This window comes from Metopolophium dirhodum, chromosome 6 (genome assembly GCF_019925205.1).
Source record: "Metopolophium dirhodum isolate CAU chromosome 6, ASM1992520v1, whole genome shotgun sequence".
NCBI classification, from domain to species: domain Eukaryota; kingdom Metazoa; phylum Arthropoda; class Insecta; order Hemiptera; family Aphididae; genus Metopolophium; species Metopolophium dirhodum.
The window spans coordinates 31,400,984-31,473,072 of NC_083565.1; the positions used below are offsets into that span (position 1 = coordinate 31,400,984).

The 72,089-nt window shown below is 29.4% G+C and overlaps 4 long non-coding RNA genes across 4 annotated transcripts; 2 read left to right on the forward strand and 2 right to left on the reverse strand.

Annotated features, from left to right (window-relative positions):
* Positions 1–552: 552 nt before the first annotated feature.
* Positions 553–1,583, reverse strand: LOC132946054 (uncharacterized). The gene is made up of 4 exons (XR_009664643.1): positions 1,352–1,583; positions 1,031–1,272; positions 759–966; positions 553–698 (listed from the first exon to the last, which is right to left on the reverse strand). It is a non-coding gene; the product is annotated as an uncharacterized LOC132946054 (long non-coding RNA).
* A 17,719-nt stretch (positions 1,584–19,302) lies between these two features.
* Positions 19,303–20,567, reverse strand: LOC132947858 (uncharacterized). Its single transcript, XR_009664946.1, has 3 exons — positions 20,466–20,567; positions 20,246–20,394; positions 19,303–19,443 (listed from the first exon to the last, which is right to left on the reverse strand). It is a non-coding gene; the product is annotated as an uncharacterized LOC132947858 (long non-coding RNA).
* Positions 20,568–23,291: 2,724 nt separating this feature from the next.
* LOC132947504 (uncharacterized) lies at positions 23,292–24,954 on the forward strand. Its single transcript, XR_009664936.1, has 3 exons — positions 23,292–23,403; positions 23,509–23,656; positions 24,818–24,954. It is a non-coding gene; the product is annotated as an uncharacterized LOC132947504 (long non-coding RNA).
* Positions 24,955–34,962: 10,008 nt separating this feature from the next.
* On the forward strand, positions 34,963–36,690 carry LOC132947403 (uncharacterized). The gene is made up of 3 exons (XR_009664914.1): positions 34,963–35,085; positions 35,193–35,340; positions 36,553–36,690. It is a non-coding gene; the product is annotated as an uncharacterized LOC132947403 (long non-coding RNA).
* Positions 36,691–72,089: the final 35,399 nt, after the last annotated feature.

The following is a 72,089-nucleotide window of genomic DNA, read 5'->3' on the forward strand; positions in this document are numbered from 1 at the left end:
ATATACAAATTCAACTCTATAATCCTTAATTTAATTTTAATACAAATTTTCTGTTTTTAGTACAGTACACTTCTAAAATGTCTTCATTATTTAACAAGTTAGCAACATCTCTCTCAATATTCAGAACTGCCAAATTTGTGAAATGGTCTTGTAACGTACTAGTTTGTAACCAATTTTTGATACGCCTCACAGAAGAAAACAATTTTTTGCAAGTGGCTGGCTCTATGGGAATACTTATTGCAACTTGTAACTACTTATAAAGATTTGGATAAACATGTTTTTCGATCACTTTGCTAATATATAATTAATATTAAAATCAGGTTTAATAGTTATCATGCAGTTCCTTGCTACAGTAATTTCTGATTTGAAAGCTGGAATATCTACCATTAAAATATCCTAAAACAATTAAATATTACAATTAATTAATTTAGAAAAAAATATCATTGAAAAATGTAATATTAACCTTGTAATGATTTATAAAATATGAACTTTCAATAAAATCCATTTATATACAACAGAACATGCCATGAGTAAACTCTCTTTAGAGGCATGTAGGCTACTCTTCGCCAGTACATTTCAACCGTAGTGTTTGAATCTACTACTTCATTTTCTGCTCCACTAGTTGCAAACGCCACATAATCATGAAGATTTTGAGTTTCCTTTCTTTGACATTTGGATCCTTTTATTATAAATTTAAACTGAAATATAAATTAAATTACTTTTAAAATAAACATTATTTAATATATGAATATAATTACCAATAGTTGAAATTTGTAAGTTTATGTTATTTTCATCAGCAAATGTAACTAAATTTTTCCAAACATTATGGAATTCTTCATCTGTTCTTGATGTTTCAAATGTTTTTATTTTGTAAACTATTACTTAATATGTTCATTATACTCAAAACATCATTAAAAATAATAAGAAAAATAATGAATTCACATTTTTATATAGAACTTAATATGCCTGAAAAATTAAAATTAGTTTAAAATTATTAAATTGAACAGTTATTACTTTATTAGTTTATTACCAAAATCTTGAGCAGTATCTTTATCGGATTGTTCATTAATTTTTTTTTCAAGATATTCACAATTGCATTAAAATTGTTTAACATAGCCTCGCAACTTTTGTACCTGCAAACCCATCTAGTATCACATACCCTTAACATATTGCCTTTTTTTAAAACCTAATTTAGATTGTATACCACATAACTTTGAATTTTTTGAAGGTCTTTAAAAATGGACATAACAGCTTCAAGTACGTTAAAAAAACCTAAAAAAACCAATGACAATGTGTGTAGTTTAAAATTAATAATATTTTAAAATTTAAGTGGTGTAGACTAAAGGCTTACCTTAATATTTTTGCACGTATCAACAACAACTAAGTTTGGTCGGTGTGCCATGCAGTGGGTGTAAATTGCACAAGGATAAGTCTTTAAATTTTTATTGGACTCCATTAATATGACCTGACATGACACTTGCACAGTCATATATCTGGGCAATAACCTTAACAGCATTCTGGCAAGGATAAAGACATTTTAGACAACGGCCCGTGCTGTATTTCTCCACAAATTAAAATAATTGTTGACAATTATAATTTGCTATGTCTACTGATGATTATTTTAATGTTGTGTTAAGTAACAAAAACAGAACAGAACTGACCCAAGTGTCAGTGCTGCATAACACCAACCAAATAGTACACAAACAAAGAATAGGGTAGTGAGCAATGTATACCTTTTATTAGTATATTCAAATTTAATGGTAGGAATTTTATACTTTTGTCACCTCTTCCCAAAAAAAAGTATAAATCAGATAGGTATATGCTTGTGTAGTAACATTTATTATTAATGTCATTGACCTATAGATAAAATATGTTTCGACCATGGCAAATGTGCTCGACAGCTGCAGCTGAGGCTGATGAACCCCAACAACTTAAAAACACTCACGTAAATTTAAAATGGGTCATGACTTACTTGGAGTATAGTGTTTATCCAGCTAGTATTCCTGATAAAGGTAGCCGAGCAAACTTCAGGAGATGTTGTCGACCATTTTTAGTAAAAGACGGAGTTCTCTATTACAAAAAGACGATGGCCAAAGTAATAATTACTCCAGAAGAACGAATACAAATCATTAAATTGGTTCATGATGGTGCTGATAGTTCTTTGGAAGCATCAGCTTTGTCATCACATCATGGTCGCGACGCCACACAAAAGCTTTTGAGAAAGCGATACTTTTGGCCGTCAATGTTGAGTGATGTGAGAGAATACATCAAGCAGTGTGATGCCTGCCAAAAAGCAAACCCTGCGACATTAAAAGTTGTTCCTGATCTACAATCGGTTTCAGTACCTAAGCAAGTGTTCAAACAAATCGGTGTTGATATTATGACACTTCCAGTAGTCGATAACATGAAATATGTTGTAGTAGCAATCGATTATTTTTCAAAGTGGTCTGAAGCAAGAGCACTTCCCGATAAAAGTGCAGAATCAGTTGCTCGTTTCCTGTATGATGATATAATTTGTAGACATGGCTGTCCTTTAATTCATATTACCGATCAAGGAAGAGAATTTCTTAACAAACTCATATCTGAATTATTTCGTTTAACTGGTACCAAGCAAAGAGTGACTTCAGCGTATCATCCTCAAGCAAATGGTTTAGTTGAACGCCAGAACAGAACTATAAAAAACTGCTTTCTCAAAGTTCTGCAAGACAATAGTAATAAGTGGCCTTATATTTTGCAAGGTGTACTATTTGCACATCGTACAACTCAACACACTTCAACAAATTTTTCTCCTTTCGAAGTTATATATCAAAGAGAACCCATATTGCCTGTTGATATTTGTAATTTAAAATCAACCGAAGAAGGCATGATATCTGATGATCTTAGTACCATATCCGCTGATGACGTGTTTGATAAAGTTGCTTTTAATAAAACATTTGAAAAAATGTTATATATGAGGGGTATAATGGAAGATAAAGTCCACACCAACATTGAAAATGCTCAAGTACGGCAACGAGTTTCATATAACAAACGCCATAAAACCGATAGTGTGTTTAATGTGAATGACAAGGTTTTACTTAGAAACCTCAAGAGAGATGACCGAAAAGGAGGTTGGAGTGCACTTCCCTGGAAACCAAAAATTGGTTATTATATTATTGATTCAATAAATTCAAATAAAACCTGTGTCTTAATATATAAAGGCAAAATTATGAGAACAAGACAAAACTTGTCAAATTTAAAACATTATTTTGATAAAGATATACAACTGGATGATGATATTGTAGAAATTCCAGGAAATGTATATCAAAATATTGTTTCAAGATATTATAATCCGGTTTCGTACGTGTGGCAAAAGATGCAATGTAGATACTTCAATTTGACAATTAAGCATTTTCATAGACTATCTTCAGTGCCAAAAGCTTTGAATAAGCCGTCAACAACAATAAATATAATTGGTGACGGTAATTGCTTTTATAGAGCCTTATCGTGGTGGATTACAGGTGATGAAGATTCTCATACAATAATTAGGAAAGAGCTGAAAAAGGTAATTATAATTAATTTTTATACAATTTCATTGGTACTATAATTTATATTTTTAAATTGTTTCTTTTTGATAGTTTGTAAGAAATGATGATCAGGTAATTAAATTTATTGGTGGCCAAACTCAGATGGAAGACTATTTAATAAGCAACCCTATTGGGAAGAATGGTAAATACAATTTAATGTTCTTGAATGATTAATAAATGTGCAGAGAAATATGTGCTATTATTTTATTTACTTGTATTACAACTGGTTTTATATTTCACTCAACTACACACTACAATACATTTTATAGTAAATTTAAATTATGATTTATTAATTATCCAAAAAAAAAAAAAAAATTTATTCTAATATTAAAGTATTATATGAGGATTATAATTACCTATATTTCAGGAATTTGGGCTACTGAAGTTGAGCTATTTGCTGCAGCTCTATTAATGAACACAACTATAATAGTATATACTTTTTCCAACATACCAGATTGGCAAGTATTCCATAAATCTGGTAAAATTCCAGACGTGTTTAATATACATGAAAAATGTATATACTTAATTAACACAAATAGTAACCATTTTGATGTTGTTACTTCTGTAGAAGATCTAAAGTAAAAAGTAAAAAGTTAAAACTATAATATACCTATATATTATAATATAATATTATTAATTAATAGTAATAAAATATTATTTAATATTTATTTTATTATGATCATTCATGATAATATTGTATAGGTATTTGACAAGTAGTCAAGTAGTCAAGTAATCTACTATTCATTTTTATACTTTTATCAAATTGTTTTTTTTTTAAATTTATGTTATAAGTTTATTGTTTGTAATTATATTAATGCACTTTAGTCATTTAAGACTGACCAAGTAATTGTAAATATTTATTATAATATATAATAATTAATACATAGTACATTATAATATAATATTAATAACATACTAATAATTAATAGCAATAAAATATTATTTAATATTTAAAATTACATCATTTGTTACAATTTTATACTTGACAAGTTGTCTAGGTATTGTTAATTTTTTTATTTTTCATTTAATAAGTTTTTTTTTAAATGTATTTTATAAATTTGTTGTTTGTTATAATATCAATACACTTTTAAGACTGACCAAGTAATTGTAAATATTATGAATTATAATATAATATTTTTAACATATAAATAATTAATAGTAATAAAATATTATATCATTCGTTAAAATTTTATACTTGACAAGTTGACTAGGTATTGTAATTTTTTTTATTTTTCATTTAATAAAAGTTTTTTTTTTTTTAAATTTTGTTGTTTATTAAATCTGGCCTTATTTAACATAAATACTAATAATAGAAGACTTATTGACTAAAATAAAATATTTTGTTTATTAGTTGGCTGCAATAACCTTCTATGTCCAAAAATAAAATTGGATGTAAATGGTTTTTGCAATTAATGAAAATATAATTGTCATAGTTTTTTAGTTTTTTATAAATATTAAAAAAGAAGTAAAATAATTTATTCCAGGTGATTTTAGTTCCCCTAACCCCTATACAGGTTATCGGAAATTAAAAATGCTAGGATAATCTATGAATTAAAATATACTCCCAATGAATCTTACTCCCAAACAATACAATTTGTGGGGGAGTACAATTTTAGAAAAGGAAATATTTACTCCCGGTGAATCTTACTCTTAAACAATACAATTTCTGGTGGAGTAAAATTTTAGAATAGGAAATTTTTACTCCTCAGATAATGGAGAAAATATGTATAATAAATATTGTAAAAAATTAAACTTATATAATAATTTTTTTGGAATATTTTGAAATATTCAATATCCAAATTTAATTTAAAGAAAAATGTTGACGGTAAAAACATTTATTTAAGACAAGTAGTCATTGAATAATATACAAGTTTTATATTTAGTTAATTAAACCTACTTACAAAAAAATAAAACCCAACTATCCACCAGACTTTCAAGTGAGGCCTATTCTACATGCTTCCACTTGCAAAATATAGTTTGATTGCAATTTCAAAATTTTGATTAATTGTAATAAATTTTTTTTTGAAGTAAGTGATTACCTAAATAAGTAATATTTATAAAATTAGTCTTGAAAATCATGTACTAGGGGTACCTATCTAATTTAATATTTCAGTGTACACACATTATATATTTATATTTATACTTGAAATTATACTCACACTTCACACACATTTACATTTTTATTTATGATTCAAATCAAATTATTAAACATTTATATATTTTATATTTCATACAACACCATTTAATGTTTAATTAATATTAAAGTACTTCAAAATTAAAACATAATAAGTACATTTTTATTTTTAGTACCTACCTAGATAAACAATTTACTATTAAGTAGCTAGTTCAAAGTTCCAAATTGTGATAACACTTAAATGTGACAGTACAAATTTTAAATAATTAATTAATGATTAGATATTACAAAATTATTTTTTTACATATTTAATTAAACAATTAAAATTTAAAGTCTTTAGATACATGCCAAGTACTTTATATTTGTTCTTAAATACTTTTGCATAAGAGTATTTTGAATATTTTCTGATTGAATGTATTTGTACCTACCTACTTAAATACAATTTCAAAAGTATTTTATACAAACTACAAGCTAAACAATATTGGTGTAATACTGCCTATAATCCAATATATGTCTGATACACAAATATCACACACCTACCTATGTACTTCATAATTTAAACTTAGAGTTTAGAGATATTGCTCATGCCAGCCGCCAGGGTTTTAATTTAAGTTAAATTGTTCAATTTAATAATAAATCATATATTTAAATGTATTTATTATATAATTGGAAGCTACCAATGTTTAAACAAGTTGGTAAAAATGAATGATAAATCATTTGTATTATATGGAAATGTATAAACTTAATGGGAACTGGTTAGGTTAGAAATTCATGTGAACTTGTGTATAAAAAACCTTATAATATATGTAACTACATATATGTAACTTCATATATTTAACTTTATAAATGTTATAGTTATATAAATACAATCCATAAAAAATAAAACTATATAATACAGTATATATTAGGTATGTACCTACCAACCTATATACCTGAGTATTTATTAAGAAGGTATAATAAGTAAATTAATATTAAGACAACATTACACTTATATGTGTTGTCTCCGTCTTACAATATTGTAAAACATACCAAAAACTGTTTTGCATGGGTAGGAACCACTCTGCCAATCTGGTAAAGTAACCAAATTTTTACATTAGAAAGAGGTGTACCTACTCCATAATGTATACATTACTTATGTACCATGATTTATAATTTGTCCTTGACTGGACAACATTGATTTTAATTTTTCAATATCACAAATACAAAAAAAGTTAATTTTGTTTAAAAATTCATTATTTGAATAAGCGTTCTCATAAGTGAAAATTCTATGAAAATTTTCAAGAAATAATAAATCTTACTATAGTAACTATAGTAAATATAAATAATTTAAGTTTAGAGATATCACTTACCTATTGATTTATTAACTAATTAAATGTATATAGCCAATATTGACCATTCTATAAACTTACTATACTAAGTTCTTAATTCTTACCATGTAATATAGTATAATGAAACATATTGTACGTACCTGTATGGCTGTATACTTGCAAAAAGTTGATCCATATCTTTGGCAGACTATTTTGAACATCATCAAATAATATTATACTGTCTGAGTCTCTCGGCTGTCGAGTGTCGGCGAGTAAATGACGATTGACGATTATTTGAAAATAAAACACTAAATACTAAATAGTAAATAACACTATACAACATTACAACACTATAAAATTATAAATATAATTAGGTAGGTATTACCATCACGGCACACGGGAGTATACCTACGGGGGATTACACAAACCCAATAAAGGGTATTTCCCGTTGTTACTTAAATAGTTAAATAGTAGGTACACTTACTAGAACACACACTACACTCGACATTCGACATGTCTATATATCACGGACACGAACAATTATAACTGGTCCTCACGATTCGTTATTGATAGTTCAATTACATTAATATCCATGAATCATGATAATATAAACAACAAGGTATGATCGTTAGTCGTTACTTTATCCTTCGGTCTACCTATCATTCATCATTTCTTTAATACGTTTATATATTTTATTTATTAATATACCTTTAATGTCTGTTATGTGCGAGAAATGTACGCACAGATTATAATATAATCAATACCGTGATTTTCTATATTTGTCTAACATACGCGCGACATAGTATTTTAGACGTGTTTTTTGCCAAACATTCCAATTGATCTATTGTAGCGATAAGAATAATTCCTAATAATTATTTTGAAAACACATTTCAATTTTTGTCAAGTCTACTTCAAATCGACTTTCCACATGTTTGATATTATCCCCCAAATTCCTAAAAATGACATATTAAAAAAAAGTATAGAAAAGGTGGATAAGTGGATGTCGCTCTGCTGTACGGTAGGTTACAAGTGGGTCACTGTAATGGATGGTGTTAAATTTGAATTCAATGATATAAAATATAATATCATTGTATAAGAAAAACGATTCTGAGCGAAAACGGTCAGTCAGCCTATGATTTTACCAAGTATATTTAATGATATTATTGTGAATAAAGTAATTTATATATAACCTATTTACGTGGAGCCTTGTTTTAAATTTTCAATCCTTAGCCATAAAAGTTAAAAATTTATTAATTTTTAACTACAAAATAATTAATAAATTATAAATTCGATAAATGTTGTCAAAATTTGAACTTTAAATGCTTATAAAAAAAAACTGTGCCTATGTATTTTCAATATTTTTCAACTGCTATTGTAAAAATATATCAGGAGTCTTGTATTAAATTTTTACACTTTTTGGCCCAACAGATAAAACTTTATTGATATTTATAGAAAAAAAAACTAAAAAAATTGAAAACTGAAAATGCCCGTAAACAGCTCAAAAAGTGTCAAAATATTTTCAAAATTGTATGGTGTATAGGAAATGCTAATATAAACATTCAGTGAAATTTTCATGTATCTACAGTTATTCGTTTTTGAATTACAAGAAAATAAGGAAATCGGTACATGAGAAATCGAGTGAATATCTAATGTTGTAAAAATATGAATTTAAAACGCTCATAAAAATTTAATTTGACTTTCTTGTAGAAATTTTTTTTTTGATAAAGTTAGACAAACTTATGAGGAATCTTGTATTAGATTTTAAAATCTTAGATTTAAAAAGAAAAATTTTTATGAATTCTCATCAAAATAATTTGCTATTTTTCGTGATTTTTCCGTATTTTGTCAAAATTTGAACTTTAAATGCTTATAATTAAAAACTGTGACTAAGGATTTTTAATTTTTTTCATCTGCATTTGAAACAATAACCTAGGAGCCTTCTATTAAATTTTCAAGCTTTTTTACTCAACAGATAAAATTTTATTGATATTTATAGAAAAAAAAACTAAAAAAATTGAAAACTGACAATGGCCGTAAACAGCTCAAAAAGAGTCAAAATATTTTCAAAATTGTATTGTGTATAGAAAATGCAAATATAAACAACCAGTGAAAATTTCATGCATCTACGGTCATTTGTTTTAGAGTTACACCAATAACCAAAATCGATTTTGTTAAAAATCGATTTTGCGTAAAAATTCCCGTTTTTCCTTAATTTTTCTTTTGTTTTTCACATCGCTTTTGAAAACTACTGGGAAATTAAAATTTTGACCTCCCCAATGCACCAACGATATTCACTTTCCCATCGAACAAGATACTGAAGTCGAAAATCGAAGCATTATTTCGACTACTTATCGTGTACACAGACACAAAAATAAAAAAATAAAAAAAAAAAAAAAATAAAAAAAAAAACACACATCATTGTAAAATCAATACATTCATCGTTTCACTCAGAATCTAAAAATTGTCGTATTTTAATTTTTGGAGAAGTTAATCCTACCCTAAAATCAACTACCTATAAATCGTAGCATAGAGTATTATGATAATAATAATTTAATGACAATATTATGATAAAAATTAACAATATGGGTAAGCAGTGACGTATTGTGCGATCTAGAATCAAATCTTGACTTTTGCGATCATTATATAAAACCATTTACCATAATGTTTATATCATGCTAATACCATACTAATACCCACCGTTATAAGTAATTATTGTATTCGTTGTAACCGCGATTTATGAATACCTCGAATCGTGGCTGTAACCATTTTCCCATTGGTATTATATTTTTGTCTAGTTAAGAAATTCAAAGAAATACATATTTTACAAAAAATTAGAAGTTATTACTATAGGTTATGTAAATTGGTAATTTTTTTGGAATCACATTTAGAGACCTTAAACCAACTTGTAAGAAAGACAATTAAGCTTTTCTAGTGCTAACGAATGGTATTACAAGATTATTTTTTCTGAAAATATATTTTTTCTTTTTAGTATTAAATAAATTATTTTTGTAAATAGGTAATAAAGCATATTGCGTGTTTTTTTTATATAAATTGTTAATATCAACTATCAAGTACTCTTAACATTTTAAATAATTCACAAGAAGGGAATGTTTTCTGTTTATTTAAAAAGATTTTTGTTAGAATCTTTTGTCTAATCGTCATAATTTATTAATTGAAAACCATTATTAATTATTTTTTTTATTTTTATTTTTATTTTTATCTATTATTAACATATTATCTGCTTCACATTTATTCCAAGTTGTATCCCAGTTAGAGTCAGGTACCTAGTACCTACTATAATGGCTGTGTCATTAGCGTATGAGTAAATCTTACCATTGATATTGAGATTACTAAATGTAGGTATGCAGCATACATTATGTATAAAATTCAGTGCCGTAGCCAGTGGATGGGTACTTGGGGCATGTGCCCCCCCGAAATTTTTTTTTAGCTTGTTTTATATTATATTATATGTTTGATAAAAATTAAAAGTTAAGGATGTCAAAAGCGAACCATTTTGAAGGGATCGGATTTAGGAAATATTGTACATCCATCGTTAGTGCTGTGTGACTGTGTGTAGTCACTGATTATTAGTGTGTGTGAGTTCCCCGAACGCTTTATGTAATTAAAGATAAATGAGAAACGACGGCTAAGATTCTTGGACCTCAGTAACGAACGTACACATCACTATATTTTGTAATAAAAAAATATTCAACTCCCAAGTGCCATGAAACTCCCAAAAAGCGAAAGAAAAATTCACCCAGTACCAAAAGCCCTATTTTATTTTTCAAAACATATTTGAATTTCTTAATCTCTTTTCTAGATTATGTAGGAAATGGATTTTTGATTTGTAGTATTGTTTAATTAGTATAGATGTATATTACCAAATTGTTTTTTTTTTCAAATTTCACTTTTACTTTGGTATTACTAAAAAAAAAATTCGCTTCCTACCAAACACATACAAAAAGCGGAGAAATTCTTATATTTTTTCGAAATTAAAATTGGACTTCTGGAAGTAAATTTTTTCCGCTTATTGGTCTAATCCTCAAAAAAACGACCAGCTTTCAAAAGCTTTAATATAATCTTATATTTTTGTTAGTAAATATTAATAATATTCGAACAAAAAATGGATCGTTTTGTTTACAACACATTTTGATATAATGATAATATATTAATATGCTTATATTAATGAATATATTAACCTATAGTTTACAATAATATTAATACAAATGTAGGTAAAAAAAGTAGTACCATAGTTGTTAACATAAATAGATAGTCATAAAAAGAGTAGGATACACTTTATGAACAAAGGGGTCATAATTAGATATTCTAGCATTTCAAAGGCTATAGAGAAAAAAATTAAGCGCCCCTCCCCCCTAAAAAAAAGTTTTTCAGGCTACGGCACTGATAAAATTGATGCTGGAACTGTACCAAGAGGACCCATATATTTGTTGTCTCCGTCTTACACAAGCACGAAAAAAAATTTTCGTTTACTAGTTTCAATAGTGTGGTGTTAGTTTTTGTATTAGAGTGTATAGACGGAGACAACAAATGCATGGGCAGTATTAGCGTATCTAGGATTTTTTCAAGGGGGGGATATATAATTTTGGAGTAGTAAAACTGCTTCGATTTTCTTCAACAGTATCTTGTTCGATGGGAAAGTGAATATTTTTGGTGCATTGGGGAAGTCAAAATTTAAAATGTCTGATAGTTTTCTAAAGCGATGGGAAAAACAACATAAAAATTAAGGAAAAAACGGGAATTTTTACGCAAAATCGGTTTTCCACAAAATCAATTTTGATTATTGGTGTAACTTTAAAACAAATGAACGTATATACATGCAATTTTCACTGGTACCTCATTTCACGGGCTCGAACAAAGAGAGCAGGCCTCTGACCAGCTAGCTGATGTTTGATAGTAAATGTACACTCTCTCGTTTTAAAGACGCCACACCCGCATGTGTTGTCTCCGTCTTACAAACGCGTAACATATCAAATTTACGCTCAGAAAATTCAATGAAAATATTTATAGATACGTGATATCTGAAATTATTGAACTAATTAAAATTTAAATAGGCAGGTAAGTATTCTGAAATCTGAATACATTTAAAAAATATTCTAATCAAGACTGGTAGTGGGAGACGAAAGATATAATTTCCTGTTAGTATAGGTAATAAATATTATTTACTTCCCATGATTATAACCAGTGGCGTATTTACTAGGGGGTCCAAGGAGTCCGGACTCCCCCCCCCCATTGACTCATGTCTCGTACATGTTAAATTTGTGTTTTTACATGATTAGAAAAACAAATTTTATCATAAGATACGAAGGATTTTGTAAAGAAATGTCGAAGCTTCAGTTATCAACATTTTCAATTAATATCGTGATTTTTTTTTTTGTTCTGAGTTTGATACTGAAAATGGTTTAAGAATACCGAGTTTATTTTTTAATTAAAATATTTTGTAGTTTTGAACATTGCCAGTATCTACTAGAAAGATCTTTTTCAACCTTAAAATCCTCAAACCTTTAGGAAATATTTTTATAAAAGTTATAAGTTATAACATAACTATATTAGATTCTGAGCGGAGCGATGAAGCTAGTGGTTTTACATAGAAGTTTTTTTTTTTTTTTATCCTGTATACAAAATTTCTACTAAAAGGAGTGCTTTGATTTCAATACAAGTAGGTACCTTATCTTTTAGCAAATTGGAACAAGATGGTACTTTAGGGAGGTCATTTTTTGATTTTCTCAATAGTTATTTAATGCTACGGAAAAAAAACCACCTAAAAATGGGATTTTAATTTATAACGCTGTTTACCACTATAGAAACGAATAATAAAAAAAAAAAATATTTCAATATTAATTCAACTTACAGGCTATATAATAAATAATAACAATATAAAATATCCAGACTGAAAAACCGTCTCCGCTCAGAATTTTTTTTCTTATACAATGATATTATATCATTGACCCACTTGTAACCTACGGTACAGCAGAGCAACATCCACTTACACGCTTTTTAAATTTGTTTTGTACATATTATTATTTAATAATTAAAAACTCAAACATTTTATATCGTCTTATAAAATATATGGTATATTTATTTAATAAAGAGTAATTGGGTGGTATAGGGGCTTTGCCCCCGCGCCTCTGTTTTCTGAAAATTATCTGGACTCTCCCCATAACAAATTCCTAAATACGCCACTGATTATAACTCCTCCAGTAAAAATCGACAAGCAGTGTATCGCCTGTTAGTATAGAAAATATTTACTCCCAAAAATTACAACTCCCACAGTAGAAATCACTAGAGAGTAAATACACCTGTTAGTATAGGAAATATTAACTCCCGATAATTATTACTCCCCCAGTAAAATTCACCAGGGAGTAAAAATCATCTGTTAGTATAGGAATTATTAACTCCCGATAATTATTACTCCCCCCGTAAGGATCGCCAGGGAGTAAAAATCGCCTGTTAGTATAGGAAATATTTACTCCCGATAATTATTACTCCCCCAGTAAAAATCTTCAGGGAGTAAAAATCGCCTGTTACACCGGCCGGATCTACATATTATTTTGTAGAACACGGGTCAGCATACGCGCAATTTGGGGGTTCATGAAGGTGTTCAGCAACTCCAAAATTCATATTAGCAACCCAAAATTGTTGACATCATCATCGAATTATTGACTATTATATTATGCCTTAGATATTTGGATACATTTATTTCTAAGATCTAATAATTTTCAAAATAATAATAATACATGGTTACTTATCAGAATAATAATTATAGATAAAAGTGTATTATGTTATAGGTAATTGTTTATATTAAGATTAATGCGAAGGTGTATACAATTAAGTTGTTTGAATGGAGGGGGTATGGGTTGACATAAATCTAGCACCCCCATAAATTTAACCCAAATTGCGCCCATGCTGGTCAGACTGGTCATAACACGCACCGGTTGCAGTAAGGAACACGATAGTTACAAATTTGCTCAATCAAACCATTCGAAAAAAAAATCCCCAGACTGCAATACTATACTATACGTATACTATGTTTTTAACTATATTATTTGACATATCCATCATTCGAAATATTTTTATATACTCTATTTGTGAAGTTATTAAGTTAATTAAGTCGAATTACACATAATATAGTATCGTAATTCAAAACATAATATTATTTATAATATATAACTTTTTTAATAATATAATATAATATACGTATTTGTAATTAAATATTAATATCGTGGTAAATGGTAATTATAGATACTAATAATTAACGTTTAAAAAAATATTTGTTCGACCATTTGCACGTGGTACCTAATATTGTAGTCTGGGGATTTTTTTTTTTTCCAGGATTCATATTCCGCTTTAAGGAATACGTATTATGTCATAATGTCCGTTACACCGGTAATGACGATGAAGCAATGAGCAATGGCGACGCGTTCCGGCGCTCCATGCCGGGGCCCGGGTCTTCACGCAGGCCGCAGGCGACACTCGACGGCGGTGCCGTGTTCTGTTCCTGACTCAGCTGGCGTTTTCCGTTCTTCCGTCACAGAACACGGGACCGACCGCATCGCCTTCGCAAGTGGCCCCAGAATTCCCAAAACGCTCGGATTTTCATAATATTTGAAGCAAAATACATTGTTCCGAGATGTCACTGTAAAACGTGCTTCGGAAAAATAATTGAAATCCACAAAAAAGTACTTCGGAGAAGTAAAAAAGGCTTGAAAAAGTAGAATTTGGAGCTTAATAAAGAAATGAAATCAAACCCAAAATTCTGTGCCTTAACTTGAAAAAATATCAATTCACAAAAATGTCAAGATGTTCAACTGCACAAACGTTGAAAAAAAATTAGCTCAGAACAGCGCGAATTATAGATTGTCAACAAAAATTTGAGACAGACAGATTAACTCGTAAACAAGTCGACAACTCCGATTTATGGCTAATTTCATCATTTTCATCATTAATATACGCCGTTCTGTGCTAATTTTTTTTCTTCTAGTCGTAAGCTTTTGTAAATCGTTCGTAAATAGTAGTCTGATATCTTACTGATTACTGATAAGTCATAATCGTGGACATTAGACCTAAGACCGTAGAATAATATTCTACTAAATTCTACTAATTCTATTTAACTACCTATACAGGCTACAGTTACAATTAATTGAAGTTACTAAACCTTAGTTACTGTTTGGGTCGACCTTAAAAGCAAACAGCTATTGTTGGCAAATATTTTACCAAGTATTATGTTGGAAATATTGAAAAACGTAAATGCTCGTTTGGCAAATAATTTATTAATATGTCTAAAAACTGATTAAAAAAAGTAAACACTTACTAATTAAATAATTACATAGGTACTAATTAAAATTACTGCAAATATTAAAACCTAATACTCAAAACTTAGAACCAATACATTTTCATATAATATTTTCTATTAGGTAGTTATTAATTTATTACCAGACTGCCATTACATAATTTAATAATCAAAATGATTTATTATTCATCAATAAACTGAAATATTATTGATATTACATTATTATTACACTCTGGTAGCTATATATTTAACAATTATCTAAACTTCATACGATTAACTTATAATAATAATGAAAATAAAAATAAAAACATAAAATATTACAAAAAAATCGTAGTCACACATTTTACTTTCGTAGGCCCATATAGTGCATATGCGCTATTACGGTTCACGGTATTACGATGATAATTAAAAATTTAAAAATCTCGAGGCCCTTAACAAGCGTGGGGCCTTGGACATATGTCCCATTTGTCCCCTCCTAGTGCCTGAGGTACTATGTACGACGCATACACTATTATAAAAATAATTCGACGCGTGTGCCCATATGTTACACAAACTCAGTAATTTTATCGTAGTAACAAACGCGTGCCTCGAAGTGGATCGAATGATTTTTATCGTTTTTAAGTCTGTGGCTGAGTCAGTAAATTGTATTAATAAAAATTGTATAATATAATAGTTTATTAATTGTTAAACTCATAGACAAACAAAAAAAATAATCATCGGACAAGACTTCGTGTCAATAATACAACGAACACGGCGGCACAGTTGGCCCAGAAATATATTATTTTCACCGGGCAAACGAATGTAGCGATGAAGAGCTGCCTCGATGACGCGGCCACAGGAGTGACGCGATGTTCGGCGAGCGGCTAGTGCACGTGTTATGTGACGACAGCAGTGCAATTGACGTAAAACAAAAAATAACGACATGGGATCGAAAAAGTGATGTTGCGTGGAATCGACGGTGACCGGATGGTTACCTGCGCGCCATCGATAAACTCTCATATATATTATATGGTCATCGCTCCTGCATACCGTCCGGTGGGCCGGCCGTGGAGAAAGCGAGTGGGCCACTTACCACTTACCTGCAGTTACCACCGTACGTAATATATCGCGTATAATATATTACTCTACGTCGCGTAATTTTGTCTGAATGCCTAACGCTATGTCCTAGCTGGTTTGCACGCATGCGGGGAAAAATAAATGGCTTGTATTTCGCCGCATGTGCAGGGCAACGCATTGCGTGCAGAACAGTGTGGTCAGTATATAAGACGCACTAGCTAGGACGCATTACGTTAGACAACAAAGAACAGCGCGTCCCTCGCCCGTCCGGCGGCTCAGTTGGTGTGTTGCTATTCCGGATCGGCCGCCCGATCAGGTTCTCGACGCATTGCTATCGCTTCCGCGGTATTGCGCCTTCTGATATACAACTATTATCGCACATTTCGGTCCGTCCGCGATCGTCATCGACTGCCGTTGCACAGTTGTAGTCTGCACCTCAAGACGACGTCGGCCCTTACATATTTTGTGTCACCACGAACCTAACTTTTTGGGTTATCTACTTCACTTAGATTGTTATTTTTAAATGTTAACACATTAGTTACATAATATTATATTTAATTTGTACCAAGGACTTATAAGTTATAAGCCATAGCTAGGTTGCGCCAGGAGATCAATAAATCCGAGATTGGCTATAATAATAATGACTAATGATAGTAGCTTTATTTTTTTATACGTGTAAATGTGTAATCAATTACTAGCAGAAAGAAACTATTATGTGGTTATGATTTAACACTATCACAAGATCACTCACACTTACACGAAACGTATACTTATATGGAATTATTATTACATACCTATTCATAATTAAAACATAATTTAGCCGCCAATAAATTGGAAGTGCGTTCATTATTACGTGTGTTTCTATAAATCTAGAGTGAATCCTTTTTTAAAAAGTATACGTATGTGAGGCGGGCTGTCGCTGCCATGCCCCGCGACAGTCCGGTCGTGGTTTGTGTAGGGTGTTTATGGACAATAACTATAAAGAACAACACGTCTTGGTGACTGTAACCGAAGTCCACGTGGGACGTTTATTTGAAACATTTCTGTGGTTGAACAATATGTAAAACAAAACAGGGTGACGGCGTGGCAAAGGCCGTGGTTACAACAATCGAGGTAAGTAGTTCGTTTTCACAGTGGTCGAACTAGGAAAGACAAAGACTGTCGGCGTCAGTTTGTTGTCCGTCGGACGGTTGGAGAACGAGAGCGCGAGCGCGGGTGGCCTGAACTCGCCCGACGCGACTTATCTTCCCGTCCCGACTTAGTAGTGGGAGAGTCGACTGTGTCGCGTCATCGTAACCAGTGTTCGGACTTATCTAGATAGTTATTTGTTCATCTTTTATCTTATCTAGACATATAGTTACAAGTTAATTAAACGTTCATCTTAGATAATTTTTTTACTAATCTAAATAAATTCATCTAGAATATATTATTGATAAAAATCGAGAAATTGTACAAACGCGTTTTTAAATATTTATATAGATTCTCAAACAAAGATTATAAGTAATGTAATTATTTTTATTTACATCATTATTATTATTATTATTATGTTCCTAGTGCCCAACTAAAATATACCTAAATTTAAAACCATTTAAAAAATAATTGTATCTCTTTTTTTATCTAGATAAAAAAATACGTATATAATCCGAACACTGGTCGTAACCCATTTGGTATTATGGTTGCAGAGAATATGTAGCTTCGGTGCCCGTACTATTGTAGTGGACGCCGTCGCGTACTGTATAAAATTTTTATTTTTTTATTATTAACGTGTTTGTTTAGTTTTTTATAATATTATTATTATTTTTTTTTTTTTTTTTATTGAGTAACCTGCGGCAACATAGGCCATTGGGTGTGGGGGAGGGCACTGTAGGTTTTTAAATTGGGTAAGTTGGTACACGTGTGTGTTGTGTTTTGGCAGAATTTCTAATGGGGCACTCGTAGGTTTCTGCCATGCCCCGGGGGGGGGGGGGGATGGCGGCACTTGTTCTCCGGACACCGTGACTTGCCCGAAGAAAAATGCCGCCCATGGCCGAGGTATCGAACTTGGGTCGGCTGCATCGCAGCCGACGCCTTAGTCCGCTCGGCCACTCCGTCCCCCCATAATATTATTTGCACTAGCGAAAAACGTTATAATTGTTATTATACAAGTGTACGAATAGCATTCTCTTATCGTAGTATTTATATTGCTCGTGTATTATGATTATCACTTATTCACTTATCAGTATTAAAAATAAATAATTATTTTAATAGTTGTAATATTGCATCGCAAAACACGTAAAATTGAAAAATCATGTTGTTTGTGGATAACAATAATAACTAACAATATCTAACTTTATGTTGCTCACAATATTTAAAATATTTTAATTAATTGCAAAATAAAGCTTAATACTCATCAATCATTTGTATTTGGATATAATTATTATTACGTTCACGGACAAAATAAACAAATAAAATAAATCTCGATTATTAATCCGATATAATTATATTATTATTGTTATAAATAAAAGTACTCATCAAGTGTTCAGCAAGGTCAATAACCGATTATTATAAAAAAAAAATAGTAGTTCATGTTGATTACTCTGATATCGAACAACCGATAGTTTATACCTACCTAGTTGCACTATTAAATGTTAATGTTTTGGTTGATCTCACCTTAGTCACATTTAAAATATTTTCATTAATCTATTAAACTTTTTAGAAAGACTATTTGTATCTTTATAATAATCTACTTCTGATAATATTATTAAGTATGTTATGACTGATGTCTGATACTCGTTACACAATACGTATTCATGATATTATTAACATGATATATAACGATAAAATCAATTTAAAATAAATTATATTATTATTCATTACATTGCCACGTGATTAAAAAATCGTGAATCTGTACTATGGACAGAAAATTAGGTAAAGATAAAAAATTACACCAAACAGTTACGTTTACCGGAAAAGGCTGATTTATTTTGCGGTTTCAATACTGAAATTAATTACATATATTTACATATTATTTTTGGTACTGTTTGGGTTATGGCATTTTTGAGTTTTGCAATAGATGGACTGAATGCATTAACAGTTCTGAAACAAAACAAAAATAAAATGTAAATCAAAACGACGTATAGTTTAACGATAAAAGTAATTTTCAATATAAATTACATCAATTATAAAGTAAACAATACTATGAGAACATAATACTATAATATTGCTACCTGCCTATCTATGAAGAAGAATTCGTAATCATAAATTTCAAACAACTATTAGTATATTTCAAAGTACAAAAAAAAATGCTAAACAATTCACTAATCTATATGTTTTTTTATGAGAAACTGCATTAAGCATTAACCACGTTAACTTATATTAATTAATAGAATATAAATTATAATAATATTATAGTAAAATATATACGTTTATAATCGTATAATTATACTAAATACAATAATTTATATCAAATTTACCATTATAAATATTTATTATGCCAAGTTAACATGAAAAAATTTAAAATTAATATCGTTTATTATTGTTGGTTTAATATTTTGTGAACGTTGCACGTTCAAAATCTTATTAACAATGCCTGATCACGTAATTCATACTAAATGTATTAGTGTAACCATTAAATATCAATACTTAATAATATAATCTTACGTTATCTTAAGTTAAATTGTTAGATATTGCAAAAATATTTCTATGAGAAAAATGTTTTTAAAAAGTTGATTTTAATGTTGTATTTGTAAATTGAATCAATAAAAATAATATTAATCGTAAAAGCAACTAAAAATTTTTTTTCTATTTTTATAGTTGGTATAGGTAGCTGTGATTTTGTTTTCAAACAAATTTTGATTTTAAAATTGAAAAAAAATCTTAATTCTCGTTTCTAACTCACAATCAGTTGGCTGGTCGCTGGTGTGGCTTTGGCGACGGTCTTGACGACCTTGGCAGATTGCACTTGTCCGACGACGACGATGTTCATGGATACTTTTTCTGCGCCCATTTTTGGTTTTTTGGTTGGTCTTTGAGGATGAAAGTAAAAAACTGTAAATGGAAAAAAAAATTATTATTAATTTGAAATGAAAAAAAAACAATTAATGTCGTTTCATACTTACCAAAGAATAGATCTGCACAAAGAATGCGTTATGCCGGAATCGATATCTCGGGAGCCTTTATATACAAACCCACCGACCGATTTAAGGCGGGGCGGCGTCGTGGCGTGATTATTGTATTATTACGATAATTGTTTTTTTAAAAAACATTGATGAACACGGGCTGTGGCACGTTATATATAGCTTACGAAAATCACATACGGTTAAATTTAAATTTTTTAATTTAGTCCCCTTCAGACACATCGAATTATTGAATATTAACGGGAGTACCTAGTATAGGTACTACGACCTACCACATACAATAATTAATCATAATATGTAAACAATACACGTCGAACAAAATATAATTAATATAAGACTTGTAAAAATAAAAGATTTTTCATTATTGTATAATGTTCGTTACATCGTTAGACATTCATTTTGTGCTAATATTCATATTATTATAAATATTTGTATCGTTTGTAGACAATTATAGCTACGAGTTTTTATTGTTCATTAAGAGGACGTCGCACCAGCACATGTTGTCTCCGTCTTACACGTGTACGACATACCAAATTTTACGCTCAGCAGATCACATTTAGCCCCGTTAATTTTAAAATTAGAGTGAATTGACCTCTTATAAAATTTAAAGTTAACAATGTTATCTAGGGCATCTCATCGGCTTTTTGTTAAATTTTAATTTGAAATCGAGTTGTGAGCATTAAAAGATGTATAGGTAAACAATTTACAATTTTAAAATACTCATAATTCACTTTAAAACTGAAATATAACAAAAAGCCGATGAGATGCACTAGATAACATTTTTAACTTTACATTTTATAAGAGGTCAATTCACTCTAATTTTAAAATTAACGGGGCTAAACGTGATCTTCTGAGCGTAAAAATTGGTATGTCGTACACGTGTAAGACGGAGACAACATATTATGCGGGTACGACGTCCTTTTAATCTTTATATCTTCAAAAAGTTGTTTATAAAAATACATCATATACATCGATATCACCGGCTAGTGGTAGAAAAATTCCCATCAAAATCATTAGACATAATAATATTATTATAATGTTTGTTATCTGAAAATAATCGTATTATATCGTTAGTAACCAGACAAACATTTATTTGAACTTACGATCTTTTGTATACAGCCCATATTGCTGGACGACAATATTATGTTTGATAATGATAATTAATAAGTACCTATAGGTAAAACCTGATACCTACATATAGTTATGTGATCTTCAAGTGGAAATACGTCGTCGTGAAAACAATTGATTATATTTTGTACATTTATTCATATGACATAATTGATAATTAATATAAACGCGATAATTCATTAATTAATTTATTAATTTTACATGTTTATCTTATTAATTCATTTTTTTATAAATCATTGTTCATTTTACATTTTGAAAATACAAATTCCTGGTTCTTAAAGGACTCACAACACAATTTTTTTTTAAATTTTATTTTATGGGTGAATTAAGTCCAAATAATGAAAAACGTTTGGTAAAAAACCGAAATTAAAAAAATTATTATTCAACGAGATAATGAAAGTCGATTAAAAGCCATGTGACATCATATAAAGCATCATAAATCATCTAAGCAAACTCGTATTTCGTTTTGTGATGTCCTTTAGGTAAAGGGGGTTTATTTCAGAACAGTTTACGACTGACATCGGATAAATATCAAACTTTTGAAAATATAGGGAGGTACCTACTTAAAATTTAAAAATCATAGAACGCGGTTGTTTATTAACCCTGTATAAAAATCACAAAAAGACAATTTTATAATAATATGAATTAAATATTAATAAACTCATGGTGGTTATATGACATGGAAAATATAATGATAGTAAAAATAGTAATTTGTTCACTTAACAAAGTGGTATAATAATTGATTGAGTTTATTATATTGTGGTTTATTCAGGGATGGAAATCAAAATAAAAATGTTCAATTTTAATTTCAATTCACTTATAAATACATATTTGCTTTTTTTTTGATTTCAATTAAAAAAAAAAAACATATTAATATTATAATTTAATAATTTATTTACTATTTCACATTGTCGATTTGATTTATTGTATAAAGATCTTTTTATTAGATTTTAAACGTACTTTTTTCGATTTAAAATATAAATTTAACATTTTAACGATTTAAATAACTACGAGGAACCTGTCGTCCATATTTGTCGATACACACGGCTATCAAACGGGAATAAAAAAAAATGAAATATTAGTTAGGTGTATCGTATTACCTACATTGCTACATATTATAAACATTATTATAGTTTATAGACCTATGGACTATTGTTGAATTAAAAATTTAAATCATACATTTTTCAATTTTTTTAATTGATTTGATTATGCAAACTATTGAAAAAAGATTATTTTTTGGTAAAAATTATCAATTGTAATTTGACATTTGAATACCATTAAAAACAATTTATATCACTTGATTTTTAATCGATATTCAAGTCGGATTTTGAAATAATTATATTTCAAGCCAAGGATCTGATTAATTAATATTTTTGGGTGGACTATTTTATAAAGGAATCTATATTTCAATAACCATTTTTATGATTTAAGTCAACTTGACGTGCATAATATTTTGTAGACGTTCACCAAAATTGGAATATATGGAAATCACAATGACCAATATTTTCCCACTATTATTTAGTGACATATTTTAGAAGCCGGTTTAATTATATTAATTGATCCGTTCACACAATACTCGATGGATATGTTTTCAAAGTTAAATAGCAAAATATGTAAATAACTAGTAATATTTGACGTCGTCCGACGTACAAAAACAGTTACACGAATCATATTTCAGAGCTCGTCACGCCACCACGCCAGTGTGCTCTGCACACTAGGCCACTGATGTATAAAAGGACGTTCTGATGCTTCGTTCCGGCATAACGCAATTTTCGTTCAAATATAATCTTATGTAAGTATATAGCTGACGAGATACAAAATTTCTTTGATCTTTATATTAATTTAAATTGTTCGTGTTTTCTATTTTTAATTTAATTTTTTTTTTGTCTACTTGCAGTTTTCACTTTACACCTCAAAAAACCAACCAAAAACCAAAAATGGGCGCTGAAAAAGTAACCATGAACATCGTCGTCGTCGGACAAATCCAATCTGCCAAGGCCATCAAATCGGTCGCCAAAGCCACTCCAGCCACCAGCCAATTGATGGTGAGTTAACAATTCTGTGATTTATATTAATATTAAATTACGAATAATAGTGGGATTGTATTTTTTTCCCAATCGTATTGTTACTGTGTTTTTATTTTCTTTTATTGTTGTGCACATACATAGATTGGTATGTTTATTTAATTGTTCACATGGTATATAAATTAAATCAGTAGTACAATATTCTTTTTTATATCACGTATATGTCATTAAAATATATACAATTTTTTTTTATTATTATATCAAACTTACTACTTAGAGCTTAAATAATTCTGTTCAATATTTTATTGTTACATCAAGTTGAATTGTTATTGTTTTTATATAAATAACCTATTTTTGATCATTTTTAATCATAACTTACTAAATATTAAATCTTTCGATACAAGTCTCGAAAATCTATTTTCTCTACCTCTTATAGAACTAAAATGTATTAACAAGATGTCATATATTTTCGCACACAATATAGTCATAATAGACTGTCAGTGTTGTATTCTATTCTAGTAAATGTATTCAAAAATATTTTTAGTATTACTTAAAACATTTTACAATTAAGTATTAGGAAGTATCTTAATACAGTATTGGTATAACTGAATTTAAAAACTAAAAAATTGTTTGTAAACTATACTTTTAAAAATTCAAAATAATTATTTGTCGCAGTTCAGGTTGTTATTTGATAATTATTATATTATTTTAATTATAATAAATTAAAATCCAATTATTAAGGTGTAGGATTATAGTTTAATTATATAAAATTTATAAATTATACATTTATTTATTTATTTTCTTTTTTCGGTATAAAATGAAGTAGCTATAAGTAATATAAAGTTTTAATGATACTTGAATGTTGACATCACAACATTATATAAGTATAATTACTAAATAGGTACATCAATAATTTTACCTACTTGTACAATTAAATGATTAAAATTAAAAGTATATGTCTAGTATTAGTACAAATAGTTCTTAAAACTTAAAAATCTATGAACTGTATTTTAAATACTTTCTGAATCGATGTATATTCTTATATTAATTTAAATGTGATTTAAAAAATATTTTTACAACTCTGTAAACTATAAAGTATAACAAATTTTGTAATCCTGTTAGTATTTATAATTTTATACTTAAGTATATTATATATATTGAATATTTTTTGTTTTGTTCCAGAACTGTTAATTCAAGTCCACATCAATCTCAAACTCAAAAATGCCATAGCCCAAACAGTACATAATTTTATAATTTGTTTTTAATTATAATAATGTGTATTGACATTGCAAAATAAATCAGTCTCTTCCGTCAATGAATTCGTTTATTATTTATTTGTGCCATTCTGAGTCCTTATTATATGTCTGTTTATATGTCTTTGTTAATATTTAATGGTATTTCAAAGGTAAAAATAGTGTGCAGTAATTGTTATACTTATTGACTATTGTAATAGTTTTGGTATATTTTCAACACTACTTACTATGGTTTTTATATGGTATTTTTCAATCGTTTTTAGGGCATTGAATAAAATATTTAGGGTTTTGTCACTTCATAGAATTTTTATGAAATATTTAATTTCTATATAATATAAAAAAAAATTCCATTCCCCGCTAAATGTACAGGACGCGCGCGACCGTACTTTGTTCCCGGCGGGCCCGCCGCGGCGGAGATAACGTACAAACTGAGTGCCACCGTCGCGCGTGTTCATCGATAATTTTTTCAAAAAGTCGAGTTTTACCACTTTACGTCGCGTAGGTATTACTATATACAGGCATAAATACATGCGTCGGGAGGTTCGATTTCGTTCGCGAATCTCGCGTTTTCGACGTCTTAGGGCGGCGGAGCCGGTCGTCTGCCGTCCGAACTGGTAGCAACGCCCTTTACAACGCCATTTGAAGGACGTCTAAACCGCGTTCGTAATTCGCCGGGACGCCGAAACGGTTTAAGAGTCATAGATTTGACTCCAGTTTTCAACTCAATAGGTAGGCAGGTAGGTTAGGGCGTTGGTGCGGATGACCAGCCAGTTGTGGTGTCGAAGCCGGCCAATTTGAGGCGGTCGTGTAAAACCGAATTTTTTTTTCGTGTTTTATTTTTTTCGTTATTTACCTTTTGCTATCACTTCTGCCTTATCGTATTTAACGAAAATTCGAGTTTCACTGCCTTTACGGATTTCGTACGACCCCGTTCGGATTGTATTCGCGTTCCCGGCTAAATGTATAGGCTGCGCGCAGCCGTACTTTGACATCGACGAGTCCCGGGCCGATTGACATCGAAGAGATCGCCGCCGTAGTGTCTCTATTACTATATACAGGCTTGAATATATGCGCCCGAAATGTTTTACATTTTTTTTCACGTAATTTATGACTTATAATTTGCGTTTTCTGCAGCAGTAATGAACGTTGCATACCTGTTGGCGCTGTTGCCGTGTCATAGAAGTAACACGTTGTCCTCTATCCTACGAAGTCGGATAGCCTACCCTTATTACTTCGGCAAAATTCATTCGAGGTGACTGACCTGCTATAGACAACCAAAGAAATATTGCGGCTGTATGATTTTCATGGACGCCCGAAATGTTTTGAATTTTATTTCACGGAATTTATTACTTAAATTTGCGTTTTCCGTGACAGTAATGAACGCTTTCCGCGATTCGACGCAGTCGGATTGCATACCTGTTGCCGTGACCCAGCAATTCCACATTGTCCGCTATCCGACGATTGCCTTCCCGGATAACTGAGGTGACTGACCTGCTAGACACCAAAATAATAGCGGCGGCTAAATGATTCTTTTACGGAATTTCGAATTTCCGGCGGTGTTTTCGAAAAGCCTCTGTCAAAGACTTTGTCCGCTACGCCGCGACCCGGCCGTCAGGATGGCCTGCCCAAGCTACCGCGTCGAACCGCAGTGATCCTGACCTTATCACAGTTCCTTATGTGTTTAAAATTATTCACTCTATGTATACCTTTCAAATAAATATCTACCAGTCCACTAAATCCAAAATAAATTGTCAGCTGCACGCGCCTATGCGTATAATGGTTCAAAACTAAACCTGAAAGTTTAACAACAATATTATTTTTCGACATGCAGCTCTATTATATTATATAAGAATTATACTATTATTTTACCTATGTAAAATTCAATTTTGAATTTTTTTAAATATTATTTTGTATTAACTATTCGACTATATTGACGTTTGCACGTTCTACATAATACATATTATATTATTATTATTTACAATTCTTGTATTGGTTTTGGTCGTTTATGTCGTATCCGCCGGTGTAATGCGTTAGGTATTATATGATTTATTCAGCAGTTTTCGTCGCCTTTAGTGTAGCGTTTATACTGCAGGTCCACGGTCATTACTTTGCATAATCGACTAACGAGTTTTTTTATTTAAAATATATATTTTAACGATTTTTTTAGTCGTTAAATCTGTAACAATTGATTATACACTCGAGAAAACGAAAAAAAAAGAAATTTTTTTTGTTCACATCAAAATATGTTTATTACATATTATAAGCCAAAAAAAGTAAGAAAATGTATGAACAATTTTGAAAAAAAATAGCACATTGGCTAAAAAAAAATATAAATATAATATTTTACACAATATTATGCGTTTATGATAGTAAAAAAAAAAAATAAAATAATATCTGAACAATTAAATAATTTGAAATAATTTAGTAAAATTTAAAGAAAAAAAAATATGACGGACAGGATAGACACAATAAGCAAGGGGGGGGGGGAGAATGCGAGATGGCAATTGGTGCTGAAATGCAGTGTTGCTGGCCACTGGTCACCTCTGCACGTTCTCCGACCTGTCCCGCGGGATGACGAGTTTCGCTGGCGCATTTGCTCGGCCGCTTGACGACCTTGCCCAGCTGGCGAGGCCAGACCGAGACGACCATGGGAGCGACTACGGTTGACGGCGGCTAAAGCGCGATGTCGTGCGCGTCGACGGTCGACGGCGCGACGACTCGGCCGACGGACGGCGAAGACCAAGACGCGGAGCGAGCGAAGTGAGATTTTGTGCTGCGGAACCGGTGGGGACGAGCGAAACGGCCGATGTGGGATGACCGCTGGGCGAAAATGCGAGAGTCAGTGGACCACAGCGCGATCCTTGACTCTCGGTAATTTTCGCCCTGGCGTTGTCCCTTCGGCCGCGTCTTCGTTCCGCCTCCGCGGTGAAGTCGCGCACCGCCAGACCCTGTGAAACAGTTAAGTTTCCGCGAGTCCGACGCCGCTGACGTCCCCGTGTTCCTAGCACGTAAATCTCCATACCACTCACCCCGCGCCGAAGTCTCCGCCGCTGCCGTAGTACCGAGTCGCCATCGCCGTCGTACCGAGTCGGTGTACCGTCGGGGCGGAATCGTTGCCCGCGCCGGTACCTCTACTATATAGCCGCCGTGTCGTCGCCGTCTTCCGTCGCCGCCGCTCCGCGTGACCGTAACTGTAGCCGGGCGCTCGCCGAGCCGCCAGAGGGTCTCGCGCGTCAACGACGACCGAGCGCGCTACGCCAGCGGAACCTGTCGCGCCGCGGGTGGTCGGAGAACGTGCGCGGGTGACTTACCGCCGCGCACCGTCCGTGCTCTTTTTCGCATCCTCCCCTCCATTCCGTCGCCGTCATCCTGTCCGTCGTCTTCAGCCCAGGGGCGGCGAGCTGCGGACGGCTTCTCATCGGCGGCACAGCACAGACCGCGGAAAAAGCGTCCGACGCCTTTCCACCTCGTACGACGAAGTGGATCGCAGTTTCCGGGTATCCAGCCGTCCGGACAGCTCACCAAAACTGTTCCTCACAGCTATACCCCTGGCCGGCTCGACGTTCTCATCATCCAACGCGTCTCGTCTGGTCACAAAACGTCGCCGAGCGGACCGCCCTCGTGAGTCGGAGTGGCATCGACAGACCCCGACTCCGAGGACGGCGCGTCCCCACACGACGACGACGCACAAATGTTCGCCAGCGAAACGGAATGATGGTCCTCTTCTGCTTCCGAAATTTTCGAAACACCTCGATGTTTTCGCCACCACTCCTTCCCATCTGCGCCTCCAAGAATCGGATTTTGTCCATCCGACTCCGGGGTCTGATCGTCGCCACTTGCAGTAGATGCGACCGAATCAATGGCAGACAGAAGAAGCGTAACTAGACGTACGGGGCATTCGTCGATTTCGTCAGCGTAAGTGCCTTCCATTTTGTCGACCGCGACGTCTTCCGAGGTTTCGAGTAATATGACGTTTGCCGCGTAGCGTGCGATATTGTAATAGTTGGTCGCCATATTTTATTTTTCGGGTGAAGATAATTTGTACGTGCGCGTTCCGATGGTTGAGAATTGGTATTGAGCTAAATACAATTAATATTTCAACGGATGAGAGACCGATCTCCGAGAAAATCTCCCAGACGACGCGTATTACCTACTAGCCAGCTATAATTTGTTTATCTTTCTCGTCGGCCCGCAGCATTAGAAGAATTTCGAGCGCGTTAATTTTTTTAAACACCATTATTGTTAGATAATAAGCTGTCGGTGTTGTAATGTATTTTAATAAATGTATTTAAATACTTTTGTAGTATTTCTTAAAACTTTATTAAAGGAACTATTAGGATGTATTTTAATACAGTATTGGAATAACTGTACTTGACAATCAAATAATTTTTTGTATATACTTTTAAAAATTTAATTAAGTAGGTATAGGAAGTATAAAGTTTTAATGATACTTAAATGTTGACTTCACAACTTTATATTAGTATAATTACTAAATATATAAATGATTTTTCCTACTTTGTAAAATTAAATGAATAAAATTAAAAGTATATGCCAAGTACTAGTACAAATAGTTCTTAAAAACTTTTTCTTAAAACTTTAAAGTCTTTGAGTTGTATTTTGAATACTTTCTGTATTGATGTATTCTTATATTAATTTAATTATGATTTTAAATATATATATATTTTACAACTGTGTAAGCTGTAAAATATAACGAATTTTGTAACCTTTTTACAATTTATTTAATTCTACCAAGATTCTATACTTTTATACTTTAGAATATTGTAATATATGAATATTTTTTGTTTTGTTACAGAACTGTTAATTCAAGTCCACATCAGCCTCAAACTCAAAAATGCCATAGCCCAAATAGTATACATAACTTTATAATTTGTTTTTAATTATAATAATGTGTACTGACATTGCAAAATAAATCACTCTCTTCCGTCAATGAAATCGTTTATTATTTATTTGTGCCATTCTGAGTTCTCATTATAGTGTATAGGTATGTCTTTGTTGATATTTCATGGAATTTCAAAGATAATAGTGTGCAGTCATTTTTATACTTATTGTAATAATTTTGGTACATTTTCAACACTTCTTAGTACTTACTATGGTTTTATATGATATTTTTCAATCGTTTTTAGGACATTGAATAAAATATTTAGGGTTTTATAACTTGATAGAATTTTCACGAAATATTTAAATTCTATAAAAAAAAAAAAATAAAAAAAAATGTTTATTATATCTAAAAGTGTATTATCATCGATTTGCAAATAAACATTTTTAAAAGTTATTTTATTTTATTAAAAGAGGAAAATATGTAACATTAATTATTAAAATACAATGTAGAAGTATTTTAATAAATCTATAATACAACACATTTAAGCATAGCCTTTTAATTCTTAAGTTACGAACACATAAGCACATCATAACATAATATTGTAAAGCTCATATAAAAAAAATGTTTGATGTTTTATTTATTACTTGTTAATTAATTAACTAAATATTGTAAATTTTTTCGTAATTCTTAAAAACTATATTAGGTATATTTATATACAACTATAAATTATAGTAGTACAAAATGTTATAACTTTATTAGCTTATAATTTTATAAATAAGTTATAAGTAAATAACAATATGAGTTATTTATTTCTGGATTACTTTATTGAATAAGATTATTGATTTTTAACCACCTAAGGATTCTAGATTTTATTATAATATGATTTATGAATTATAAGACAATTATTACCAATTCACCATATTACGGAGGTCGGTTCTGTCGCACCAATTCACGTTATTGTCACTCGTCAGTCTACGGTTTGTAGTCCCACGAACATTATGTCCGACAATGCTGTCCAGATAAATTGTATAAATATTAATGTACAGTTATTAAATTTAATTATTTAAATATAAAATATCAATGTGCAATTATTAAATTAAATTGTATAAATTAAACTATAAAATAAATATTATAGTTGAATGTATGTTTGTATAGCTTATATACGTACACAAAAACTAGTTAACCAATTTTTGAAAATTTCAAATTATTCTAAGGAGATGTCGGGGACATTTTAAAGAGTGGTTTGGACCACGTCTGATTTTCGCAAAAGGCTATATCCAATCCACCTAAGGACCGTTCTCTAGAGTTATCTGAAAATAATCGTATTGTATCGTTAGCATGTTCACTATCCAGGTATACATTTATTCGAATTTACAACCTTTTGCATTCAGACCATATTGATGGACAATATTATGTTCGATAATGACAATAAGTACCTACCTATATGTACAATTTGTTACCAACATAGATATGTTATCTCTCAGTGGAAATACTTCGCCATGAAAATAATTGATCATCTTATACATTTATTCGCGTATTACATAATCGATAATTAAAATAAACGCTATATAACGTTCATTATTTTATTTTAATTGACACATTTTTGTTTTTACAGTTTGGCCATTAGTTCTTATAGGCAGTTTATATTTTATATTGTTCTTAACCTTGAAAATACAATTTTGGTTCTTATATACATTATAAAGGGAGTTTATATGAGCACAGTTTACGACTGCAATTGTATAAGTATTTAAGTTTTTGAAAATATGATATTTAAATATATAGGTATGTAGCTACTTAAAATTCAAAAATCATAGAATATGCGGGTTAGTAAATAACCCTGTATAGAAATAAAAAAATAAAATTTTATAATTATAATGATTAGAGAATAATACACTCAGAGATCATATTATGACATTATTATAGTAAAAATAGTAATAATTTAGTCTCTTACCAAAGTGGTATGACATATTATGTATTCATATTTATTGTATTGTGGCTTATTCAGAGATTGAAATCAAAATCAAAATATAAATACACTTATGATTCACCTATAAATATTTGTTTTTAGATTCTGGACGTAGCGATGAATGTATTGGTTTTACAATGATTTGTACTCGTTGTAGACGAAATAATGATTTGATTTTTGACTTCAGTGTTTTGTTCGATGGAAAAGTGAAACTAGAGGGGAAAACAAAAAAAAAAAATAAGGTATACCAGACATTTTTACGGTAAATCGGTTTTCGACGAAATAAATTTTGGTTTTTGGTGTAACTCTAAAACAAATAACCGTAGAAATATGTCATTTTCACTGGTTATTTATACAAGCATTTCTGTACACGATAAATTCTCAAAATATTTCGATTTGTTTTGAACTGTTTACGAACATTTTCAGTTTCCAATTTTTTTGGTTTTTTTTCTACGAATGTCGAAATGAAAAATTGAATATTTTTTTGTTGGTTAAAAAAACTTGAACATTTAATACAAGGCTCTTATTTTTTTGTTACAATGATATTTTAAAAATATTAAAAATCCATAGTATCAATATAGGTATTCATATTTATTGTATTGTGGCATATTCAGGGATTGAAATCAAAATGACAATGTTCATTTTCACAAAATATTCATAATATTTGTTTTTTTTTATTTATATTTAAAAAAAAAATTAATTTTATAATTGTATTATTTCTTTACTGTTGCACAATGTCAGTTTAATTGTATTATGTTTTTTTGAATTAGATTTTAAACGTATTATTTTTATTTAAAATATCATATTTACATTTCAACGATTTAAATATTTTGATTTTTTAACACTGCGAGAAACCAATCATCATTCGAGCATTCCATAATATTGTCGATACATACAGCTATGACATGGGAATAAGAAAATTAAATTAAAGTTATTTCGTATCATCTACATTGTTACATAATATGTACAATATTGTAGAGCAGTTATTATCAAATTTTTATTGAAAGAAGCAAACCGTGCTCCTCAAAAAATTTACAAAAATTGGAATATGTATATGAAAAACACAATGCTCAATTTTTGTCAACAATTCAGTGACATATATTTTAAAAGAAGATTTAACTATATTTATTGATCCGTTCACACAATACTCGATAGATATGTTTTCAAAGTAAATAAATAGTAAAACACAAGATTTGACATCGTCCGACGTAGGTACGATATCAGTTACACGAATCACATTTAAGAGATATGGTAGAGTATAGATATATCGAGTATCGACTATTGTTGAATAATAAATTTGAATTATTTTTTTTTTTAATTCTAAATTAATTTGTATAATATAAAAATTATAAAACAATTATTATTTTGGTATAAATTATCGATATAAATTGTTTTCGATTTCAATATGAAATTTGATTACGATTCAAAAAAATGTTAAAATTGTTTGATTTCTTAGATGATTTTTAACGATGTTTATCGATATTTAAAACTAGATTTTGAAATTGATTTCAAGCCCTGAAACATTATATAGCTACTTAATTTAAGCCAAGTTAAAAGTTACTCATATTTTTTTCTCTAACTCGTCAAGTTCAAAGTCAACTTTGAAAAAACCATAACTATTATAACTTATTTTAAATTTTAAAGTTAAAATTTACTAATTTGCAAATAAAACAAATAATAACTCGTATTATGGTTTATTAGATAGTTTTTCTTTACGCTCAAGAAAATTGCTGGAGAAATTAAAAATGATACATCTAAGTAAAAACCTCATTCAAAAATTATTTTTCGTACGAAAATTAACTTTATTTAGATACTTTTGAATAAAAGTAACTTGAAGTTAACACGTTAATCTTAAAAATGTAACTTATTAAGTTAAAAGTTAATTTGGAAAAAAAATAATGAGTTAATTAACTTAACGTTTTAACTTAATTTTAACATTTAACTCGTTAATGCCCAGCCTTGCTGATACGAAGTAATTATTTTTGATTGGGCCATTTTGTAAATGAATCTATACTTTTAGAGTTCAATAAATATTTCTATGATTTATGTTAACTTCACGTGTAGGTTATAGACGTTAACAAACAGGAATATATGAAAAACACAATGTTCAATAATTGTCAACAATTCAGTGAAGTGCTCGAAATGGACCGGAACGCACCGGAACGGCGTTCCAGTTCGTAATATAAACTTTGCGTCCGTTCTGGTTTGTGAAAATTAAAATTTAAGAGTTTCGGTTTGTATATATGAACAGTATCACAATCTAGAGGAATATAATTATAAAATTTCCTTTCGACAAAATATAATATTAATATATAATATACTTAATATAGAGAGAAGTTCAATTTTTTGGTTTTTGGTTTTTGGTTCAACTCTAAAACAAATGACCGTATAGGTACATGCAATTTTGACTGAATGCTTATATTAGAATTTTCTATACACCATAACATTTTCCAAATATTTTGACTTATTTTGAGCTGTTTACGGACATTTTCAGTTTCCATTTTTCTATAAATATCAATAACATTATATTTCTGGGTAAAAAAGTGTGAAAATTAAATGTAAGGCTCCTGATATATCGTTACAATAGCAGTTGAAAAATATTAAAAATACATTGGCGCAGTTTTTTTTATAAGCTTTTAAAGTTCGAATTTTGACAAAATATATCAAATTTAAAATGTAATAATTATTTTGTAGTTTAAAAAGTATAAAATGTTTAATTTTTATAGCTAAGGATTGAAAATTTAAGACAAGATTCCACGTAAATAGGTTATATATAAATTACTTTATTCACAATAATATCATCGAATATTTTTGGTAATGTCATAGGCTGACTGAACGTTTTCGTTTAGAATCATTTTTCTTATACTAATTATTATATCATTGAATTCAAATTTAACACCATCCATTACAGTGACCCACTTGTAACCTACTGTACAGCAGAGCGACATCCACTTACCCACCTTTTTTGAGCTTATAATTACCCATATTATTTGTATCTGTTTAACTAATTATATTGTATTGTAAAGTAAACACGAATTAAAACAATTAAAATAATATTATAATCCGCATATTAATTTTATTAGCGTTCCGGGTCGTAAAATTTTCCATTTCGAGCACTGATTCGGTGACATATTTTAAAAGAAGATTTAATTATATTAATTGATCCGTTCACACAATATTCGATGTATATGTTTTCAAAGTAAATAAATACTAAAACACAAGATTTGACGTCGTCCGACGTAGGTACGATATCAGTTACACGAATCACCTTTAAGAGATATGGTCACGCCACCACGCCAGTGTGCTCTGCACACTCTGCCACTGATGTATAAAAGGACGTTCTAATGCTTCGTTCCGGCATAACGCAATTTTTGTGCAAATATAATTTTCTGTGAGTATATTGTAGCTGACGAGAAATGAAATTTCTCTGATCATTATATTATTTTAAATCATTCGTGTTTTATATTTTTGTTTTTATTTTTTTTTGTCTACTTTCAGTTTTCACTTAACTCCACGAAAAACCAACCAAAAACCAAAAATGGGCGCTGAAAAAGTAACCATGAACATCGTCGTCGTCGGACAAGTCCAATCTGCCAAGGCCATCAAATCGGTCGCCAAAGCCACTCCAGCCACCAGCCAATTGATGGTGAGTTAACAATTCTGTGATTTTTTTAATTATTTGATAAATAGTGGAATTTTGTTTTTTTTCAATTCGTATTGTGTTTCAATTTCATTTTATTTTTGTGTATATGCGTATACACTGGTATGTTTAATTGAGTTTTGACGAGGTATAATATAAATTAAATCAGTATAACAATTGATTTTTTTATCGCGTAAATCATTAAAATATATATAATTTTTTGATAAGCGCACCTATATAAGTTTGTTGAATATTTTATTGTTTAACTATTCATAAAATTTAATTGCGATTGTTTTGATATAAATAAACTATTTATATAATTTTTAATCATAACTTACTAAACACATATTTTAATTCTTTGATAAAAGTCTTAAAAATCTATTTTCTCTACCTGTTAATATAGTACTAATATTGACTAAAAAAATGTCAAATATTTTTTAACACAATATTCTAATAAGCTGTAATCGTAGTAAAGTATTTTGGTAGGTACCTAAATATATTTCATTACTTTTATAGTATTACTTAATATTTTTTTAAATTAAGAATTTGGAAGTATTTAAAAATTAAATACAGTATTAGTTATAATTCTATATCAAAATCAAATAATTTTATGTAAATACTTTTAAAAATTCAAAAGAACTATTTGTCATAGATTGTTTTTTAAAAATTAGTTATTATATTATTTTATTTATAATAAATTAAAATAAAATTATTAAATATTTTATTATTTCATATTTTATTAACAACTGTTTATTGTTTAATTTATATTAAATTATTATAGGGTTAAATTATAACAAATTTTTATTTATTTTCAATTTTTGGTATAAAATGAAGTAGCTATAGGTAGTATTAAGTGTAAATGATACTTGAATGTGACATCACAACTTTATATTAGTAATTACTAGGCAAATAATTACTTAATTAATTTTCCTACTTGTACAATTAAATAAATAAAATTAAAATTGTATGCCAAGTATATATAAGTATATATTAGCACGAATAATTCTTAAAAACTTTTTCTCAAAAGTTAAAAGTATTTGGAAAATATTTGTAATACTTTCTGCATCAATGTATTCTTATCTGTATTTAAATATATTTTTCACAAACTGTATAAAGTATAACGCATTTTGTAACCGTTTTAGAATTTATTATTTAATTCTACCAAGATTTTATACTTTAGTGTATTGTATTAATCGACCATTTTTTGTTTTGTTCTAGAACTGTTAATTCATGTCTACATCAATCTCAAACTAAAAAATGCCATAGCCCAAACAGTACATAAATTTATAATTTGTTTTTAATTATAATAATGTGTATTGACATTGCAAAATAAATCAGCCTCTCCCGTCAATGAAATCGTTTATTATTTATTTGTTCCATTCTGAGTTCTTATTATCGTTTAAACATTATTTATTATTATTTATAATCTATACTATAGTATTGTAAAGCTGGAGAGTTTGTTTTTTTGAACGCGCTAATATCAGGAACTATAATGGGTCGCAGGGGCCTAATACTCTTCTTGACGACCATAGACGGTTATAAACACTATATGATATTATAATTGTCGTCGGTGTCCGATATAATATTATTTATTCAAATAGCTCCGAGACAACCACGGGTAACGCGATATGCGTTGTTCAATATTATATCAGTCAGCTAGTGCATATGGAACTCATAGAACGAATTACTTTTTTTCAAAGAATTATGATTACTATACACGGATTATTTTAGTTAAATATTATGTAGTTTTTTAAGCTGTTTGTCGCGATTCATGGACACGTAAAACGAGCTCGGCCGGCCGCCAGTCGTGGCGCCAAGCGGCAGATTTTTGGTAGGTTAGGTTATCAATGGAATTCCAATCATAAAACGAAGAACATCTGATATCTTGAGGAATGCAATGGTCACGAAGGACTGTTGTTAAAGTAATTTATATCGAACACCGGTCAGAGCTCGTTTCATGAGTAGGTATAATGTATATAGAGCTCAGTGAATACGACACGTAACTGCAGCAGTGCGACAGTACCACACTGAGTATATATATTTATATATATATATATATATTGTATATACCATGGTTACAGCAGCAGGTATAAGAATATTCGATGTGGCCAGGTAACATATTTATCGTCCTAGAGATGGGGGGGGGGGGTGCATATAATATTCTGCACATCGTTTACAGTATCGTTTTGTGCGCCACATCATCACTTTCCACCGCGTTTTTTCTGCATAGGCTTATAATATGCCCTTACCCGTCGGCGTATTAACCTAACCCGCGATTCCACCGCCTAAATTTTATACAATTATCAATACGGTGTAAAATATAAATGTGCCATAAAAACTGCGGTACCTCTAGCCCGTCTCAATTTAAAAACATGTCATACCAATGTCCGTGTGCACAGTCAATGTATGTGTCGGACTACGCATGTCAAACCATGTCTTGTATGTGACACACAAATTGACTATATATGCATACGGCCATAAGAGTTACTGCAGTTTGTTGCCGCCGTACAAAATATATAGTCGTACCTGTGTGCAACGAGCTTCCAGCCTTATCAAACAGATGTGTATCACGCGATATGAATGCTCGGAAGCGCCGTTACGTAACTTTTATCGGCCCACTTTTAGCGTTTACATAACAGCCGAATAGTGGCGAGACTTCGCCCTCGTGTCAGTATTGACGGTGTGATCGTGCGATTGGACAATTTTTTTATGAACCCAATATTGTGCAGTAGGTAGCGATTATAGTGTTGTCCTATATTATACGTTCGGCGTCTGTACACCGGCCCGGCATCGTTTGTTTGTTTGACGTACCTAACAATTATATCAGGTATAGGCGTGTGTGTAGCTGATGTTGCGCTGATATATCGCTCGTAACTCCTGGTGCGGGCGTCGTACGCATGCGCCGCTGTCCAATGTCGCCATCGTCGTGCATTTCCGTAAGCTCAGCGTCTTGCTATCCATGTCACAGTATGTCACTGTCATCGTTGGATACTCGGATACCCACTACCCAGTGATCAGTTTTTATACCACTCGGATATAAATTTAGTTTTTAAGTATTGTAATTTTGCAGTCTTGTAAAAGATACTTTTAAAATTGTATTTACATACAAATACAAATACATCCATTCAGAAAGTATTTAAAATACATTTCAAATACTTTTAAGAAAAAAAGTATTTAAGAACAAAATATAAATACTTGTCATGTATTTAAATACTTTTCAAATACTTTTTTTTATTTTACTTTTCCACTAGTTAGTTTGCTAAATTAATTTTTTAATTACTTGTTTAAAATTGTCATGATACATTCACCTAGGTATTACTAGAAGTTTTTGTACCACTTTCAATTGTATACTGAAAAATTAAAATAAATAAAACTTGTTGGATTATAGAAATTCTTTAATAATATGTACCTAATTAAACAGTTCTTAATGAAATATAAATGATGTGGATATACAGAGCTAGGGGGCAGGAATTCTCAACAATTATGAAAAAAAAATATTTTTATAATTTATAAATAAAATAGTATAATAATTTTCAAAAAAAAAAAAATGACGACCGAATAATTTAATAATCTAACCTAACCGACGAATAATTTGTTTGAATTTTCAAACGTATTTGATTTTCAAATACAAATACGTCCAAGACAGTATTTAAACACATTTACTCAAATGCTTTTACTCAAATACTTTACAAGACTGTAATTTTGTCAGAAGACTCCGGTAATATTATATATTATTTTTTTTTAATTAGTAAAGGCTTCAACACACAACAATTGTATAGGTTTTTAGCCTGCATTATCTACAATATTTAAAATTTAAATACAAAGATATGGATGTACATTAGAACTTAATACTATTATAACTTATATATTAATATATTATGCTGCATCCGTAGCGGTTCGAATTCCTTCCTCGTCTCCACTGTTTTGTTTCTGGATAGCCGTGATTGGAAACATAAGGTAAAATGTAAAACATATTATTGTTTTAAACATTTTATTGTTACTTGAAAAACAAAACCAACTGATGTTTGCCTACAGTTAATGATATTATATCCAAATACTGTAAACTGTCTTACATACTCAACATTTGTTTTATGCCCGCTCCGGGCCTACATACTCTAGACTAGAGAAACTCTTAAATTATATTATTGTGTAGTGAGTAGCGACTAGGCCACTAGGGAGTTTTTTCTGTTCTATATACAATATATACGTTTTTTCCATCTGACATTATTTCATCTGTCTTCACTTTAAAACGGTTGGTAAGATTACCAAAACATTGTTTATTAAACATTCATTTCATTTCTATGTTTTATTATTGTTGATTCAACAATATTTTCGTAAAGTTTATTTTTGTGAATAATTTATTAGATAGGTAGGTATATAGTCATAATATAGTAGGTATATTATATGTACTATCGTATATTTCATATGACTATTATAAACATACTCTACAACTTTGTACTTGCCAGCTAATATATACTATTATAACTATAATAATACACTAGTATATAATAGATCAAACTTAGCTATTATATCTGATACGAATACAATTAATTAAGCCTTTGGCCGATAATATAAGTACCTGATAAAATGGTTGTTGTACAATAAATATAATACACACTATTAGCAACGGCCTACGCTAAATTTAATAATAAATCTTTCGTGCGGAGCTTCGCGCTTACTTAAGTATACGGATGTACAAAAAATTGCGTACAATTATACTTCTTAGTTTATTACAACGAAAAAATAATTTAATACAATCGTCGTAAACCTAATACGCCTGACTTCACACATCGCACTAATAACAGCTAGGAAAAAAATAGGGCGTGGCACTTTTGTTTTCTAGATCTACGAGAAAAACAGCATCATATAAAATAATAGTGATTAGCTAACAGCTGATAATAATAATATTTAAACGAGAATGAGTGTGTTTGCGCGTGTGCTAGGAATAATCACTTATATGTTTAATGTTATAGATATCGGCAGCGGCATAGGGCGATAACAGTAATTTATTGGCCGTGGGCGTCTTATTATCGAATCGAACGGATATGGAATCATTGTATACAAAAAACAATTCTGAGCATAATATTATATTATAAATTTATAACAATATTTTTAAATTACAAAAAAAATACTTAACACCGTTGTTCTATATTGAAATATATATATTATATACTTTATTTATAATACTTTTGTATTACTCATAAACAACGTTGTACATGACGTCTTGGAAATATTAAAATTTGACAAAATCCGAATTTTGTTAGTTTGAAATCCGGAATTCAAATGTTGTACTCTACTACAAGTCACAAGAGCAAACACGACGTGCTACGACCAAATCGAAATCACTTGTTACTAGTTAGGCCTGACCTAATACTGACTGGATAACACGCTGACTTGATAAAATTTAAAATTTAAATAAAAAACTTATTTTATAATTTTAATTTTTTTTCTATATTTACCATTTGACCTATCCTAGTGACATTTTCTAGTTTTGCCTACGCCGAAGTGCGTATAATTTACCACCGCTTATCGGTCTAAAACGTATGAAAAATATGACGTGTGCTGCGATCCCCTTAAATAATAGCCACTTAGATGGCCTATGTCCGCATATGTCCCTGAATTTTACATCCGGTATACAGCATAGGTGGCTTATTTCTAAATGTTAGGGGGGGGGGGGGATCGGAGGTGTGTGCGAAGTTAGATTTTCTGAGTATATCAATGAACCATAATTTACTTAGGATCATTATATATAATTGTTGAAACTATCCTAAATACTAATTTCCTTTCCTCCGATCTTGGTTTTTCTCCATATGATAATTATAATTTATAGATGTGATCGTGACTATATAAACTGTTAGCCTAGGTCGGACTCCCCCCCCCCCCTCTGGCTTGATCATCAGAACTAAGAGCTAACAACTAAGCTACAAGTAGAGTTATTTTTTTAAAATGTAATCACAAATCCATTCCATAACGACTATAATAAGTAGTAGGTATACATACTATTAATTATTATTTATTATAATTTATAAATTGTATAATAGTATAGGTAATATGTAAGACAATGATTATGTATAGGTACACTATATTGATTATGGATTAATGTAATACACATGAATAAAATGTGTAAAATTCCTGGATCTTTCTATAATAGATATGCATCATTATTATCTAAAACGTTCGGAATAGTAAATACATTTTATAGTTTTTTAATTTTTCTCGAATATCCTAATACTTAGTTTATGTCATACACTCTACATTCATAACTTATCTATTTTAATAACGTCGAAAATAACACGTTACTCCATAGAAATTACTTTTAAGAGAAATTTCGTTACAATTGCGTTAATTTAAATAAAATATAATGAAATTACTGGCTATTGCAATAGTAATTTCGTTACAGTAATTTGTAATTTTTGTCACGTTACTACCCAACACTGTAAGAACACTAAGTAACAAGTGGCCCAGTCCCTAAAATGTCCAATTTTGCGTACTACACGAATATAGTTTTAAATCGGTAAAATTTAAATAAAAAATGGATGCTCTAAAAACTTACACCAATAATTATTATACTTCTTCAACCAATAACATATAATATAAATTAAAATAACAATAATATATACCTATAAATATATTATTTCATTACTGTGAACAAAATTAAATTATTATTAATATATCTTTACTAGAATTATTTAAAGAAATAAAAAAAAAAAAAATCACAGTATAAATTAATAATATAAATTTTCAATCAATTACTAATGTTGTTAATATATATCAGTGAAATTTTTTTCATTTATAAAACTCGGTTTTAGTGTACAAAATGCATATAAATAATAATATAATATAATATTAATAAATAAATAAAAAAAAAAAATACATTTAAATTATCCTACGTATGCAAATTTCGTTTTAGTATAAAGTTTCGTCAAATAGAAGTTTGTTAAAGTTAGATAGGTACTTATATTTGAGCCCACAATAAGCCATAAGTAGTACTTACCATTTACTTTTATTAAACATAAATACATAATATATTCATTTGTTAAGTTCGTGGTATAAAACGTAGAAATAAAACTATCACTAAAAACTAAACTACCTAGTAAACTATAAGGAAATACTTAGAAATACTCACAATACCGTGACACAGTGACCGTACAAAAGCCCAGTGACTAAGATATATGTCTACCTATTATAAGTGTCTGGTTAGAATTAATATTGAGTATAAATAATAATACTAGCAGCGACGGCTATAATAGCAGTGTTATAAAATAGCTATTCTCAAAAACAACGAAATACGAATAATAATAACTAATAATTAGTAACGACACAAAATATTGTTTGGTGCGTAGGTACTGTGTGTCTGTATAGAATGTAGACGATAATTAAAATGTAGTTTGATAAAAAAAAAAAAACCATGAAAATATAAAAAGAAGTTTGGAGCTATAAAATTATACACAATATTATATCTATAATTACTAGGGCTATGATTTATATGTATTTACATGTTTTTTGCCTTAAGTCCAAATTGATTGGTTGTCGGATTTGTCCACGATTTAGCCTATTTTCGTTTAAATGGAACAATTTTTTTTTTTGCATATTTTTGCATATTTTGAACATAGTGCAAATAATTGCATACCTATTCATTGATTTTTGAGAATTTAATTTTTTTAACGTTGCGAATTTGGGTAAAACATTTATAATTTATTATAAATAACATAAACATGAACACTTTCTGTTTTTTTTTTTTTTGGGGGGGGGGGGTTTATCAAAAGTTCTGTTTTATCCAGATTTCTCAGCACCCATATTAACCAATATTAACCCGAATAATAACGGTTTTGAAAACCCAAATGTTTGTTTAAATTTTTTATTCGGGTGGTTGAACACCCAAATATATCCAGCACCCGAAACCCAAAACCCGAATAAATGATTCGGGTGAAAGGCTCTGATTTTAGGGGTTATTGTAATTCCCACTTCCAGGACTTTATCATACATACAGCCGACAGTCCGATGACCTAAATTTTTGTGTATTCTGGTCTACTCTATGATGGCCGCGAAGTAACGATCACGTCACCGTTTATCAGATTGCCCAGTTTAAAAGAGTATCCAACAATTTCATGTGATAGGTACGCCATAAATCGTGGCATAGCGCTGGGCCAGCATAATTTTGTCCGGATCAATATCTACAAAAATGACATCACAATTATTAGAAGCTAATAATATAGGTACTTAATATTTATTATAATATAATATAATATTAAACTCATTATACCCAGTTATTACGATTAAGTAGAAATAATATTTTTCAAATAATATTACAGTGTCTCTGTCAAACAGTCAGCCGTACGAAGTTTCCGCTGCGCCACAAAACGGGTCGACGCCGGTCTCTGAACATGGGAAGTCTTCAAGTCCACCCAGAATCGTATTGATGAATCAACAATACATCTTACATCTATCATTGCAATCTTATAATAATTATTCACCTGAATGCATGTAATCCTGAATGTACAGTTAATTTATTGCTACCCATCTACAAAGTCAACACTGTATTAATAAAAGTATTTATTGTTAAAATAAAATTGAGTTCTGCATTATTTGTAGATACTTAATAATTATTTGGGTATAAAGGAAACATATTTTAATCATACAAAATTAGATAAACTAAAAGACAAAAATAATAAGTAAATATACGTCGTGTGAAAAATAGTTTTTAATTAATATAGGCAGGATAGGTACCTATTATGTAGGTAGGTACTTATCCAAAACTCGTTTATCAGGAATTAAATAAAAAGGGAGGTCAATAAAAAAAAAAAAATTGGAAGTGACTCTGCTGAACAGTAGGTCACAAGTGGGTGACTGTTATGGATAGTGTTAAATTTGAATTCAATGATATAATATCATTGTATACGAAAAACAATTTTAAGTGGAGACGATTTGTCAGCTTAGGATATTGTATACTATACTATTATATTGATATTATTAAATATTATTAATACCGTAGCCGGTTAAGGTGAATTATTATTATTTGTTTATTATCATATGTGTTTATGATAATATATTTTAGACGTTTCAATTACCCACGAATAATCTTTTTGAAATAGGTATATATATTACAAGTTACAATGAATTAAGAACGATATTGCAAAAATTAATTGCTGGAAATAATTAGTTTTTAACTGAAAACGACAGGGAAGTCTGAACTTGGCGGTCAGTCTTATTTTTAAGTTATATGTATCATAGCCAATTGAAATTTTTGGTATTTTCATATGTACCCGGTGTGGTCACTCGCACACTGCGCTTGCTCGAACAATTATTAAAATCAAAAACATCCCTCGACTTGTTATGTAAAACCACCATGTGTGGGTGCCAGAATTATTTTTGTATCATCAATTTTAAAACGTTGATTTACCTAGATTAAAAAAAGCGGTAAAACACCGAAAATCGTGAACTTCGTAAGGCTATACCATAAAAACCAACGGAAGTCGAGTTTTGGACAAGTACCCACATAGGTAACTTATAATAATTCATATTGTAAATTAATTAGGTACCAAAAAAATATAACTTCTCAAACACTGTGTCTTAGAATGTCTATAAACTTGCGGACCAGTTTGTATAGTTAAATTTGGCATGCGAACTATAATTGAAATAGAAAACCAAAATAGGTGCATTGCAGATCACAAAGATGTGTGTAAAAGAACATACGATTTCTAAATATACCTATAGGTATACTGAGTATAATACTATAATATATAAATTCTTTGGATTTATCATAGTAAATAATATATATTATTTATAATATCTATGGCAATCGTCAATTGTCGAAATTCGTCGGCGACGGTTAACAATTCTAATAATTTCAGCAAATACTATTGTATTATAAATATAATATATTGTATATTTTGATTTCAGTGAACAAAAAAATAATAGGCCACAAATATAAACGGACAGTTCGTTAAACCGTATATATTATAATGTAAGTTTTAACACAAACTCGCAAATTTCGTTATGATCAGGTTATTTTCATAAAATATTTCCATAATTATTTCAAGTTTCAGCTCATCGGAGTGAGATGATTAGATGAAGATGGATGAAGATAGCAGTTTCTTCAGCGGTGGCGGCACTCAGCTACGTTTCACCGGAAGAGTAGATGTTTACGAGTAAGTTTGTTTTCATATTATTACCTACTATTTTACGTTTACTTTTTAGACTTAAATTAAATATTTATTGCCACGGACAATCTGTTAACTAGGTGACGTAGAAGCATTTATAAGTTTAATCCCAATAGCGCAATGTATAAAATACGCGAGACCGTCTTCGTTTCACCACGCCAAGTTTAATACGCACCTTTTTGCATGTTATACCTACTTCACGCAGGGGTATAACCTTAAATTTGCGTGAAGTATTTAAAACAATATAATATTATTAATCTTTATATTTTATATTTTTACATACATAAATACATTATACACCTCATATATTTTATTAGCATACTTACACCTTTTTTAGTGTAGTTTATACCCTAGATGGCTATAGATATAGGTATCAAATGTCTTACAATTATATATTTTACTATAATTATTAATTTCATTATAATATAATATAACAATACACTTTAAATTAAATTAGTCGTTATCAAGACAGACAGTCTTAAAACAAACTCTTTTCTGGAAGTTTTCAACACGTATTATGCTAAAAAAATTGCACAGTTGTCGTAGCAGTCAGTTTCTATATCAACCCGTGTGACATCAAATAGGAATTATTCTTGTTTTTTTAAATAGTTTTTTCGAAAAATATATGTAACATGTATAGCTCATACAATTATGAATTTATAGTTAATGGAAATGCGGATGTTTATACTTCATAGATATTTTTTTAGTTAATAATCATGTAAATAATTTGATTAAATAATCAGGTACCTACTCATCACTAGTATCAATTTTATTATATTACGTGTAAAATCACCGACACAAGGTGCAGACTGCATTTAAAAAATTAAAAACATAAAATAAAATATAAAATAATGTTGTAGTAGAAGCTGAAAACTGTAGTTTATTCTAATTTATAATCCAATTAATGCAATCTAGTTATATTTTATACTACCTCTTATAACCTTTATATTTATATTATTATGTAATCTTGTCTGATGTATTATATATTAATTGTTGAGCTGTAATGGTTTATACCGAAAGCAAATAAAAAAAAAAAAAAAAAATCCAATTAATGTAACCGAGAATGTAACTATTAAATTCATCATTGAATGATTATTCAGAGATCACTTTGGGATAAATGTAAATTAAATTAAAAATAATTAAAAAACATTTTGTGAAAGGAACAAGATGACTGCTAATATTTAAGTCTTAATTATTATTAACAAATAAATACAAATAATAGATATTTTAATAGCTTTTTACTATTAACACTCAGTGTAAATATATTTTCTGATCAACTTACCTATATGTAAGTACCTTCTATAAAATAACTTTTCATATCAAATAATCCTAACAATTTAATGCAAGGATTCTCATAAATTGATCTAACAGCAGCCTTAAAACACCAAAAATACATTTGTACATCATTTACAAAATTTTAGTTCCCTATTATGGTGTGGGTATTAATACAAACAATAAATTGCTATTCGAAAACACAATTTCGTATACCTATTATTATTTACTAAATACTTACAATTAAACTAAACTAAAATTAAATATATGATTACATACTGAGTGCCTATAATATAATATTATATATGAAAATCGAATCTTTATTACGAATACTTATCGTTTTCACAGACCACAAGAAAAAATAATTTAAAATATTAAAAAAATAAAGAACACATCATTGTAAAATTAATAGAGTCATCGATCCACTCAGAATCTAAAATTATAGTCTTGGAGTTTTAGAAATATAGTTGGTATTATAGTATTTGATGAATTTACTGTATACGTTTATGACTTTGTGTTAACTCTAAAATACAGTTATCACATTTTTATTTAATAATTCATAAAATACAATATACTCTTATAAAAGTATTCTTGTGCTTCTGATATCTATTCACCACCTTAATCAATAATTAAATTGATAAAAGAAAATAATAATTTAAATAATATCAATATCATATTATTATAATTCAAATTCAAAATTATAAACTATTTTGGTTTATTGTCATATCAAATTTCAATGAACAAATTGTTCCTTAACACGGAACTCTTTGATATAAAAAGTTGCGTTATATTATATCCGTGGATTCATCATATTGACGTACCTAGTATAATATCTATCATTTATTTATTTAATCTATGGCAAATCTCAAAGTCGTTGCAGAAGACACAGTCGATTAATAATTATAAAATTTCAATAAGCAAAGAAGATATGAGCAAAAAACTTACGGCGTTTCGTATAATTTTATTTTTCATAAATCACAATATTCTAAGTTTTGGCTGTATTCTGGAGCGTTTCCTCGTGGGCGTCGCAGTTCACACACGTCACGGATTCCGCCGAAAGAGTCGATAATTAAAGTAAGTTTGTTTTTATATTCTTTTGGGGCTTAAATTTACTTTTAAGACTTAAAACAAATATTTAATGTCACGAAAAATGTGCTATCAAAGTGTTGTAGGCGCATATTTTAGTTCCGAACTAGAAATGTATAAAATACGCGAAATATAAACGTCGTCGTCGTTTTTCCAGTCCCTGTTCGTAGAATAATTATAATTAATAGGTACATACCTATATAGGGTACTTAATATAAATATATATATGTTTTGGTTTACTTTATAGAAATATATGTTATGTCTGATAACTGATAATAGTCATAATAGATACAATTTTAATTAATATTTGGTAATTTTTTTTCCTATTACAACGTTACAAGTTTATAGGTAACTATTAATTTAGTGTCACATACTTAACTTATATTGTTCACCTAATATCTATATTCTATTTCATAGGGATTAGGGATGTATAACCATGTACACATAAAAGTATATTCACGGAATGGTCAACTGCCTATCCTGTTATGAACGCCACCGTATATGCCCGTGATGTTCTGTTATATTTTATATTGTGTCCTTGGTTGTATCCAAAGACGACAATTTGTTGAAACCGTTCTCTGTGTAGCGGGTGATAATCAAATGTTGATAGTTTATTATTAAAAAGAATACACGATTTGATTTAAATAAGAATACTTTACTTTATTAATTTTAACCATGTAATTTATATATATTAGAAGCACACTACTTAACTCGAATGAGTCGGGTTCTAGACTGAATTGCCGACAGGACCGATACAATAGTCTTGTCGTGCAAAAGCAAAATATCTAAGATAAGACGCCTACATACAGGCGTTATTATATTCTGATAAACAAGCGTCACTATAGTCTACATAATATATAGTGGTGGGCATATAACACCCCCCGGGTTAGACGGAAGATCATTATCCTACTTCTTAACAATTATTTTGGGTAATGATTTTCCTTTTCTTATTTTAAGTTCTACTTGATTTTGCTCATTTTTTTCCGTCGAACTCGGTTGATTTACATTGATATTTTTAATTTTCTTAAAATTAAATATTTTTCTTATTATGATAATTGACAGTATAATTATTAGTAAGCAACATAGTGTTATTAAACCAATTACATAATAATTTATATAAATTGAAGATTGCTTATAATCTAAATTATCTTTTGGGATAGTGACTTCATTATCATCTTTATACTTTGAAAATACCATTTCAGGTGATACAAATTCTTTTATTGTGTTAGCATCGTGTATATATTTAGTTAAATTTATAGTTGGTATGAAGTCTGATTTTAATTCTGAATAAATTGTTCTAAACGGAATCATGCGATAACCTCCTGAAATTGCGGAACATTGTTCGCTCAGTGATAATATTCCTGATCCAGTTAATACTTCTGTAATTGAATCTTTATTGGAACACGTTACAACTAAATTTTGCTTTGTTACCGTGAAAATCCACGAATTTGATGACATAAGCTTATGAAAAATCCCATGTTTAAATGAAGTGTATTTTATTTTACAAAAATCTGCTAATTCTGTTATATCTGAATAAGAAATTAAATTTATTTCACATTCGTTTGATGTCACTACCCTTTTGGCTAAAAGGTTTTTACAAATTTTAAAACGGTTTGTATCAGTACACAAACTAACATCGTTTTCGCTTAAGTTAATAAAATATTCCTGATCAATAGTTATGGCTATAAACTTAAACCTAGGTTGTATAAACATAAGTCTCTTATTTTCTATATAATATACTGGGTTTGGTAGAACATTATATAGTTTATACATGTTACTTAATACTAAAGGAATCGTATTGATGAATATAATTAAATCATTACTTTTAACGATTGTAGTTTGTATTATTCTATACAGTTCAGACATACCAGATACATCTAATTTTACAGGAATGTTTAAGTCAGGTGAAAGATTTAATTTAATTAATTTCATTTCATCTAAAGGGTGTAATTTCCCATACATAGCCGAATGTAAGATTTGAATAATTTTTCCTACTTCTAAAGCATATTGGTTATATATTAAATTTAAATTTAATAATACTTTTTCTTCAAGATTTATATGATCTGTTTTGAGAAAGTTCTTTAGAAGTTGAATCCTATTTTGTTCATTTTTTGTTACTTTGTTAGTATTTACAAAATGTTTTATCGATTCTTCATTTATTATTTCGTGTGATAACTCTGTTAGTTTTGGTATAGGTACCACAATTTGAGTTTCTGTTGGGTTAATTATACTTATGAGAATCTGATGATTTTTTACTTGATTTAATATATTTCCACATATTATTTCACTATTTATATTTTGAGCGTAAACTAGTATGCTCTGATGTTCTTGAATTTGTAGATCTGACACATCTACTGGAATAATTGTTTCACATCTAGCTGGAATAGTTGTGACGTCATCTAATGTTGTCGTAATTTCCCCTTTTCCTACGTCAATGACAATTTGATTCTTCGTTAAAAATGGTTTCTCCAAAATACCATCGCCTATAATTGGAAAATTTGTCGGAACTACATGAAATTCACTTTCGGAAGATTGATTTCCATTTATGACTGTCAACATTGTAAATCCCATGGTCTTAACTGTTTGATCATTTATCCCCTGTAACATGAATATTTTTGTGTCTGATACTTGAACATCATCGTGAAGCGCATCTAGTTTTATTAAATTAAGATCAGCCCCTGTGTCTACAAGTAGCTTTACGATCTTTTTTGTACATTGTGGAATTTTATATAAAGCATGATTATCAATTAATTTGGTTCTGAATGACAAGGTTCTTGCAGGTTTAAGGCTATTGTTTTTAATGTTTTGACCGATTGGTTGCCCGAGCCACTCGGTCTTGGTCCATTTCCCGAAAACTGTCCATTGGATTTATTTGTTTTTTTCTTTTTGTAACATACATCTTCGGAGTGTCCCGGTTTATTACAATAAGTACATGTTATCTTTTTTACATCTTTATTATATGGATTTGAATGTAATTTTGATTGAACATTTTGTTGGCCAGTATCTTGACCGCGATTTCCATATCTACATTGATTTGTAAAATGATTATTACGATTGCAAACTTCGCAATATTTTTGATTGTTATTTCTGCCTTGGTTTCCTCCTTTAAGTATTCGTTGAGTCTCTTTTGATGATTGATAAATTTTTTGCTCTTCAAGACTTGCCTTCATCGCATCTTCTAGTGTTTCAAAGTTTCTTGATTTAATCACTGTTCTTAAATGAGGTAATAATCCTTCTACGTATGTCGTTAAAGTAATTTCTTTTATATATGTACGTATTGCTGTGGCATCTGTGGTTGATTTTCCCTTTGTGCTCACATTACATAATTCATTGAGTAGATTTTCAACCTTTGTAGAGTAGTCATGAACTGACTCTCCTTGAGACTGTCTTGTTGATGTAAGTTCAAGTTGTAGATACCCTGGTGTACGTTTAGCACAAAAATTTGATTCGAGTAAATGTTTAAGTCCTGCCCAATCTTCTACATCGCGATGTTGAGTTATCGCAAAAGCTTTTTTACTTAATTTTGTACGAATAGCTTGTAACAAAACTGGCTTTATGATGTTATCGACATTAGACATTACAAAATCACATGCGCTAAGATAAGGATAGATATCGGCTGAATCTTCACCATTGAAAAAAGGAACCAATTTAATGGCTGTTTCTAAAGAAAGAACTGTATTGTTCATTTTGGAAATGGTACACGAATTATCCACCCCCAAAAATTTTAAACCGAGTAGTTCGGTATTTTTATTTAATTGTTTTGGTGTGTTATATTCACCTATTTGATCCGAAGGTACTGAAGTTGAAATATTACCCTTAGTATTAGAGAATAATGATTCTACACTTCTAGATTTCCTATGGTATCTTTTATTTTGGTGTGTTCGTGACCTAGTATTTGGGCCAGTATATTTTAAATTATCGTCAAAGTTATTTGGTATAGGAGTATTATAATCTTTATTTACTGTAGATGTATCTGGGCTCCTATCACTGCTACTACTATTACTACTTGATTGATTAGACATACATTAAAAGTGTTAGTTTGTTATTATAATGTATAATAACAACAAAACAAAACGACAATAATAATAATAAAAAAAATTACAATTATGTTAGTAGGTCAAAATAAAATACAGTAATTTTATTCTATTATTCAAGTTAGTGATAGTAATATTATTATTATATAAAAATATTTATGTTTTATATATTTTTTTTTTTTACCCACAGTATGACGGTCTTTGTTATTACTCCGAACTGCATAATGAATAATGATTGACTTCTTTGACAGACTATCTGGATCCCTTGTTGAACTCGTCGCGTCTCACGGTGTCGTTCCCACGTAGTTTTCAAGTTATTTCGTTTGAAGTTCTACGCTCCGAAACCGGTATGCGCGGAGACCACACTGGTGGGTTTTGTTTAATTTGAACGATTAATTAATTTCTGTGTACTAATTAATCGATGTAGACGAGATGTAGTGTAGCTTATCGTATAAATATGCGTATTGGTATTGACAATATGCGTTGATTGTGTATTTATAATGACCGATAAAATATTATGGTGATCACGTTTTTTACGTAGGTGGTATAAAACAAGTAGCACCTCTTACGGTGTATTTGTAGATGCGTGTGACGTAAATATCGGGAACTATAGAATAGTTTCCTCACCAATATTTATGTAAAAGCGCCTCCGTGTGAATAATAATTCACTCGTGTTCACTTTTTTTTTTACAATAATTATTTGAATATATCACTCACTAGACAGAATTTCTTTCAAAAGAAATGAAAAGAAAAACGGCTACCGCTGCCACCAATGTTATGAACGCCACCGTATATGCCCGTGATGTTCTGTTATATTTTATATTGTGTCCTTGGTTGTATCCAAAGACGACAATTTGTTGAAACCGTTCTCTGTGTAGCGGGTGATAATCAAATGTTGATAGTTTATTATTAAAAAGAATACACGATTTGATTTAAATAAGAATACTTTACTTTATTAATTTTAACCATGTAATTTATATATATTAGAAGCACACTACTTAACTCGAATGAGTCGGGTTCTAGACTGAATTGCCGACAGGACCGATACAATAGTCTTGTCGTGCAAAAGCAAAATATCTAAGATAAGACGCCTACATACAGGCGTTATTATATTCTGATAAACAAGCGTCACTATAGTCTACATAATATATAGTGGTGGGCATATAACAATCCTGACGTGTGCAGTGCTTATGAATAATATACCTACTCATATACTCGTATAGGTATATAAATATACCTATATAAATAGTGTAATACTACATAGGTACACGAATGTGTTACCTATCATGTCCCTAAAAGTTCAACAGTTATTATTATATTTATTTATTTTTTACATATAGGTAGGTACATTAAAAGACTCTAATTAAAATCACATTTATTTTTATTTTTTTGAACACAATGTTTCAAAAATTATTAATTAATATATAATTTATTGGTATAGTACTAAATAAATTAATGAAATAAGACAAACACAACTACTATAATTATTAGTAATAATAATATATCCACGTATAAATTATTAAAATACAAAACGAACAAGCAAAAAACGATTCTGAGCAAAGACATCGTTAATTAATAAATAATATTGAGACTAAAGTAATTTATTTTACTATTAGGCATTAGTACCTACAATAGTAGGTTAAAGCCATTTTTGCCCAAAAAATTACATTTGAAAGTATCATCGTGTATATAAATTATAATAATATACTCTAAAAGTTTCATAAATCCGTGAATACCTACTTTTTTAAATTACAATAAAATAACTAAAATCGTTATTCTTGGTTTTAATAAGTAATTTCGTCCAAAATTTAACTTATAATATCTTTGAAAAGTAAAAGTGTTTATAATAGATTTTTTAGATTTTTTGGTTACAATATGAACCAAGAGCGGACTGGGTCGGCAGGATACTGGGAACTTTCCCGGTGGGCCGCTACTCAAAAATGATTTGTTATTGCTATATATTTATAATTATTATTAATATAGAAGATCGGTATAAATCGGTAGAAAATCGGTATAAATATGAATTATAAATATTTTTTATTTTCATAACATGACGCGTGTGTGAAAAATTGTTTATATTAAGTGTTTAAGATGTTAAATTTCGGTTCGGTTGATTGTCCACCCCCCTCACTCTTCAGCATCAATGCATCAGAAATTATTATTTATAAAAACTGAATTTTCTGAATTTTCTAAAACATTGCTTTCCAAGCAAAGAATTTGTTTCATATATTATCAACGAATTGAAAAATGAAATTAGAACATTTATATGGGATAAAGTCAATTTTATAAAAACTTATTAGAAAAAAATTAAACATAATTAAATAAAGGTAATTTTAGATTCCGAGCGAAGCGATGAATGTATTGATTCTACAATGATGTGTGTTTTTTTTTAATTTTTTTTATTTTTTTTTATTTTTTTTTTTTATTTTTGTGTCTGTCATCACCTTTTAGGACAGTAAAAGTGCTTGGATTTTCTTCAATAGTAACTTTTCTGATAGGAAAGTGAATCTAGTTGGTACTTTGGGGGGTCAAAAGTAAAAATTTCCCAGTAGTTTTCACAAGCGACGTGAAAAACAAAAGAAAAATTAAGGAAAAACGGGAATTTTTACGCAAAATCTGTTTTCGAGAAAATCGATTTTGGTTTTTGGGGTAACTCTAAAACAAATGACCGTAGGGACATGAAATTTTGACTGAATGTTTATATTAGCATTTTCTATACACCATAAAATTTACAAAATATTTTGACTCTTTTTGAGCTGTTTACGGCCATTGACAGTTTTCAATTTTTTTAGTTTTTTTTTCTATAAATATCAATAAAATTTTATCTGTTGATTAAAAAAGCTTGAAAATTTAATAGAAGGCTCCTAGGTTATTTTTTCAAAGGCAGATGAAAAAAATTAAAAATCCTTAGTCACAGTTTTTAATTATAAGCATTTAAAGTTCAAATTTTGACAAAATACGGAAAAATCACGAAAAATAGCAAATTATTTTAAGTTGAGAATTCATAAAAATTTTTCTTTTTAAATCTAAGATTTGAAAATGTAATATAAGATTACTCATAAGTTTGTCTACCTTTATCAAAAAAAAAATGTCTAGAAGAAACTTAATTTAAATTTTTATGAGCGTCTGAAATTTATATTTTTACAACATTTGATATTTACTCGATTTCTCATGTAACAATTTTCTTATTTTATTGTAATTAAAAAACGAATGACTGTAGATACTTGAAAATTTCACTGAATGTTTATATTAGCATTTTCTATACACCATAAAATGTTGAAAATATTTTGACTCTTTTTGAGCTGTTTACGGACATTGTCAGTTTTCAATTTTTTTAGTTTTTTTTTCTATAAATATCAATAAATTTTTATTTGTTGGGTAAAAAACCGTGAAAATTTAATATAAGGCTCCTGATATATCGTTCTAATAGCAGTTGAAAAATATTAAAAATACATAGGCAAAATTTTTTTTTATAAGCATTTAAAGTTCAAATTTTGACAACATTTATCAAATTTATAATTTATTAATTATTTTGTGGTTAAAAATGTATAAAATGTTTAACTTTTATGGCTAAAGATTGAAAATTTAAAACAAGGCTCCGAGTAAATAGGTTATATATAAATCACTTTATTCACAATAATATCATCAAATATACTTGGTAAAATCATAGGCTGACTGACTGTTTTCGCTCAGAATCGTTTTTCTTATACAATGATATTATATCATTGAATTCAAATTTAACACCATCCATTACAGTGACCCACTTGTAACCTACTGTACAGCAGAGCAACATCCACTTTTTTTTCTTATATTTCTATTTTTTTACGTACCCATTATGTTCGATACTATAACTTCAGTCTTCAGTTATAGAAAACAACACTTGCCAATATGGAATTACTGTCGAAGTTTTTTATTTTAAAATATTAAATAGCATCTGATTGACTGATGTGCTATAACGAAACTCAAAATATATCGAATACACTACCTATACACCTATCTAAATTCTATTTTATATTCGTTTAAATTGCACTTAATTTTTCTGGCCATTTTATTAAGCTTTGTAATATAAGTGCATTAAATCGTATTTTTCTCATTTTTAATGCATTTTTAATCCACGTTCTATTTATAACTTAATGTTATTTTGTATATACAGTATATATAGTGTACACAATAAAAAATTTAATATTATCGATGGCTTAATAGGTTGATAACTATTATGTAGGTAGGTACAGTTTTGTACGTTCAATGTCACGTTCTTAATTCAAAAAGTAGCTAAATGAGTCAAATGAGAGGGGGGAGGATATGGCTGATTTTTTAACATGCACTATTTCAAGGGTTTTTAATGTGAGGGGCGCACCACTCTAAGAAGGATTGACACAATTTCGTAAGGGGGGAGGGGGCGTGAAAATGTTTAAAAAAAACACGAATTTATTTAGTTAATACATATTAATTAATAGGTATTTCTTAAATTTTTTTTATTATTTTATTCGAAACATTATTTTTAAATATTGGGATCAATAAAACTATTTTTATTTAATTACTATTTTATATCAATTAGAATTTGTTTATAAACCAAGTAATAAATATATGGTTACCAAGTAAAAAAACCGTTATCTATATTATAAATTTGAATTCAATTTACCGCATTTGCGTCTAGTAGAAACAAATAAATGTTTTTTTGAAGATGATGTAAAAATATCCATCGGTTAGGACCATATATATATTTTCTATGATTAGGACGGTGAGGTTATAATTATAAATAATCTATGGCAAATGACAATCTTCTGAGACGAACAGCGATTCCAATACGTACTCACATATTTCGTTCCATTCTGATTATTAAGCTAGGTACCTATTTTTATAAATGTCATTAATCTCAATACTTCCAGACTGAACTTTTGGATCTTTCTTGACGAAGACGCACAGCTCTGACACTAGACAATATTATACACTCGAAAGGAACGCGTTTCGTCGGAATAATAAATAATTACGTAAGTTATGTCCTTCTACTCTGTTGACGCGGTAGACCAAATGTAAATATTTATTGTCAGACAAACTTATATACCCGCTAGACGTAGAGTAGTTTTTAAAATCCAGTTGTTATAGGTGTACAAAAATTAAGATATTATGAAAAATACCTTTAATTATAATACTTTGCCTACAACTGTTAATTTATTGTTATAGTAGAATAATTTTTAAAATTTGAAATCAATGATTAGGCAATGCTTTTATAAGTAGGAAGGTAGGTTTTTATACCTACCTAATAAAATAAGAAAATACATAATGATTAATGTTATTTAATATGATTTGTAAGTACATAGCAGATTATACCTACCACTTGGTGACGATTATTTTTGTCTTATACGTTCTTCGTAAATCCGTTCCGTCACGATAGTTTTAGTTTTCGTTAGGTTAGGTTAGGTTTGGGGGTTTTACGGGATATACCTATAGGAAATTTTCTTCAAATTTTCACATTTCACTATTTGATATTGTGATATTATTTGTACCTATAGGTTAAGTTTCTGTTTTAGAATCGATCGATAGGTTACCTAGGTATATCACAATCTTTAATTTAAATTCTGCTAGTCGAGTATTGGACAAGTACCTACGTAACTTATAATTCGTATCGTAATTTAATTACTAAAGAAATATAATTTCCCCAACATTGTCTAGAGCCACTGGCAGAAGAATGCATTATACAATGTCTATATACTTGTGGTCTAGTATGCGACCAACAACTGGGGGCTTGTTCTGGAAAATTTAAATGATTTAATAAGGTTCATCTCATTATTTGAATTAAATTAATTTTTAAGCGATTGTTGTGTTAATAAATTTTTTAATTTATTTCATTCAACACTTTCGTCTCAGTTTTCTAGTACCTCTAGATTTCTCACAAAATTCATATCAATCATCTCACAGTTTTCATATTCAAAAGCAAAAAAATATGTATTTTTATCTTATTTCAATCTTTTTCATCGAACACCAGAATATATTACAGATCATAAAGATACTAGTATTGTATACTAGATAAGTTTCAATTAGCAAGATTTAGAGAGAGATGTAGACGGATGAAGATAGCTGTTTCTTCGACGACAGCGTGTGCTGCAGTACAGCTAGGTTTTACTGGAAGAGTCGATGTTTATGCGTAAGTTTGTTTTCATATTATTTTGGGGCTTACATTTACTTTTTAGACTTGAATTAAATATTTATTGTCACGGAAAATCTGTTAACTCAGTAACGTAGAAGCATATACGTTTACTACTACCTACCAAAGGCGCTATGTATAATAATAATACATTATACGCCAGTCCGAACAATCTAAACGCTGTCTTATTCGTAGTCGAGTTCTAGTTGATAACTGACTTGTGAATAAATGGAATTTTTGTTTTGTATAAAAATAAAACTAATAAATCCTTGAGTACAACATTTAAAAATACAAACTCTGTGTAATAAAAATTAATATTAGGTATTTGTTGGTAGGTTCATATAATATCTGAAGACTGTAATGCACAGGTTATTAGAATATTGCAGAACATTTTACTGCATAAGATGCATGTTATTTCAGAAATGGTTTTCGTCAGTAAAAATTTTCAAACTGGGAATAATATATCATAAGCAGATTGAAATGTGTGAACGTTTCAGTGTTTCGAAGACTAAGTTTTGTAGCAGATTTTGATGCCGTCACGGGGTATGTATTTTTTTATTTCTCAGTAGGTTTTTTTTTATTATTGTTAATTGATCAGGGGATGTATTGCCCGAAAATGTTCAATATTTGTATTGTAATTATACTGGTATAACACTATTCCGGCTATCAATAAAGTCGTGTTCAAAATCAGAAAATTGGTGAGGTATGATATTTTTATTAAGTAATTCTTTCGAGTAGGGAATTCGCTCAATGATATTTAAATATTTTCACCGATAATCAAGTACGATGACTTGTAGGTAACTAGAGACTGAGTGAATAGGAATTAGGTAGTGTGTGATATGGCGAAGATAAGGAAATGGGTCAACAGGATTTCAGAATGTTTGGTGTATGAAAGGGAAAGATGAAAAAGAAATGTAAGGTTAGGGTAGGTAAGTGGAGTAGATATGAGAAAAATTAGTTAGGTGTTAAGATACAAAAGAGGATAGAATAAGAAATTAATTAATTAAGGGTAGTGTAGGTTAGTGTACATATTTTAGTGAAAACAAGAGAGAATAGGCTTAGACGGTTCGGTCACTGTATGATAAGAGATAGTGAGAGTGGCTATAGAAGTTAATTTAGGTGGGAAATGAGGGGCGAGAAGACTGAAGAAGAGATGGATAGACAGAATACCGATCATATGGAGGTGTGGAATGAGAGTGGCTTAACCTGTATATAGCTGTGAGAGACGGGGGAAGAAAAAGTGTAAAGGTAGAATAGTTATGTTAACAATGCCGAATACGTAGGAAAAGATATTGAATTGCAAAGGCCACTAGCTTCAACTAACCATAGGTTTACCTAACTAACCTTCTTATGACTCAATAGGACACTTTGAATAAAAAGATCCTGAGTTGCAGGTTGCCGAACTTAAGTGTTTGATTATCAAGTTGGTCCTTTGATTGTTGACACCTTAATCTATGCTATGGATGAAGCCCATAGATAATAAATATATGGATAGTCCACGCCTATGTTAAATACATTTGAGGCCGCGTTCCCGGAGGGGAAGCCAAATGAGGCTCCTTTATATTGATAGTCGATACTCGATATCAGCGCACTATTTGTTTTCCATCTTTGACCCACGCGTAGCATACCAAATATACGATTAAGAAAACCCTAAAATGATTGTGCGTGGGTCAGAGAGAGAATAAATAGTGCGCTAAAAATCTGACATCCTCTTAATTGTTATCAAGTTGAAGAAGCAGTTGATTGTTGAGAATTTGACATTTAACATTAACTGTGGTAGGTATTATGATTGGAAGTAAAAGTAATTAGCAGGGCTGTGAATTTAATGCAATGAAAAAGTGTTAAATATTTGCCTGCATGAATGCACTAAAAACAGGCAAATATATGCACTGAAATATTCAAAAATATGCAATTAAAATTCAAAAAAATACTGAATGAAAACGTTTTTATTAAAATTTTTTTAAATTGATAAATAATAATTCAAATTGGTTTACAAAAAAAATTCTTTATTTACACACTAGGACACTAGGTAGGTAGGTATGTGGGTAGGTAACGGATGAACCGAAAATATAAAAACATTTTAAGAAAATAAGCATAAATACGAAGAAATCACGAAAACATGCATATATATTAACTAACCAAAAAAAAAAACGCATATTGGTAACGGTGTTGTAATAATAGGGATCTCCCAAAAAAAATACGTAATTATAGTTCAAACAAATCATAAAAGCCAACTGTAATAAATATTAATTTATGAAAAAGTATATTAACCCTTTCAGGCCCAATGACTGAAATTCATTAAAATTAAATTTTTTTTTTTTTAATATTACTAAAATGGACTTAAATAAGAGATAAAAAAATTTTAATTTCCATTTTCATGAAAAACATAGTTTTTCCAGACCTGATGCCTTATGGCATTATTGGTACTATTAGGGTGTATATTTTACACTTTAAAATTTAACAAACTATTTATTTGAAATAAAACATAACATAATTATCAACTTTTGAAAATTATTAAATTAATATCAAAAACATAACAATAAATATAAAAATAATTGACAAGCCTTTGTACCTTATTGATTATTATAGGAACATAAGTTCAAACAATTCATACTTATATTATATAAAATAGATAAAAAATAAAAATTTTAGTCTTACATTTTCCTTAGGTACTTTTAACTTTTTAGATTAAAACAAAATAACATTAACATAAAATAATTAACAAGCCTTTGTATCACATTGAATATTATAGGAACATAAGTTCAAAAAATGCATAGTTGTAGTATATAAAATAGATAGAAATATTAATTAATATTTAAATTTTCCATAACTTAGAGATAAAATGATTTTTGATGATAATCTTTAAAACAATTACGAGGTCCTGTGTAGCATAATGCTGATTTGCATTTACTGCACAAAGTCCTGGAATAAGCCTTGATACAATGTTTACACCTCTGTTTATTATTGATATTCTCAGGCCAATGTTCATAGCAATCAAAACGTATATCATTAACAGGTCTTGTACTGGTTTTGTAGTTTTTTTGTGGTGTTGTAGTATTGTAGAATTTGAAGAACTTGGCTTACCTCTTTTCTTCACTTTGTTTTTTCCTGACAAGATTAATGCATGTGCAATATCTGATTTAAAATTTACCAAGGGATCAAATTTTTTTATACCTAGTTGCTTACAATGACGACGGTATAAAATCCAACTATTAACTATAGCCATGTCAATTAAGTGAAAAATTATTCTTAAATAAAAACGTTTACTACTAATATCAATGCGATATATTTCTACTAACATGTCATGCATGTCTCTGAAACCATCCAGGAAATCAATATTTTCTTCATCATTATCTGACTCTTCAAATTCATCAATATCTGATAAATCTCAACACAATAAATTTGCAATCAGATATGTGACATTGTAACGTCTAAACTAAATTAAATATTATAAAATGAAATAGATATTTGCATAGATGAATGTATCTTGTTTCGTAAATAATTTACCAAATAGCAATAATTATAAATTTACTTACCTAAATTAAATAAAACTGAACACGAATGATGTCAATAGTGGAGAGTCGTAATTTGCGTAAACATAATCAATGACAACTCGATAAATAATGGATTTGGTGCGAAAATGCATAAATATGATAAGAATAAACACATGTTTTAACAAGGGTTAAAAAGCATTATTATTAGAAATGAAACAAAACTATCAGCTATTGACCGTGACATAATATAGGTATTTCTATATTTTTAGCTCCATAATTTCTGTTAAAATATTAGGAAAATGTATTAAGTACCGTAAAAGTGCTAAATTTGAGCTATTACTTAAAATATTATATTCATAACAAATTATCATAGAAGGTTAGCTACTGTTATTCCACATACCTATTATAGTTCAATTTAACTACAACATTCTAGTAGAGTCTGATAAAATTTGGTTCCACGACTTTGATCATACAAACTTTAAATACTAAACTACGGGTCTGAATTTTAGTTTATATAGATCTGAATAATCCAAAACATATTATATTGCTTCAAAATATAAAAATAAAGTGTATTGTATTGTAGTAGGTAGGTAACTATCAAAAAATAATCTAAAAAAAAATCATACTTGAAATCTATGTATAATATACGTATATTGTAATAAATATTCAAATGTTTATTATAGTACATTATAAAACATTAACTTAAGTTCAATATAATACATTATAACAGGTGTTCAAATAAACATTTCACACCACATATTTTGTTAATTCACACAGTCTCTCTTCAATTTCAAATTTTTTTCCAAATTATCTACAAAATATAAATGTTTGGAAGACTTGATTAAGTATTTCATCATTTATCTAAAAGAGACGTGCCGGGTCACCACATTACTATATCGAGGGGCCGCGGTGTTTCATTAAGTACACTAAATAAAATTAATTGAATACGTTATAAAGTTGCTCCCATGCTCGATGTTATCCTGGTATTTTTAAATAAAATTATTAAAAACGTTGTTTTAAAAAAAACCTTTCATGTGCATGTGTTGTCTCCAAGTGTGTGTTGTGAGAGGATAGATGCTGAAAAATCATTAATAGAGACTCGTTGATCGCTTTTATGTGCTTCAAATTGTTTACACGAGTGAGCTGGGTATGGCTCCATCATAGATAATAAATATATAACATAATGGTCTTATCAGCGGTCTTCGAGGGGAACAATTGAGGCCAAATAAAGTATACCTAAATCGAGTATCGACTATCAATGTAAAGGATATTGCCTCAAATGTATTTAACATAGGCGTGGACTACCCAAAAATATATCTTTATTATCTATGGGCTTCATCCATAACATGGATTAAGGTGTCAACAATCAAAGGATCAATTTGATAGGTAATCAAACATTTAAGTTGAGCAACCTGCATCTCGGGATCTTTTTATTCAAAGTGTCCTAATAAGTCATAAGAAGGTTAGTTAGGTAAACCTATGGTTAGTTGAGAAGCTATGGTGATGATAGACGACTTCCATCACTGGTCGTCGTGAACTTTTTGATGATCTTTTCCTACTAACTATCAAGGTATTCGATATTGTAAACATAACAGTGAAAGAAAATATTTAAATATTATTAATTTGGTTAGGTTAGGTTAGATTAGGATAGGACAGGAACTTTACGTTAACTAATTATCATAGTTTTTAACACGGTCTTAAAGACGGTCAGCTAGAGTTGTACCAGTATAGTTATTAAAAACTTAAATACAGCCAACATTAAATAATGATTTTTTTACCACAACAAATTATAAAATGTATTTTAAAATATAAGAAAATATTATTTTATTTAATATTGACTATAGACCCAGCCAAACACAATATCATTTTAAATTAAACATTATTTTATGTCCTTCATAAATTACAATCACATAGTAAAGTCCGCGCAGGACCTTTTTCTCATTTAATTTTTTTGCATCCTTTATAAATTACATTCATTTTTATACATTTTCTAATACATATATCACGGTGTTACACCTCTGATCATAATAACTGTTCGTGTTATTATAATGTAAACAATACCTAGGTTTTGGATTGTAGTTAATATGTATTGCAGTATTTAGCTTCCAGCGTAGTCTTTTGTTTAGTGTTATTTCACCCAGATTTCTCAAACAATTTTTTTTTCAATTCATTGAACTCTAGTAGATTTTTTTGTATAAATATTTTTCAAGATTAACCGGCTATACCTGGGAGTACGCTGAGTACCTATGTATATACTATATAATTTGAAAAGAGACTGGCTAGGTTCTCTCACGTTCCCTATTCAATTTATTTTTTTATATATTTAAATTTTTTTGATTTTTTTATATATAATCTTTTTTTAAAACATTTAAAACCTGGTGCCATATAATTTTTTTAAAAATTTTAATCTGCTTCTTAAAATGCGTTTGCTTTCAATTGATTTTTAATATGAATATTTTCAAATTTGTAAGTCTTAAGAGAATTTTTTTTCTGTTATTTAATTTCTATTGATCTTTCTATATAAATTTTTAAACAAGCCGGTGCCTGACAAGCCGGTGCCATCTACATTTTTTAAAATTTTTTTTTGCCTTCTAAAATGCTTTTGCCTGCAGGCGCAAACACCGTCCTTCAATTTTTTTTTTATGATTTTAACTCAAGTTTTTTTTGATTTCTAAAATGCATTTGCTTGCGGGCGCCAACACCATCTTTCAATTTTTTTTTTTATGATTTTAACTCAAGTCAAATTTTTGAAACATGGTCAATCTGGTTCCCTTTGAATAATCCTTCTTTAATGAACTAAATATTTTAAATAGTTTTTTCTGTTTAATATTTTGGAGATTTTAGTTTGAAGTTTGAATGTGCATTCCCACACTATAATTTATTTTAATTTTTTTTTTGTTTTCTAAAATGCATTTGCCTGCGGGCGCCAACACCTCCCTTCATCTTTTTTTTTTATAATTTTGACGTTATAATTTTATTGTGTTACAAATTTTTACCAAATTACCAAATTTCTAAATTTTGTTTTTTTACCTAGTCATTATTAAATGTTTTTAATAATAATTTTTTACCTAATTACTACTAAATGCTTTTAAAAATAATAAATATAATATAATTCAATAAATAATTAATAAATAAAAATTGAATGATTTTCAAAATATGAAAAAACTACAGAAAACAACATTTTTGAGAAACTTGTCAGCCAACCTCCTTGTGATGTTTCTTAGGTTATGCTAATAGGCTGAATATTTTACTAAATATTTAATAAAATATATAATGACCTGGGAATCAACTCGTACGTAACTCTTAATGACTCGAGTATCAACTAATACACGAGAAAGGTTTCGGGAATCAACTCACTTAATGCGGGTTACGACGGAATTGCTGACATTGAACTTTTTGTTGTTTATGTTTGTTGTTCGTGAACAAAATATGGCGTAAAATCACGGTTTCGTACTTCGAGTAAGTAACACAGCTTATTCGTGCGGCTTACAGTAAAAATACGTTTTATACAAATTGTAGAGCAGAACTTCGTCTAGAGGTCCGATTTTCGATATTTTTATTAATCAGCTAAATTATCAAATAATAATAATTAATCGATAAAATTTAGAAAAAATCTTGTAATATTATTAATGCCTACTAAGTAGTTTAAAAGTGTAATCTATCATTTAATTTTTGGATATTATAAATATTGTATAAAATTAAGAAAAAAATGCAGTGTGTTGAACATCCATCCTATAGAGTCATAGAGTATGGATAATAAAGCAGTAATAGGCATATTAGGTACCTACCAAGGCTGTGCAAGTTAATGATATTTTTTTAACTCAGTTAAGTTAAGTTAATATGCACCAATAACAAAAAGCTAAAAGTTAAGAGTTAATTTAACTCTAGGTTAGGTTAAGTTAGGTCAGTTAAGTTAAATGTTAATTTGTATATACAACGCAATTTTTTTTCCAACCCAAAAATAAATTATAGGATATACACTGAAAAAAAAAACGATTGATAATATTAAGAAGATTGTCTTGTTAGCTGTTAACAATATCTAAATTAGTCAAAAGAACAATGATATTAATTTGATTAATAGTAGCATTATTTATAACGATAACAGTCTAATAAAACTGATCAATATACTATTTGTTAAATTAACAATCAATTGTTGAAACGATTATACTGATCTTGTTATTGTAAGTAACGTGTATGCCAGCTTCGATTCAGTATGAAGTCTATTTTTATCTTGGTTTTGCCAAAAAACAACAAATGTCTTGTTATTATGATAATTGATTGTTAAAACATGCTGTTACTATTGTTAAATTCCACTGCACATACGTTGTCTGTCGTTTATAATCATTTGCCATTTGTTCGTTTTAATTATTTTGTCATTCAGTGCCTACCTATTTACTATTTCGTCGTGTCCGCTGTGTTACCATAAAACAAAATTTTGATGAAGACTGTGCTTTGTGTTGATTAAGTTAACTACACATATTATCTTTTAAACGGTAAGTCAAAATATGATTTTATTATACCAACAGACCTAAATTAATAAAACGCATTTCTCAGGATAAGAATTTCTTATAATATTAGGTATCCCAACTCATGAAAACGTTAACTTAAATACTATTTCAATATTATAATTTATATTTATTTTATTTAAAAATCAATTTATATTGTATATTAATACAACATCACCAAACCAAAATTGTATTATGTATTTACGTGAGTTATGTAGTTTCATTATTTATTTGAATAAACTAATAATTATTTTTTTATATTAAAATTTGTAATGTCTTAATAGATACAAAAAATGCGGCAATCATGCATTGTTTACATGCCTTGTTTGCACCTACATCAACTAAAGTTACAATGGATGAAAATGGCAAAAAAAACCATAGAAAGTATTCGATCAAAGATTCACAGGATCATTTCATGGTCGTTGGTGAATCAGTGTAGTGTTTATGGATCAATTAAAAAACCAAGGTCGTCCTATTCAACTTTTTATTTTTATTGTTGGTAGTATTTTTCGTCAAAAAGAAATATTAGTATATTTTGATTCAATTTTATATAAGGTACATTCTGTTCTAAGAGCCGTAGAGGTATGTTATAAAATCTTTCATCTATTTCAGTTCGAATATCCATTTCAATCACAGATTGTATGGTTGTTCATACAAAAGTTTTTTTCTTGTTTTTCGTCCAAGCACGACAAGCCGTATCACAAACTATCTCAAATATTGTCAGAGTTAAGCAATTAATATTATTCAGTAATATAATATAATTAAAAAACTTGCTTAATATATAAAATGATCTAAATATATCTATAAATTATTTAATTATTATAATTTATAAATATATAAATAAGTGCCTGATTATGAATACATTCCATTTAAATTTACATTTACTTTTGTCGGATTATATGTCTGTGGAATATCTATTTCAATGATCACCTTATTTAAATAAGTAACTTGAATTTTTATTACTCCATTTTATTTGTAATGAATTAATTTACCTTTATACCTGTATTATTTTATTATTTTATAGTATATTGTTTTTATATAAATAAAAGGTACCTTTTTGCAAAAGGAATCCCAATTACCCGTTTAACTGTAATAATTGCATACAACCATTCGGACATAATAATAATATTATCAATATATAACTAGTTTTAGATTAAAAATGAAATAGGTACACCATCTTTTATATATAAATTATATATTATATATTTTATATATAATTTATTCCGATGATTTTTACTTATATATTTCGCTTTCATATACACCCAACTATTATTATATTATCATTATTATCAGGGCTAGGATTTATATACAACAGCATGTTTTTTTTGTGACTTCTGATTATTGATTTTGTCAGTAATGTCCAAAATCACCTCATGATGAGATAAATGGTGGTATTTTTATTTTTCATGTTTTTGTATATTTTGGATGATATATATATATATATTATTGCATATATTGAATAAAATGAATATTATTGCATATTTTGATTATAAGAAAGCGAAAAATGCATGTTTAATAGAATATTTGATACAACTTGGTTTTTTTGTCAATCATAAATTCTATTTTTATAAATACAATCCTATGGTATAATAGGTATGCGATAAAAGATTGAAAAGTTTGACATTCATTTTCGAAAATTTAAAAAAATATGTCGTCGTAGCATGTAACACACGTAGTGAATGTGAACTATAAATTGTATTTCGACATTTATTTTTTTTTTCTCAATTATATTATATTAAGACAAACAGCCAATCATGATGTATTTCATTAAATAAATATTTTTTTTGTAACTATATTTTTGTGTTTATCTTATAAAAATTTAAATGCATATTTTTTGCATATTTTGGTAAATAAAATGCAAATTTTACCAATTTTTATTGCATACAAATCGTAGCCCTGATCATGACTATATGCGTTGTTTACAAAAAATAATACACATTAATGTTATTTAAATGATTATATGTTTGTCAAGCACTTACGTATGCCTACAGCCTACGGACGTACAGTGACACGTAAGACTCGAGACTTTTCGCAAACATTTACAAAACATAATATTATATAAGATACTATAAGGCAATTTGTACAAACAGCTGGTTTCGTTTGTTACGTCGCCAGATATGTTGTCGAGTCGTTGGTTTGAAATGAGAATCTTAATATCTTTTCGGCGGACCTAAGACGAAGCGGACTATAATTAGCATAACAGCCACGGGCCGGCGACTTTGACCACCGCGGCGGAAACTGTTACTCTTGACATACAAGCGCATCAACGCGTGTCAGTAGTCTATTGGCTCACATATCAGACGGACTATATCAGACGGATTATACACACCGAATTATCACCAGACGGCGACGGTACCGAGCGAATCGCACCAGGGCGGTATAATCGTGCTACCAAGGTATATACGTACCACAACGGTGCACCGTAGTATTACCCTGGTGAACCTCTGTTTAACGTGGTGTACCTATTGGGGCGTTCACAATGTCAGCGTGGTAGTGCTCCACGCAACGCATAACCTGGTTCGCCATAGCCATGTACCCCGGTATATACAAATGGTGTACACGGTTGCCTCGCACAGTGGATAGCGATCAGATACCGGTCGGTAACCGAATTATCACCTAGCGGCGACGGTACTGATCGACTCGCACGTTGTGGTGGCAAAACCGTGATACCGAGGAATACACCAAGCCTGTGCACCGCGAAGTGTATCCCGGTTACCTCTGTTTGACACGGTGTACCTATTGGCGCCCGCATGGTTAACCTGGTGGTGCACCACGTAACGTATGACCTGGTTCGCCATATAGTCTTGTACCCGGCTTACAATGGTGTACACGATTGCCTCGCACCCAGTGGACAGCGGTCGGATTCCGCTCGGCGGAAAGCCTGTCAGATCCTTTGTCGGACGGGTCATAGACTCTGAACTACGGAGGTTAGGTTAGGTTAGAATCCCAGTTTCCGTTTTGCCCGCGATGGTGGCCAGAGTGGCCAAACTGATCTCTGGTTGTAATGATATTCAGCTTCGTCTTACCTGTTATACGTAGAGCGATCTCCGCACTCGGAAGTTCCAGTTTATTTATTTTATTATTATTTTTTTTTCGATGGTAAAGTGAAGGGATTTTTTTTATATTTGTATTTTAGAATTATTTCTGCTGAAAATAAATATGGTTTTTTTAATCAGTAGTTTTTTGTAATTGTACCATCGATCTTTATGAACGAATATGCTTCGTAGGCCCATTATACAACACCATTTTACCGTATATATTATATAATATACATTTAAAATGATAAGTCAAAAATTACCACTGTTTTAATATTATTCCAATTGGTACAATTACAAAAAACTACCGATTAAAAAAAACATGTATAATGGGCCTACGAAGCATATTCGTTCATAAATATCGATTACACAACGAGTTCCATTTAAATATATATATTAATATATATATCTCCACACAATGTATAGTTAAATGTCTGACTAGGTTTGACTGGTGGACATAGAAGACGACTTAGCTTTGGACATCTGTTCACCTCCGATATCTTTGAATATCTGTTTGATAGTAGATATGCACGTGACCTACCTAATATTCCATAAAATTAATAACAAAATGTAAATATTTTCAAATTTACATTAGGTGGGGATGATGAGGCTGTCGAAATATAAGTATAGGAATGTATGTTATTTGTATTATCATATTATAATAAAGTAATATGGATATTTTCTTTTTTTGAAAATTATCATCTATTATTCTAAAACACGAAAAATACGAAAAGTAGATACCTATGATCTATTATGGACGGCACTGTGCTGGTTTGAAATTTTTTATTTTATCATAAACATTTTTGGTCAATATTTAGTTGTTTATGACCATTATAACAATCTACAATGGAGCCAACGTATTATTTTTACACACACGAACGAGACAAATAATAATTAAACGATTTTTATTTATGTTGATTAGAAAAATATATTTGAATTTATCAATAACTTTGTTAAAACCTATTTAATGCTTTTTCAAATAAAATTAAAACGTAAAGACGTTTGGTCACGATTACAAGCCGGTAAGTAAATCTTAATATTTGTTAAACCACTTCAAATGTGCTTAATGTAAATAATATAGTTTATCCGTTATTTGTAGATATAAGTATATAACATTTAACCTTAAACAATAACAATATTTAGGTACACTAAAAATCATATTTTATTAATATTTATAGCGTACCCACTCCGTAGATATGGATACTTGAGTAATATTCGATTTCGCACTTATTTTTTTAATTTCATTATGTTTCAAACCCAATAAAAAGTGTCTAGTACCTATGTATAAATTGTATTTACTTTTTTTTAGACGGTATTATTTATGTACTGTGTGTTCATTTATGCGCACAGTTTTGTTTGCTAAAATAATTTTTTTTAACGTTTTGAAATGTATTTAAAATACTTTTTTTACTCATTAGGTATTACTTAGTCATCTCATGAAAAATTAACCATGAAAAATATGTAATAATAATTATTATAATAATTATTATGACCTATTATTTAACTATTGAATAATTCAAAATTAATCTTGCAATGCTAAATATATAATACAATATTTAATAAACACATGGGATATATCCATATAAAATCATTAAATTGTTGATAAATTTAACAATATAATAAAAAAAATATATAATTGTAATATTTTTAAACACTATTGTTACATGAACAAACTATTTTTTATCTATTTTTATTCATTTTCAATAGATAAAAAATACTCTTTTTAACAATGATGTGCTTAATATAAATAGGTAGTAATATAGGTAGTCATTACTGTAAAATAGATAGAAAGAAAAAAAAACTAAATTTAACACCTACTCATATTGTAAATAATACAATCAAAAGATTAAAAAAAAAAATAATTTGTCTGACTGAAATTTTGACTGTAAATGTATTATTTCGAGTAAAACATAGGTTAATAACTAGCGGGACCTACTAAAAGATACAGTGATTATAGAAAGATTACAAGATTAAAAATAAAACATATACCTGGGACGTTACCATAATATAAGTCTGTGACTTACCGAATTCGTTACATAATTATTAATTTATTTTTTTACATTGTTATGTTGTGTTTATTAAGTACGTTATGAATTTTTTCCTTTTCTTTTATTATATTTGTGCTTTTATATAGGTATTATGCGTAAGCACTATAAATTATTATTGGCATTTTAAAACCGAACTCCACAAGAAGAAGAATATCAAAATTCACTGTTTCTCAAGTGTAAGTAACGCTCTTGAGTTCTAATATTTATTACAGTAACCATAGGTGGTCTTAGGATTTGGGTTTTGAAAGAAATTTAATCTCGTACAAATTTTAAACATAATATAACGAGCAGCCGGGGCTTCCACTGGTAAATTATTTCACTAAAAGCCGGTTTTTAATAAATCTGAATTATCGAATCAATCCTAAGTGCACCTATCGTACTATAACTAATTTTAACTACGTAAAGTAATATTAACTCAAGTAAAATAGAATTTAACTACAACCATACCTTTAGCATAACTCCGACCAGCTGCAGCTACATCTTAATATTGGTTGACTTCACGCGTGAAACTTGGCGCGCTAAGTTCTATGTCGGCAGTTATTTTAAGTCGTGGAAAAAATCAAATTTATTGAAAACGTTACTTTACTTTACTTCAATTTAATTTAAACACTATAATATAAAAACCAAAGTTAAAAACTTAAAAACTTATTCGATACAATTATTAAAACAATTCAATGTCGAAATATATTACAATATAAATAAACTAATTTTATTCGATTAAACTTTTACAAAGTGTTTATCGTCATCCAAAAAAAAACAATATATTCACCAGCTTCCTATTATAATAATAATAATAATATTTATAGCCAACACAGTATAATATCAATTTTTATTTACGACATAGAGCTTATACATAATAATAATAATAATAATAATTGTTAAAAACTATAGTTTATACTGATTAACAATTTAAAAAACAAAATAGAATACTAATACATTTTATATGAACATAACATTGTAAAAAAGTGAATGTTAT